Below are 69,677 nucleotides of genomic sequence, written 5' to 3' on the forward strand. Positions count from 1 at the left end.
ACGCTCCGCTCCTGCCCTTCCTGGGGTCACAGCTGTGCCATTCCCCGAGTGCCCCTGGAGCTCCTGGGCCACAAGCCCCGCCCCCAGGACAGCGTGCGGCCGCCGGTCAGCACCCTGGTCAGCGCCGGACCCCTCACCCGCTGGGCTGGGGAGGGAGCGGCCCGAGAAGCGGCGCGAGGGCGCCAAGGGGGCTCCCTTGTCCCTGACATGAAGAGGGGGCTCCCTTTGCGTCTCCGCTTGGCATTGGGGCAGGTCCCGCGGCCTGGCAGCCCTGGCATCCACTAGCAACGGCCTCTGCTTTCCAAGCAGGAGGCGGGGAGGGAAGTGCCGGGGGCCGCCCCCAGGCGGAGCCTCCAGTCTCCCCACTCCCCCCGGCTCTCCCCGGCTCTCCCCGCTCCCTGCTCCCCACTCCCCGGTCTCCCCGCCCCCCCCTCCTCGGCTCTCCCCGCTCCCTGCTCCCCACTCCCCGGTCTCCCCGCCCCCCCCCCCCCCCCCGCTCCCCGGCTCTCCCCGCTCCCTGCTCCCCACTCCCCGGTCTCCCCGCCCCCCCCCCGGGTCTCCCCGCTCCCCGCTCCCCGGTCTCCCCGCCCCCCCCCCACTCCTCGGCTCTCCCTGCTCCCCGCTCCCCGGTCTCCCCGCCCCCCCCCCACTCCCCGGCTCTCCCCGCTCCCTGCTCCCCACTCCCCGGTCTCCCCGCCCCCCCCTCCTCGGCTCTCCCTGCTCCCTGCTCCCCGGTCTCCCCGCCCCCCCCCCACTCCCCGGCTCTCCCCGCTCCCTGCTCCCCACTCCCCGGTCTCCCCGCCCCCCCCTCCTCGGCTCTCCCCGCTCCCTGCTCCCCACTCCCCGGTCTCCCCGCCCCCCCCCCCCTCCCCGGCTCTCCCCGCTCCCTGCTCCCCACTCCCCGGTCTCCCCGCCCCCCCCTCCTCGGCTCTCCCTGCTCCCTGCTCCCCGCTCCCCGGTCTCCCCGCTCCCCCCCACTCCTCGGCTCTCCCTGCTCCCTGCTCCCCACTCCCCGGTCTCCCCGCCCCCCCCCACTCCCCGGCTCTCCCTGCTCCCCGCTCCCCGGTCTCCCCGCCCCCCCCCCCACTCCTCGGCTCTCCCTGCTCCCCGCTCCCCGGTCTCCCCGCCCCCCCCCCACTCCCCGGCTCTCCCCGCTCCCTGCTCCCCGCTCCCCCCACTCCTCGGCTCTCCCCGCCCCCCCCCCCCCTCCCCGGCGCCCGCGAGGCCACAAGAAACACCCACAGCCGGCAATAGCAATATAAACGGGGCTTCTCAGCCTCCCCTTTTATTGTCACGGCGCAGACACGATCCCGCGGGAGGCGCTCTGGCCACGCAGCGGCGGCAGTGGCGGCGGCCCGCCCGGTCCTGCCCGGGCACTCTCAGGCATTGAGCAGCTCGTGCTCCTTGTCCGTCTTCCCCACGGCGTCCGGGTTGGACAGCGGGTCCAGGTCGGCAAAGAGGCTGAACCAGGCGGTCAGGTCTCGGGAGTTCTTCTCGGGCTCTGGGAGGGGAGGATGCCGGATGGCCGCTGCTGCCGGAGAAGGAACCCCGCCCCCAGCGGCCTCCCACCCACCGCCAGTCAGGCCCCCCCCTTCCTCCTGCTGCCCCAAGCCCTGCCCTTGTCCCGGTGCCCTCACTGCCATTAGAGGAAGGAACTGAGCTCAGGCGCCCCCCCCAGTGCCCTTCAGGAGGGGGCACTGGGTCATCCAGTCAGGGCGGGAAGGGACCGGGGTGGGGGCTCAAGCTCAGGCCCCTGCTGGGGTTGGGGGGGAGCTCAGGCCTGGATGGCCAGGGCCACCTTAAGACATCACTGGGGTCACTGAGTGGGCAGGAAGGTCAGAGGGCGCAGTCCCCGCCGCGGACTCACCTTTCACCGGGGCCAAGCTGCTGCTCTGGCTCATGGGTTTAGGGGTCCCGGCTGCCTTCCAGATGGACGGAGGGCCGCCTGGGCTCTCTCTCCAGCCTGAAATCCCACAGAGGCCCTGCGTTGGACAGGGCCGCGGGGGTCTGCCTCGCTCTGGAGCCTCCCTTTCCTCGGCCCCATCTCCCAAGGGGGAGAGGAAGAGCCAGCCGCTTCCTTGGCAGGCCGCTCCTTGATGCCTTCGAGCCACACTGGGCACTTCCTAACCCCCAGCCCCCGGTCTTGTTGGGCTCACCAGCCCCCTTTGCATTGGGAGAAACCCTCTGCCCTTCCCTGGCTTCCTCCAGCCTGACTTCCCCTCTGAGATGATCACGTTCTCCCTCTTCCCAAGGGGTTTGGGTTTCCCCCATTAAAAGAGCTCCTCGAGGGCATGGATGAGGGTCCTGTCTTTGTCTGCACCCCCAGGGCTTAGCCTGGCACAAAGTTGGTGCCAAATAAATGTCCATTGACTTGACCCCCAGCTTTTCTTGCTCTGCTTTCCCATCCCTGGCCAGCCCTCAGCTTTCCCTGCTGCCCTGTCCGGGTCCAGCCGCCTTGTCCAGCTTCTGCTGCCCTGTGTGGGCCTGGCACAGGCTTGACTTAAGAGATGCTTATTGATGAACTGATGTGGGGAGAAAACCTTGAGGAATACATTTTAAATCCACCCTCCAGAAAGCTGATTCCGATTATTGTGGCCGTGGCCATGGGGAGCAGCCTGGGGCTCATCTGTCCCCCAAAAGCAGCGGGGACACTGACCTTGGAGGGATGACTGCAAGTCATGCATATTCTTGTCCAGGAGCTGGGAAGGGAGGAAACTGGACGACGCAGGGGGCCCGGGCTCCGGCTCTCCCGGCGCGGCCGTGGCCGTGGGCTCCAGGGACTGCTGATCCCCAAAGACGGCCGTCCACTCTTTGCTGAAGTCTCCCTCGTCCAGGGACGACGCGTTGAGGATCTCGTTGAGCAGCTGCATGTCGTCCTTCTCGGTCACTTCGGACTCCGAGGCACCTGCAAAGGAGCCGACAGACACTTGTTCCTTCCCCCTCCAGCCTCGCAGCCTCTGTGCAGGCTGTATTCCATGCCTGGAAAGCGCTCCTCCCCACCCTCCTCCTGCCTCTCCTGCAGGCTCAGGCCTTCTATGGGCCAAGGGTGACTTCTTTGGCTACACAGCCCCCAGGCGCAGCCCGGGATTCTCCATCCCCAAGGAGCAGCGCTTCCCGGGAGACCCCCCTGCCCTTCTAAGGATTCTTAACTCTCCTCCCCAGCACCACCTTTTACAAAACTGTGGCTTGCATCTCCCAGGATGCACTGCAGCAGAAACAAAAGCATGGCGGCATTATAGGAAAGGGCTTGGAGAAGGTTCCCTCTCAGGCAATTGCCATGGCCCCCCTCTTTAATTTTCAGCTTCTCCCTCACTCAAATCCACCCCCTGGAAACAAAGGTGACAGAGCCCTTGAGGGGGTGGTGCTGGTCTGGGCAAGGCTATGCAGAAGCAAGCAGGCCTCAGGCCCTATTCCACCCCTAGTCCCCTGGCCTGCCCTGGGGCTGCAACAGGGGGCAGCATGGGAATGGCTGCCTGCCCATCCCCAGAAATGAGCTCGCCCAAGAGCCGCTGCAGGGATCCCGCCAAGGCGGGAGCCCCCTCATGAAGGCGCCTGCCCAGCGCACTGAGACTGTCAAGAGAGCCTCAGAGGGGCCTGCGAAGCCCCTGGAGGCTTCTCTTCCCAGGAGGACCCCCCCACTAGGCTCCGCAGGGACTGTCCTGTGTCACAGTTTTCAAGCTCTTCCTCATGATGCCGAGGCAGCCCACCGCTCACCAGGCCCGCTGCACTGGGTAAGGAGTCTCCACTGCTTCTGCCCATGGCTCCCACTGTCACCGACTGGGACCAGATGGAAAAAGGGAAACCCCCTGCCAATCATGTCCTCCCTAAGGCTCATTGCTCCTTCAGCCTGCCTTCCTGTGACGGTGCCCTTCAGCCACGCTACGTCCTCCAGATACTTGGCATGGAGACGAGTCCCCAGGTGTGTGCTGACGGGCCGAAGTCCAGCAGGACCCCCAGCTCTTCTGGTGGGATGCAGCCAAGATGGCGTCTCACACAGGGACAGCAGGCTGCCCACTGGAGCTGAACAAGACGTGCGTCCGGAGGGCAGGGGCACCTGTGCCAACTGCCTGCCCTCTTGCTGGTCCTACCCTCAGGAAGGTCATGGCGGCCTTTGGGGAGCATGAGCGGCACAAGTGCCCCCATGTAAAAAGCTGCTGAGCTGCCCTTGGGAGGCTGGCTGCGACCCTTGCACCTCTGCCCATGGACCAGGGAGGCCCATCATGTGTCCCCCTGGCACATCCAGGGAGGAGGCCAAGAGACGGCCTTTCTCTCCTGCCTGGGTATGTTGGCCCTCACTTCAGAGCCCACCTCAGGGCCCCTGGCAGAGCTGAGGGATCTGCCAGCATGCCACATAACAAGCCTATGCCAGACCCCTGGGCACTGAAGATGGCTTCGTGCCCGAGCTGAGCAGATGCGGGTCGTCATTTTAGACAGGAAGGTTCTGGTTCCCTCCGTACCCGGGGGATCACGTAGAACCAACATGAGAATCCTCAGGGATGAAACCCAACTCACCAAAGAGAGTGATGGGAAAACAAGGCCTGGGAGCAGAAGGGGCTCTGGCCGGGGCAATGCTGGGGGTGGAGAGAATTCAAGAAGTCTGTCTCTCCCTAATGCTGTCCCACTCTGTCTCTCTCTCTCACTCTCAACTTGTGTCTGTGTCTCTCTTTTTCTCTTGGTGTCTCCGTCTCTCTGTGTCTCTATGTATATCTCTGTCTCTCTCTCTTACTCCCAAATTTGTCCGTCTCTCTCTTTCTCTCTGTGTCTCTGTCTTTCTTTTTCTCTCTGGATCACCGTCACCCGAAGGATTGAGCGGGCCCCCAGAGGAGTTCTTTTTGATGTGAGGTTCTGCAAGGCCCTGAGATTTTAGCCAAGGGGCGGAGAGGGGGAAGGGCAGGCCCCGAGTGGGACATTGTAATATCTGGGAGAACTGAGGTTGCCATGGGATCCCTCTGCCTCCATACTTCTGGAGGTGGTGGCCACACAACATTAGCTGCTTGGACCAACACCAGTGACGTGAGGAGGTGGCAGCCTGGAGAGCCATTCACTCCACAGGCTGGAGCACAGGGGTCCCCAGCCCCCACTACATCCCATCAGCAGCTCAATGTGGTGCCCCAAAGGGGCAGGGTGGGTGGTGCATTGTGGCGCCCCAAAAGGGGCAGGGCGGGTGGTGCATTGTGGCGCCCCAAAAGGGGCAGGGCGGGTAGTGCATCGTGGAGCCCCAAAAGGGGCAGGGTGGGTGGTGCATTGTGGCGCCCCAAAAGGGGCAGGGCAGGTAGTGCATCGTGGCGCCCCAAAAGGGGCAGGGCGGGTAGTGCATTGTGGCGCCCCAAAAGGGGCAGGGCGGGTAGTGCATCGTGGCGCCCCAAAAGGGGCAGGGTGGAGGGTGCATCGTGGTGCCCTGAAGGGGCAGGGTGGGTGGTGCATTGTGGTGCCCCGAAGGGGCAGGGCGGATGGTGCATTGTGGTGCCCCGAAGGGGCAGGGCGGATGGTGCAAGGTGGTGCCCCGAAGGGGCAGGGCGGATGGTGCATTGTGGTGCCCCGAAGGGGCAGGGCGGATGGTGCATTGTGGTGCCCTGAAGGGGCAGGGTGGATGGTGCATTGTGGTGCCCTGAAGGGGCAGGGCGGATGGTGCATTGTGGTGCCCTGAAGGGGGAGGGCGGATGGTGCATTGTGGTGCCCTGAAGGGGCAGGGTGGATGGTGCATTGTGGTGCCCTGAAGGGGCAGGGCAGGTGGTGCATTGTGGTGCCCTGAAGGGGGAGGGCGGATGGTGCATTGTGGTGCCCCGAAGGGGCAGGGCGGATGGTGCATTGTGGTGCCCTGAAGGGGCAGGGTGGATGGTGCATTGTGGTGCCCTGAAGGGGCAGGGCGGATGGTGCATTGTGGTGCCCTGAAGGGGGAGGGCAGATGGTGCATTGTGGTGCCCTGAAGGGGCAGGGTGGATGGTGCATTGTGGTGCCCTGAAGGGGCAGGGCAGGTGGTGCATTGTGGTGCCCTGAAGGGGGAGGGCGGATGGTGCATTGTGGTGCCCTGAAGGGGCAGGGCAGATGGTGCATTGTGGTGCCCTGAAGGGGGAGGGCAGATGGTGCATTGTGGTGCCCTGAAGGGGCAGGGTGGATGGTGCATTGTGGTGCCCTGAAGGGGCAGGGCAGGTGGTGCATTGTGGTGCCCTGAAGGGGGAGGGCGGATGGTGCATTGTGGTGCCCTGAAGGGGGAGGGCGGGTGGCGCAGAGCCTCTGAGGGACCCAACCAGTGATGGCCTTAGCTTGGCAGCTGAGGCCAGAGAACTTCAGCGACTGCCCGCACCTCCATAGGGATGGCCCAGAGGCAGGAAAACCCTCCAGATGGTCCACAGTCAGGCCCCAGCACATGTTTCAGGGGCCTCTGTGGCCTCCTGGCTGATCTTTCTCAGTGTCCCACAGCAGGGCCGGGCTTGTGGACACCGAGGCCCAGAGCTGGGAGGGCAGCAGAGGCCGGGCCCCTGGGCAGGCCCTCTCTGACCTTGCCCAGCTCAGGTCACGGGCATTGACAAAGTCTCTCCCTTAAAAGGCCACTTTTTTTTTTGCCATGGCATTCACCACTGGGGCAGCGCCCGGCTCTCACCTGTGTCTGCGGGCTTCAGGTCCAGCAGCTCCTCAATGGCTCCTTAGGAGGAGGAGAAAGAGAAAACCCGTTAGCTCTGATTTCCAAGGGGCCTCTGCCCAGCCCCACAACCGGAGCCCGGCCCTTACTCACGACTGCCGGAGCACTGGACGTGGTTGCACTGTCCTTCCAGGGTGGAGAAGCTATCCTTCTCATCCTCAGCTGGAATTGGAACAAGAGAGCCGCTAAGTGCCAGGCTAGTGCCACCTGGGCACCACGGGCATGCCTGCAGCACAGCAGCCTCCTGGGGGGTGCCCGGTGCTTCATGGTGGGGGGAGCTGCAGCATGCTCGATGAGGCCAGGAGCCTCTGGGCCACGCTCATGGTCCCTCCCCTCCCAAGTGCCCAGTGCCTGTAGACACTGTGCCCAGACACTACCTTGGCCCAGAGGGTGCTGTCCTAACCAGAAAGGACACCTAAACCTCTAGGAACATGGCTTCTTTTTACAGTCATGGGTCAGCCTTGGGGGGATGCCCCACAGCGGGGTAGCTGGCAGGATCTCTTTTTGGGGCACAGCCTGGCCTCACAGGCCTTAGGAAGGGAACCCACTGGGAAGAAGGCCCCAAACCCAGGCAGGTGCAAAAATGGACCTGGCAGACACTGGACAAAACTGGCGAAAAGGTTTCGTTCTCATCTGTCAATCGAGGCAATGGCAAGGAAGCCAGCCCCGTGTTCTAGGCTCTGCCCTGGGCACCAGGTCTCAACCCAATTACAGTGACCTCTGCCCTCCTGGGGCCTGGACCTGGAGAGACCTCCTGGGTCCCTTGGGGTGGGCCAAGGTCTCGGGTGGGCCAGTACCTTCGGGGGCAGGCCCCACGGCTTGTTCTCTTGGGCTCTGCGGGCGCCTGGCGTGGCTGCTGCCCCTGCAACCCCTTCCTGTCCCTCCTGGCCACTGTCCCAGATAGGATGACCGCCCCAGGAGCACCAAGAAGGTGACAGGCGGCAGAGGAGCGGCTCTCCCAGAAGCATCACTGCGGAGGTTCCCCACGTGCAGATGCTCGGTCTCAGGGAAAGGGTGCCCTGGAGGCATCCCTGTCCTGTGCCTTCCAGGCATGGGGGGGCAGCAGCCCGAAGCAATGGCCACCCTGATCCCAGCATCCACCACCGGAAGGAAGCTCTGGAGGGCTCTGGGAGAACCGAGGCCCAAGGCCACACAGGCAAGAGCAGAAGCAGGCTTTAGACTCCTGCCCCAGCTGCAGTTGCCCCCAGAAAGGGGAGCAAAAAGGAGGGGAGAAAGCAGGGGGAGGAGGGGCCAAGAGAAGAGGGGCCACAAGCTGCTTCAGGAAGGATCGGCAGAGCACACCCCAGGGGGCTCCTGGAAGGCTTCTTGGGCTCCGAGGCCTTCTTTGTGGCTTGGCTGACCTCTGACCTCCAGAGCAGGGTCCCCCTTCCCAGGACCTCCCATTCTCCTTTGACTTTTGAAAAATCCAAGCCCGGGAGCCCTGAAAGAGAGCAGCCGTGTCTCTGAGGGGGCTAAAGGAAGGCAAAACTTACTCAGGAAAGCGGATTTCTGGTCAGGGTTCTCCACGTCCAGCGATATCAGCCTGCAAGTGAACACAAAGCCCGCCTGCTCAGCCCGCCTGCTCACCCGGGAGCATCTCCTATTAAGCACCTGCTGCATGCGCCGTCCAGCCTCGGTCCCAGAAACCATCCCTCCGCCAGGGGCGGTTCCCTCCGCCAGGGTCATAAGAGGCAAGGAAAGGCCCGCCGGGAGGACACCCCCCCCAGTAACATGGAAGAAGGCCCAGTGGAGGACAGATATCCCCCCTCCCCCCCAATACCAGGGAGGCCCCGGAGACCAGGGACTGCTTCCCAGGCTGGGGCTGAGGCTCGGCCCCCACTCACGAGTCTGGCTGCTGGGAGTCCTCGCTCTCCGAGCTTTCCTGCTGGGATTCTTCCTTCTTTTCGGCGTTTTCGATTAGCTTGTTTACAGGGTCCTGTAGGCTCTGAATCCCCATCGCGGCACAGGAAAAGGGGAAACACAGACGTCAAAGCGGCCCCGCCCAGGCGGGCTCCTCAGCACACAAGCGGGAGGCGTGGGCTCAGAGAAAATGGGGGGGCAGCTCTGCCCTGGGAGCCCCACCGCCCGGAGGGCTCAGAAAGGGGGGGAAGCCCCTCAGGGCCAAAGGAGAGTAGTGAGGCACCGGAATATCCTCTCCCCGACATGGTGAGCTGTGCCCCGGGATCGCCGGCCTCCGTTTCAAAGGCAGCAGATGGGGGTGGGGGAGGGGGCACCGGCAGTGGGAAGGGCCGGTTTCCTTCGAACTGATGGAGGGTTTACTGCTGCTTGGTTTTCGGTTTTTCCGCTCCCTCAGAGGGCCAAAAAGTCCATCCCAAAAGGAGTCCGCAATCGCGCCTCCGGCCCAAAGTGCTCAGTGAGCCCCTACTCTGTCCTAGGCACGCGGGGGGGGGGGGGTGTGAGTGAGAGTGAGAGAGAGAGAGAGAATAGACAGAGATGGGGGAGGGAGGGAAGAGACAGAGACAGAAACAGAGAGACAGAGACAGAAAGAGAGAGAGAGAGGAGAGAGAGAGAAGAGGGAGGGAGGAAGAAGGGAGGGAGACAGAGACAGAGACACACAGAGAGGGGAGGGGGAGGGAGGGGGGGGGATATGTAGCCCAGACTCCTTCCTGGCATTGGGACTATATGGGGTCCTGCCTAGTGGACATGGAAGACTCCACCGAGCGGCTCCTAAGGACGGAGCAGAGCGGGGTGACTGGGCAGCAGGAGGTGGGGAGAGCAGCCCCCACCTGAGAGCCGGCACCCAGGGACAGGGGAGAGTAGCCAGGGGTTGTAGCAGGAGCAGCCCCTCAGGGCCCCCCTCCCCAGGGCCCTGCACTATGGAAGCTGTCCAGGCAGAGGAACCCGTAGGCAGAGGAGGGCTAAAGCACCCTGCAGGCCATCCAAATGCTTCCAGATGATGTGGGGCTAAGAAGCCGCATCCTGATTCCGGGAATGGCCTCCATTTTCTGGGGCTTCTTGCGGTACCCCCAGGACCCCCTCTCTAGCCTGAGCACCCTAGCTCGATGAAGTTTGCACAAGTCCCTTTCACCTCTTTGGGCCACCTCCCCCTACTCCGTACAGTGCTACCCTGTTCCACTGACCTTCTGAACCTTGAACTCCAACCCAAGCGGGGGCTTGGTCCCCACTTGCATCTCCCTCCCACGGGCCTGGCCAACACAGAGAATCCCTGATTTAAGTAATGGGAAAAGCCCCAAAGTGAGCATTTCTTCTCAGTGAACGTTCTAGGTCAGGGCTAATAGGTTCTCTTCCATTTGGAAGTTCTCGAGCTGTGGGCAGCGTGGGGCAGGGAATCCAGCGTCAGGCTTGGGAATCCGGACTGCCCTCAGTCGTTATGAACCGCCGGACACGACACTGACTGGGGCCTGGGACTCGGGATGCTCACACCATCTCTCTCCAGGAGGGGACAGTGTTATGGCGGGAGTGGTCGCTGTGGCCCAGATGGATAGTGGGGGGGCATGTGCACTGGCTGCCCCAAGGCCGCTCAGAGTGCTGAGCTGCAGCAGGATGGCTAAGCTGAATGGGAGTGTGGGTCAGGACTCGGGGGGGGGAGGATAAAACTTCCTGGCGACCCCCGTTCTGGAATTAGGGTTCGGGCAGATGTCGGCCCCAAGCGAGAGACTGTGCAGCATTCAGCCAAAATGAGGGCCGGGGCCCCCGCATGCTTACCTTCAGCATAGTGAACTCGTAGGGCTGATAGCCTTTGAAACTCTCGTGGATGGCGGCCATGGTGTGGGAGGTTTTCTCCCAGAAGTGAAGCAAGGTGGTCTGGAAAGAGAGAGCGTGGGAATGGCCAAACCCAGGGGCTCCGGCTCCGCCCTGGCGCCAGTTTTCGAGTTTGCTGGATTTGTGCTGAGGGACCTCCCCAGCCTGGTCTGCCCTGACCCTTGGCTTGAGCCTGGCTGAGTGGATCCAGCCCACTTTGGGACAGTCCTCACGGTCAGTCTGGTGCCGCTGGGTCTCCCCCACTCCGCTTCTCCTGGCTAGCCAAGCCCCTTGTCCCGTCCCCCCGCCCCAGCGTCCCCACCTGGGGAGCTACCTGATATGTTGTGAGAATGTGGGACAGGAGGTTACATCTGCTGGCTCCAAGCAGGTCCACTTTTTGACAGACATCGTTCTTGAGCTGGTCAAAGTTGAGCTTGGCGTGGCGCACTTGGGCTTGGACCTGCAAGGTTCACAGGAGACATTCTTCCGGAACGTGACTGATACAAAAATAGTCTTTGAGGATTGTACTTGTATAACTTCTATAAAACTGCTGACCCTCTCAGGGAAAAGGAGGTGAAGGAGGAAGGAGAAAATATTAACTCAAAATTTCTTTAAAAATGAATGGTGAAGGGGCAACTGGATGGCGCTGGGGGGGGGGGGCATTGAGCACTGGCCCTGGAGGCAGGAGGACCCGAGTTCAAATCTGGTCTCAGACACTTAACACTTCCCAGCTGTGTGACCCTGGGCAAGTCACTTAACCCCAGCCTCAAAAAAAAAAAAAAAAAAAGAAGAAGAAGAAGAAGAAGAAGAAGAAGAAGAAGAAGAAGAAGAAGAAGAAGAAGAAGAAGAAGAAGAAGAAGAAGAAGAAGAAGAAGAAGAAGAAGAAGAAGAAGAAGAAGAAGAAGAAGAAGAAGAAGAAGAAGAAGAAGAAGAAGAAGAAGAAGAAGAAGAAGGAAGAAGAAGAAGAGAAGAAGAAGAAGAAGAAGAAGAAGAAGAAGAAGAAGAAGAAGAAGAAGAAGAAGAAGAAGAAGAATAATGAGGGCATAACCCCCAGTCCCCCCAATGCAAGGAGCGTGCCAGGAAGAGATACCGCCATGTCAGCCACTGTCAACACCCGCTTGCTATTTGTGCTAGAACTCTGTAGAGAAGGGAAGGTTAGCGACTTACTTCTAATTGACGGGTTGACGGGACCTTCATGTGACCTGACCTCGGAGGAAGACACGCAAGCTAACCTTCTGTAGTCTATACAAATCATTCACTCCATCCGAGTCAATTCACAATGATTAAGGACCAACTGTATACAAGGCACTGTGCTGGTTACTGAGGAGAGAGCTATGCAAATGGTTTCGATATGGCCGACAGCAAAGAAAGCTACTCCCAGCCACTCATTAAAACTGACATCCTGGAGAATTGTGAGGGTGTGGTGAGCACACAATCTGCGGGAGGCAAAGATCCAGTCCACGGCTTCTCATGCCATTCATGGATGTACAGAGCACAAGCAATAAACTAAAACTGCCTAGACACCCTAACGGATGCAAACACATTTTGACTACTTAGGGATGAGCCATGGTCATGGGATGAAATTCCTGCCAGGGGAATGACCCGGGATGGGTCACGCTCATTTATTAGACTGTGGGAGGGCTGGAAGCCAGTGTGGGAGGGTGTGCATGGAAGTCTTGTGGGAGGCTTCAGCACTTCGGAGAGCCATGGCTGACTTACATCATCCTTTGTCCATTTGGGTCAAACAACAGCCCTGGGGGGCAGGTACCACGATGGTCCCCCTTTGGCAGATGAGGGCACTGAGCTCAGCATGGCGCTGGGGCTTTGGATTCTCCTGGCTGGTGAGTAGCTGAGGAGGACTTGAACCCAGGAGTCTCTGGGTCCCACCAGCCCTACACTCTCCTGGGCTCAGCTTTCTCGCTTAACCCAAGCTCAGCAGCATCTGAGAACCTTGCCATGGATGTACGCCCTAAATGACATTCAGACCCAAGTCCGGGTGACACTCTGCAGACTTGGGTGGTCCACCACTGTAAAGTTTGCCTTAAGACCCTTCTGTCCAATGGGACAGGTTGCACACCAGCTGCTGTGGAGGCTCCCAGGGAAAGGTATCCTCAGTGCATCACCTATGAATACAGCAGACTCGGCGCTGTCCAGGGTGCTCTGGTATATGTGGTAGCTACAGTCCCTTTCAAGCTGTCAAGAGTTTCCTCTCTCAGGATGCAGAAGGTGCTGGAGAACTAGGCAGCCCGTCCTCAGCCATCTCCTCCCATGGTAGCTCCCAGTCAGCTCCTGGCACCAATGCTTTTCTCCAGGCAGATCATCTCTATGAACTACAAAGGCTGCCTGCCTCTACTCAGCCACGTTCACCTCAAGGATTCTCAGTTCTTTTTTTTCGGTTCTGTGCTCTTCTGGTTTCTGAGGTCTTGGATTTTTTTTTAAAGTAGTATTTGATTTTTCCAAATAACATGCAAAGAGAGTTTTCAACATTCACCTCTGCAAAACCTGGTGTTCCAAATTCTCCCTCCCCAGACAGCAAGGAATCCAATATAAGTTAAACATGTGCAATTCTTTTAAACGTATTTCCATTTTTAGTATGCTGAAATAAGAAAAATCAGATCAAAAGGGAAAAACCACAAGAAAAAACCAGCAAAAACAAAAAGTTGAAAAACTATGCTTTGATCCACAATCTCCATAGTTCTCTCTGCATGTGAATGACACTTTCCATCACAAATCAGTTGGAAATACTGAGAAAAGCCAAGTTCATCACAGTTGATCATCACATATTCTTGTTGTCATGTACAACTCCTGGTTCTGCTCATTTCCCTCAGCATTGGTTCCTGTAAGTCTCTCCAGAGCTCTCTGAAATCCTCCTGCTGATCGTTTCTTACAGAATAATTATTCCTCAACATTCATATACCGTCACTTATTCAGCCACTCTACAAATGATGGGCAGCCACTCAGTTTCCAGGTCCTTGCCACTAGCTGCCACAAACATTTTTGCACAGGTGAGTGTTGAGGTCTTAGATTCTTGATGAAGCTTCTGTCATTAGCTTCCTTGTGTCTTTTCAAGTTGCTGGCCTTTCATGCCTCAAACTAGGGGCTCATCATGTGTAATGACTCATATAACTTAAGTGTTGAGAAACCTTGAATCCAATTTTATCGGTTACAAATACTCAATCTAGCTCTTCTCAGATATACAGTGATCCAAGTCAATTCCAATAGACTTGGGATGGAAAATGTTATCGGCATCCACATAAATAACTATGGAAACTAACTGTAGATGGAAGCATACTATTTTCATCTCTTTTCCTTCTTTCTTGTGGTTTTCCCCTTTTGATTTTTTTTTGGCAACATGACCAATATGGAAATGTTTTAAAATGATTGTACAATTATAATCTCTATCATATTGCTTGCTGTCTTGAAGGGGAAAGGAAAGGAGGGAGGAAAAATACTGGAACTGAAAATCTTACAAAAGTGGATGTTCAAAGCTATTTTGACATGTAATTGAAAAAAAATGAAATACTATTAAGTGGAAGAAATACTTTTTCTTTCATTCCATTTCTCTTAGAGCTATTGCTTCTCAAGCTTCCTGATTTTGTGTGTGTGTGTGTGTGTGTGTGTGTGTGTGTGTGCGCACGCTTATACACATATTTTGTCTCTTGCTAAGTAGACAAAATATTCACATAAAAAGAGTTATTTTACAACCTTATTATCTGGCATTCCTCTCATCAATTTGTTTCTGCAAGGCAACTGGTTAATGGTCATGGTACTGGCTTCTCCAAGTTCTCTGGAGGATGCCATGGTTGTACCTTCATTGCCCTTCATGCTGAGCAGGTCCAGGGACCACGTGCCCCAGGAAGTGACATTTCTCACAGCCTTTGGATGCTACACAAAATGAGCCCCTTAGTCGTCATTCTGAGGAGATCTGCTGAGCCGTCTATCTATGTTTGCAGCAACTTCTCTGTGTCATCTAATTTCATTTATAGCAGGAGTGGCAAGGGCTACTCCCCATCAGCAGGTGTTCCTCCTGATCCTGGTGCTTGAAACTCTACTTCTGAAGGGGCCAAAATCTCTCTACTTTGCTTTCTCTTCAAATACTTAGGTTGCCATGGTATCAAATCAGAACTGGGAGAGAAACAAACACTCCCTTTGAGAAGGAAAACATCCAGTCACTTGACACTCTGGTCATGAAAACAGCCATCTGAAAGAACACGATTACCTTCCAAACCAACACACCAAACTCCACCTCCCCAAGCCCCCACCATTACGTTCCTAGACCACTGTTCATTTGAAAAGCATGGCTGGTTTTTGCAAACAGGCCAATGGGAAGGAGCTCAGGCAAGGAAGCACCAGGGGAGAAGTAGGGGGTGAGGAGAGGGACCAAATGAAGGCAATCATGGGAAGATGTCACCCTTTATCAATAAAGAGAATTGCCTAAAATCTCCCTGGGGTTTAAAGAGAATTTATTTCAAAGAGCTCAGAGAAATTATGAAGACCCCATGAACAGAGTCTAAAGAAGAAATTTGCTTTGCAGGGTTTGGGAGCCCCCTGCCAAGGACAAACTTGCTATTAACAATTGCAAGGAGAAGGAAAGGGAGCAAGGAAATGAAAGAATGGGAAGCTCCTTTGAGTGAGCTGCTGAGGACCTTGAAGACCATCTAATCCTCCTTCTTCCCGGCCCTCTAGCATGCCCCAGGAGGAGCTTCCCCAGAGCCCTCCAAGGGGGATGCCCGCTCTTCCTGAGGCAGCCCACGTGGATGTCCACTTCTGGACAGAAGCTCTTCTTGACCTCCAGCCCAAACTGGCTTCCTTCCGCTGCTCCTGGTTGTCCTGCTCTTCCCTCCTCAGGTAAGTGCTCCATACTTCAGAATGGGTCATAGAGCTTGTGTGTGAAGGGGCCTTGGAAGTCACCCTGTTCAGCCCCCTCTTATAAAGGAAACTGTTGGCTAAGTGGGCTGGCCAGGACCCTCCGCCTGCACTGCCCATGCTGCTTCCCCATACTGGGCTGCCTCAGTGAATCTGGAAGGGAAGGGGGCACAAGACCTGACTTCCCTGCAGACAGTGATTAAGGGATTTTGAGGAAAAAGGATATGGTCAGGAATTTGCCTCTTTGTACAAGGTCAGGCTGTGAGGGGCCAAGAGTAGGCCCTTTCAGCTGTGTTCCAGAAGGCTCAAAGTACTCAGGACCCAATGGTCCGAGACCTCAGCTTTCTTTGAATTTTCCTCAGGGCTTGTGTTTTCTGACAGAGAAGAGCTGGCTCTAGTTTGTTTGTTTGCACTTTTAGGAACACCTCACTTTAGGGGACCTGGGGTAGATAATCTGATTTCCCTCCATTTCCAACTCTAGGATCCTGCTCATTTGTCTTCCTTGTAAGTAGCCTTTTTGTTTTTGCAAATGCTCAGCCAAAGCACCCCAGGCTGGCTGGCTGGTCCTAGAGAGTTCAGAGCCCCCCATGGCATTTCCACTGATATTGTAATTTCCATTTGGGACAAATGAACACCGTCAGCAGAGCACTGTCTCTTCTCGAAGCAGGAGCAGGATCCAGGCTCTTCACAGGGCAGAACTGAACCAACAGCCATGGATTCAGTCGAGAATGGTCACACCCCTCCATCCACAGGTGAAGCACTTCGCTATGGGGGGGGGGTGGCCAATTCTCATGTTTGGGAATCCCTGAACAGCTCCCGTCACATCGGACAGAACTTCAGAACTCTGTGACCTTCCACCGGAGATAATGTCTAATGTGAAATATTAACAGCCTCTGAGAGCCATCCTTCACCTATCCCTTCTAGGGACAATCAAATGACCTTTTAAATGTTGAATGACTTGCCAAGGGTCACAGAAAGATGTTTCTTAATACTCCAGATGCCCAAAGGACAATCAAACTGTGCACACTCTTTGATCTAATAAGACAATAGGTCTGTATCCGAAAGAGATCACAAAAAGGGGAGAAAGGACCTGTGTGCACAATAAATATAGCAGCTCTTTTTGTGATGGCTAAGAATTGGAAACTAAGATGTGTGTGTGTGTGTGTGAGTGTATGTGAGTGTGTATGTGTGTATGTGAGTGTGTATGTGTGTGTATGTGAATGTGTGTGTATGTGAGTGTGTATGTGAGTGTGTGTGTGTATGTGAGTGTGTGATGTGTGTGAGTCAGTGTGTGTGTCTGTGTATGTGTGTGTGTATGAGTGTGTGTTAGTCTGAGTGTGTGATGTGTGTGTGTATGTATGTGTGAGTGTGTATGTGTGTGTTAGTCTGTGTGAGTGTGTGATGTGAGTCTTGTGTATGTGTGTGTGTCTGTGTGTCTGTGAGTGTGTGTGTGTATGTGTGTGTGTATGTGAGTGTGCAATTGTGAGTGTGCAATTCTTTTAAACATATTTCCATATTTGTCATAGAAAACTATCTTTCCGTTCCAAATACATGTAATTGGAAAACATATGAAGTAAAAATACCGCAGGGAGGCAGCTATTTGATGCAGTGGATAGTGCGCTGGACTTGGGGTCTTGGGAGACCTGAGTAAGCTCTACCTCTGACTTGTAATTGGGCGATTCTGAGAGTCAGTTGATAGAGTGCCATCCACTGCTACTGCCCATGCTGGTCCTGTGAGTGTGCCTGCCCATGGCTTGGAGGCAGCCTGACCCTGGGAGCTTCCTGGGGGGGGGGAAGAAGCCATGCTCTGGAGCTTACTCTTCTACTCCAGAGCTCACTTGATCTTTGGGGAGTTCCTCCTGTCCCAGGCACCTGAGACTTTGGGTTGCTGCTGAGGGCCGTAACCATAGGCTGGTGGCCCCAGCACCAGTCCTGGCCTTTCTCTCTAGTCACTCCCTAATGTCTGTGTGGAGCCGCCCCAGGAGCCCCAGGATATCCCTGCTGTTGAAGGTTTCCCCTCATTTTAGGCAGCTTCCTCTTCTCAGGACTCTGGATGGGGGTTTTGGAAAAACACAGGCATGATGTCGATGGGAGGGACACAGCGGACCCTCACTGATGCCGAAAGTAGCACCTTCTGATCGGTCAAGAAGCTTGTCTGAAGGAGGGCTCGGCCACAGGCAGCCCTACAGAGTGAAATGAGCCTCGTGTATGGTGGCGTCTCCATTTCGGGGCTCTCAGAAGCCGGGCGAGTTGGGGAGGCCCAGCCACAGAATGGGAGATTGGAGAGCTCGAATCCAGCTCAAGCCATCAAAGAGACCTCCCCCGCCCCCTCATTCTGCCTCACAGATGGTCCTCTAGCTGGGAGAAGTTCTAGGAGGGGCCCCAGCCCTCCCCCTATGGAACAGGCTTCATTCTTAGAAATTTTCCTGACACTGAGTTCAAAATGGTCTTCAACTCCCCCTCCCTGGTTCTGCTGGGATAAAGCTGTGGGGTTCTGGAGGATAGGGAGCAATGACTGAAGCTCCCCCAGGGACGATGACTTAGAAATAAGCTGGGGAGGGGGGGCTAATCCAAGGAGGAGGGGGCAAATGGACTCCCTAGGAAAGCAATCAATCAACATTTATTAAGTGCCCACTATGTGCCAGGCACTGTGCAAGTGCTGGAGATAAAAAAAGAGGCAGAAGCAAGCCCTGCCCTCAAGGAATAAGTAATTACAACCACAACTGGTCCAAGGATAAATCATCCACCAACTTGGATTTTCTCTCTTCCCCCCTCCCCCAAATCAGCAAGCTGTGTCCTGAAAGTGGCCATAATGTGTTCATGTGATGGAAGCAGTTCTGGAGCCATGTGTCTCTCAACCCAACTTTCCTAAGTCATCGAGTCTCTGAGTTGGAAGGAACCTTCATGGCCATCCCTGCCCACCTCTGACCTGACCCAAGGTTCTCCTGAACAGCACCTCCAGTCAGGGTCGTGCAGCTGCCACAACCCCTCCAGTGAGGGTCATCCAGCAGCCACAACATGCCCTCATCGGGTCATCCAGCAGCCATTGAAGGATCATCCATCCAGCTGCCACAACACCCCCGGTGGGGGTCATCTGGCAGCCATTGAGGGGTCATCCATCCAGCTGCCACAATACACCTAGTAGGGGTCATTCAGATGCTATTGAGGGGTCATCCATCCAGCTGCCGCAACCTCTCCAGTGAGAGTCATCCAGCAGTCACCGAGGGGTCATCCATCTAGCTGCGACAACACATCTAGTGGGGGTCATCCAGCAGCTGGGGGGGTCCTCCATCCAGCTGCCACAACAAACCCAATGGGGGTCATCCAGCAGCCACTGAGGGTCATCCATCCAGCTGACACATCATGCTCAGTGATGGTCATCCGGATGCCACAGGGAGGGGGTCCTCCATCTAGCTGCCACTGAGGGGTCCTCCATCCAGCTGCCACAACATCCCCATTGAGGGGTCATCCAGCTGCCACTGAGGGGTCCTCCATCCAGCTGCCACAACATCCCCATTGAGGGGTCATCCAGCTGCCACTGAGGGGTCCTCCATCCAGCTGCCACAACATCCCCATTGAGGGGTCATCCGGCTGCCACTGAGGGGTCACCCATCCAGCTGCCACAACATCCCCATTGAGGGGTCCTCCAGCAGCCACTGAGGGGTCCTCCATCCAGCTGCCACAACAAACCCAGTGGGGGTCATCCGGCTGCCACAACCTGCCCCTGCGGGTCGTCCGGCTGCCACGTGGAGATCTCCATGCGGAAGGCTCATTCCCCCTTGGGTGTCCAATGCTCTTGACCTCTGAGTTAATTCTCCCTCTCTGAGACTTATCTCCTCTTTTTCTGGTTCTGTCCTCTGAGACCAAGAAGAAAACCCTAATCCTCCTTCCGCGTGTTCTTGTTGTTCCGTTGTGTCCAACTCCTCGGGACCCCACTCGGGGTTTTCTTGGTAAACTGAAGGCGTTTACCATTTTCTTCTCCAGTTCATTTTACAGATGAGGAAGCCGAGGCGGAGGGCCGAGTGGCTTGGCCGGGGTGCCTGCGGCGGCTCCCTCCCCGCGCCCGCCACGTGCGGGTGGCCCGAACTTCTTTCTTCAGTTAACCGTTCCCGCTCCCTTTGGCCGGCTCAGACATCTTGGCTGTCGGACATGCACCGGTTGTGAGTAAAACCGCGTGAATGACATTTACACCCAACGGTCCCCAGGGCTAACGGCCGGAAGTGCGCTGAGCGGGAGGGCCGACCTCCCCCAACGAGTCTCGGTCTGCGCCTGCAGACAGCGGGCCCTCCTCCCCCTCCTCCTGCCCCTTGGGTTTCACAGGAAGCGCTCTATTTTCCCTCCAGCTCGTTGAATTTAGTTCTGCAAACTCCTGACCCAGGAGACGGGGCGTCCCCTCCCCCCTGAGACCCCTGCCCAAAGTCTGAGCAGAGAGGTGGGCTTCTTGTGGCTCCGGGTTCGAGAAGTGGGAGAAGATCCGCGCTTCCGACCTCTTCAGTCCGTAGTGGAGGAGAAAGGCCCGGAGAGGGGCCGCCCGGCCGGCTCGCCCAGGGAGCCTCCCCTGGATGATGGGGGGCGGTCCCCAAGCTCTCTCCGCCCCCCTCCCCCCCCTGAGTTCCAGACCACCGGTCCTCGGAGCCAAGGTTAACGGAAAGGCAGAAAAGAAAAGCGAAGGAAGGAATCCGAGCAGCTCCGGCCGCCCCCGCTCCTCCCGACCCGGCGGCCCGGCCACGGTGCCTCGGCTTCCCCCTTGGGAGGCCCCGGAGGGTTTGACTGAATGAAGCTCCTCCCCGAGTCCGTTAGACTCCTCCTCCAGGAACGAGAAGCCGGGCCGGTCCTCAGGACCGTTAGCTTCCTGGAGGTTCGGGGCTCTGATCCCGCCCCTGAACGCGCGCTCCCCAAACCACTAACTGAGCATGCTCAGAGAGGTCACGGAGGCCGCGAGCCCAAGAACAACCCTCCAGAAAAGTCTTTCAGCAACAAGCTGGTCACGTGCTCGGGTCTCCGCCAATCCCGCGCCACCTACTCAAGATCCCAGGACGAAGACATCACCTTTGGCCGTTGGGGCGGAGGAAGTGCTGCCCCCTTGTGGTGGGCCCATCCGTTGTTGCAGCTCTGCATTCTGGGAAGCGCGGGCTAAGAGCGCACGTGCCCAGCCCCGAGGAAGAAGAGGCCTGACCGTGCCCAGCCCCGAGGAAGAAGAGGCCAGCCCGTGCCCAGCCCCGAGGAAGAAGAGGGCCACGCGCTGGCCACGAGCCTCTCCCCTCCCCCCACCGGCGGAGGCGGCGGACCCCGGGAGCAGGGCGCCCCCAGCGTCATTCATCGGACTGCCCTTTTCCTTCCTTACGGAAGAGCTCCCTACGTGAGGGGGGGAGGCGTCTGTTTGGGGACTAAAAGCCGAAAAACTTAGAAAATAACCCGAGTCGGCCCCAAAACTGGTGACCGCAGGGCTGGTCTCCCTGAACCCAAAACGGATTAAAATCGGAAGGTTCTTAATACATTTAAATCGCAAAACAAATCCCCTCCATGCCCTCCGTGCCCTCCGTGCCCACTCCCCAACACGCCGAGGGGCTGAGCCCGCAGGTTCCGCCCCCCCCAACCGCGGGGAGGCCGTGGCCGGCACCGCTCGGGCTCCTCCGTGACAGCCCACAGCAATGGGGGGGATGGAGCTTGGCGCCCCCCCAAGGCCACATTCCACTTAGCCCCAGGCCAGCTCTTCTCCACTGCGACTAACGCGGTCTTTAAAAGCCCCAGCCCCAGAAAGCGCTTTTCCCGCACCTGACGGGCTCCTAACCCCGGGCAGTCAGCCCGCCTCTTCTCCCGGAGAATGACATCGGGCCCCAGCAGGGGGCGCCACTGCGGCCCGCGATCTAAACTCCCTCAAGCCTGGGGGCGGGGCGTCCGGCTGGCCCCTCCCCCCCACCTTCCCGGGGACTTCCTACCTTCCGAAACTTCTCCATCTGCTTAAAAAGGTCCGGGTCCAGCTCCTGAGACACGTCCTTCATCCACAGCAAGGCGCCGCGGTACTCGGTCCGGTACTGCTCCATGCGGTTCACCGTCAGCCACGTGTCCGAGATGGCCCGGTACCGAAACGTCTCCACCTCCTGGTAGAGGCGGCACAGAGGGCTCCGCAGGGCCAGCCTGGGGGAGGAGGCGGACACTGAGGGGCGCCGGGATGGGGCCTCCCCGAGCTGCGACCCCCCGCCAGCGGCCTCGGAGCACGGGCCGGGTCCTGTCAGAACCTGGGGGGGCCGCGAGCACCACGGACGGAGGGGAAGATAACTTACGGCGCTGTGGCTCGTTACACCCATTTCACAGGAGAGGAGCGGAAAAATAAAGGGCCCAGAGGAGAGCTGGGGCAGATCCGGTTAAAATAAGGATACGGCCCAAGGGCCTTCCGTGCACCCGGCTCCCCCAGAGGTGCCCCTCCCCCCAGCGGCGCAGCCCTCGCCCATGTCCTGCTCTAATGGCGCCGGGGTCACGCCCTCCCCCAGTCCTCGGGCGTCCCGCTCCGCCCTCGCTCCCACAGGGCCACCCCACTTCAGAGCAAGAGCGAGCGGAGGGACCCAGGCTAGATCCGCACCCAGAGCCTTCCGCCGGACTCGGGCTCTCTCCACGGCAACATCGGACAGTCTTGCCCCCGCTTCTACCCATCCCCCCACCAGACACCACGTGCCCCCTTGGACTCATCTGCTGCTCCTGTGATTGACGGGGGAGGGGATAAAAGCAAGATCAAAGTGTGTGTATGTGTGAGTGTGTGTGTATGTGTGTGTGAATGTGAGTGTGTGTATGTGAGTGAGTGTGTGTGATGTGTGTGTGATGTGTGTGTGAATGTGAGTGTATGTATGTGTGTGAGTGAGTGTATGTGTGTGTGTGTTTGTGTGTGTGAGTGAGTGTGTGTGTATGAGTGTGTATGTGTGTGTATGTGTAGTGTGAGTGTATGTGTGTGTGAGTGTGAGTGTAATGTGTGTGTGTGTGTGTATGAGTGTGTGTGCATGTGTGTGTGAATGTGAGTGTGTGTATGTGTGAGTGTGAGTGTGTGTGAATGTGAGTGTATGTATGTGTGTGAGTGAGTGTATGTGTGTGTATGTGTGTGTGTGTGAGTGTGTGTGTATGTGAGTGTGTATTTGAGTGTGTGTGTATGTGAATGTGTGTATGTGAGTGTGTATTTGAGTGTGTGTGTATGTGAATGTGTGTGTGTATGTGAGTGTGTATGTGTGTGTATGTGTGTGTGTTTGTGTGTGTGAGTGAGTGTGAGTGTATGTGAGTGTATGTGTGTGTGTGAATGTGTGTGTATGTGTGTCTGTGTATGTGAGTGTGTGTGTATGTGAATGTGTGTGTGTGTATGTGTGTGTATGTCAGTGTGTATGTGTGTGTTTGTGTGTGTGAGTGATTGTGAGTGTGTGTGTATTTGTGTGCATGTGTGTGTATGTGAGTGTGAGTGTGTGTATGTGTGTGCATGTGTGTGTATGTGAATGTGAGTGTGTGTATGTGTGTATGTGAGTGTGTGTGTATGTCAGTGTGTGTGTGTGAGTGAGTGTGTGAATGTGAGTGTGTGTATGTCAGTGTGTATGTGTGTGTTTGTGTGTGTGAGTGTGAGTGTGTGTGTATGTGTGTGTATGTGAGTGTATGTGTGTGTGTGAATGTGTGTATGTGAATGAGTGTGTATGTGAGTGTGTATGTCTGTGTATGTATGTGAGTGTGAGTGGGTGAATGTGAATGAGTGTGTGTGTGTATGAGTGTGTGTGCATGTGTGTGAATGTGAGTGTGTATGTGTGTCTGTATGTGAGTGTGTGTATGTGTGTGAGTGTGTGTATGTGAGTGTGTGTGTATGTGTGTGAGTGTGTGTATGTGTGCGAGTGTGAGTGTGTGTATTTGTGTGCATGTGTGTGTATGTGAGTGTGAGTGTGTGTATGTGTGTATGTGTGTATGTGAGTGTGTGAAGTGTGTGTGAGTGTGTGTATGTGTGTATGTGAGTGTGTGTGTATGTCAGTGTGTGTGTGTGAATGTGAGTGTGTGTATGTCAGTGTGTATGTGTGTGTTTGTGTGTGTGAGTGAGTGTGTGTGTATGTGTGTGTATGTGAGTGTATGTGTGTGTGTGAATGTGAATGTGTGTATGTGAATGAGTGTGTATGTGAGTGTGTATGTCTGTGTATGTATGTGAGTGTGAGTGTGTGTATGTGAGTGTGAGTGGGTGAATGTGAATGAGTGTGTGTGTGTATGAGTGTGTGTGCATGTGTGTGTGAATGTGAGTGTGTGTATGTGTGAGTGTGAGTGTGTGTGAATGTGAGTGTATGTATGTGTGTGAGTGTATGTGTGTGTGTTTGTGTGTGTGAGTGAGTGTGTGTGTATGTGAGTGTGTATTTGAGTGTGTGTGTATGTGAATGTGTGTATGTGAGTGTGTGTATGTCAGTGTGTATGTGTGTGTGTGTGTGAGTGAGTTTGAGTGTGTGTGTATGTGAGTGTATGTGTGTGTGTGAATGTGAGTGTGTGTATGTGAATGAGTGTGTGTATGTGAGTGTGTATGTCTCTGTATGTGTATGTATGTGAGTGTGAGTGTGTGTATGTGAGTGTGAGTGTGTGAATGTGAATGAGTGTGTGTGTATGAGTGTGTGTGCATGTGTGTGTGAATGTGAGTGTGTATGTGTGTGTATGTGTGTCTGTATGTGAGTGTGTGTGTATGTGTGTGAGTGTGTGTATGTGAGTGTGTGTGTGTGTGAGTGTGTGCATGTGTGTGTATGTGAATGTGAGTGTATGTCAGTGTGTGTGTGAGTGTGTGTATGTGAGTGTGTATTTGAGTGTGTGTGTATGTGAATGTGTGTGTGTATGTGAGTGTGTGTATGTCAGTGTGTATGTGTGTGTGAGTGTGTGTATGTGAGTGTGTATGTGAGTGTGTATGTGATTGTGTGTGTGAGTATGATTGTGTGTGTGTGTGTGAGTGTGTGTATGTGAATGTGTGTGAGTGTGTGTATGTTAGTGTGTATGTGTGTGTGAGTGTGTGTATGTGAGTGTGTATGTGTGTATGTGATTGTGTTGTGAGTGTATGATTTTGTGTGTGTGTGAGTGTGTATGTGATGTGTGTGTGTATGTGAGTGTGTGTGTATGTGAATGTGTGTGTGTGTATATGCGTGTGAGTGTGTGTGTGTGAGTGTATGTGAGTGTGTATGTGATTGTGTGTGTGTGATTTTGTGTGTGTATGTGAGTGTGTGTATGTGAATGTGTGTGAGTGTGTGTATGTGTGTATGTGCGTGTGAGTGTGTGTGCATGTGTGTGTATGTGAGTGTGTGTGTATGTGAGTGTGAGTGTGTGTATGTGTGTGTGAGTATGTGTGTATGTGTGTGTATGTGCGTGTGAGTGTGTATGTGTGTGCATGTGAGTGTGTGTATCTGAATGTGTATGTGATTGTGTGTGTATGTGCGTGTGAGTGTGTATGTGTGTGCATATGTGAGTGTGTATGTGATTGTGTGTGTAAGTGTATGATTGTGTGTGTGTATGTGCATGTGAGTGTGTGTGTGTGTATGTGAGTGTGTATGTGATTGTGTGTGTGTAAGTGTATGATTGTGTGTGTGTATGTGCGTGTGAGTGTATGTGTGTGTATGTGAGTGTGTGTGTATGTGCGTGTGAGTGTGTATGTGTGTGTATGTGAGTGTGTATGTGATTGTGTGTGTAAGTGTATGATTGTGTGTGTGTATGTGCGTGTGAGTGTGTGTGTGTATGTGAGTGTGTGTGTATGTGAGTGTGTATGTGATTGTGTGTGTAAGTGTATGATTGTGTGTGTGTATGTGCGTGTGAATGTGTGTGTGTGTGGGGTAAGGAGACGAGCCCAGGACCAGGGATGTGCTAGTTGCAGCACAGTTGACAATTCTCCTCACTTCTGCTGCTGTGCACTCCCCCACTTCTAGTCCCCCACCAGACAGTGAACTCCCCCAGGGCAGTGTTTTTATTCCCAGATCATATCCTAAGCACTTAACTTCTCTTTATCTCTTTCTTTCTCTGTCTCTGTGTCTGTGTCTGTGTCTGTCTCTGTCTCTGTCTCTGTGTCTGTCTCTGTCTGTCTGTCTCTCTCCAGGAAAAGCTGTGCATTGATGCAGGACAAAAGGATGCTTTCCCCCAGGGACATCACCCTTGGAGGGAGAGACAGACACACTTGTGGAGAGCACATGGAGATTGTGCCTTTCCTCACAGAGTTTTAGGAGGGAAGACCACGGTGCCAGGGGATTCGGGCACAGATGGCTCCGCCCTTGGCACTAGTCCAATGCCTATCCTTGGCTGAAGGTGGGAAGGACATGGCTTCTGTGGGGGGGGCACGGAGGGCGCTGGGCGGCTGAGGAACCATTTCAGCCAAGTGCCCCCTTTCCCCCTGGGTTCTAAGGGTTTCCACCTTATTTTTCACACCTTTTCCTTCCTTTCTATTATCCCACACATAGATTCTAAAGGCTGCACTTGCTTATTCTCTCCTCCCCTCCAAACTAAAAACTCAAGGGCAAGAGCTCTATTTGGCTCTTGTTTTATCTCCGACACTTAGCCTGGCCCCTCTAGAAGAATGGGCATGGCCCGAACCCTGAAGCCATGAAGGATGCAGAGCGTGATTCTGAAAATCCGGGCGGTTGGGCCCTCGGGAAACGTAACCCTTTGAGGGGTCCCCTTTCTCTGTGACCTAAAAACCTGGGAATGCTTTGGGAATTCCTGGATCCTTGCTGCCAACAGGTACTTTCTAAGCCTGTTAAAAAGGGAAAGTTGAGAGAAGTGGGCTTTATAAGGAAGTATGGGAATTTAAATGCTCCCAACTTATAATAAAAGGGGCTGAGCAGAGCTCGGGCCAGTGGCACTTTATTAAAAGGTCTGTGGACCTCAGCTCTTCCTCGTGACCTGAGATGAATGAATCGCCCCTCACAGGAGCCTAGAGAAGGGGGCCCAATGTGACAGGGGCCAATTAGCGTTTTAGCTTTGGACGGCTATCGAGGGTCTACTGCGCAGGCTGGCGCCAGCCTCTGTCTTCACTGATCTACATTAATCTCGGGGCCAGCTCCCGGGCAAGTTCCTCGATGGTTTTTGAGCTCCAATTGTCATCTTTTTAGGAGCAACCACAGGCCCCTGGCACCGGAGTTACAGTCTTCACTCACTTTTAGAGTGAAAAGCCCTTGTAGGACGTGGGACAGAGTCTGGGATGCTGTGGCTCACGTTCAGGCCACTGACCTCTGATGCTGGCCTCCTGATCCAACCAGCTGAGTTAATGGGCAGAGACGGACCACTAGTAGCACTGATGGGCTAAATGTGAGCCAGCTCCGGCTAAGAAAAGGTCCGTCCCCACCATCCCCTTTTGGTTCAGTGGAGGTCATGGAATGAAGGCTCAGACAGCGAGAAAAATCAGCTGGAGCTTTTGCTCAGAAATCTGGAAGCGCAATCTAGTGCGTGGGGCAGGTCCGAGGGACACGGCCAGAGGGGAGATTCCCTAACAAAACTTTTTATTAAGGGAATTCTCGCGTCAATACTAAGTCTCAGGTTGGGGCCGATTCTACGGGGAGAGGCCTTGGATCTGGAGGCTCGGATCTCACCAGTGTGGGGCTTCCTCCCCCATGAACTGCTTGGCTCCCACTGTAGCAGGATGCCCTACTGGGAGAAAGAATCCTTTGTGCCAGCCCATGGAAAACTCAGCCCACTTTTTCCTTACTCCAAGGGGATCTTGGGAAGGAACACTGCAGAGCCGAGATGGGGCCGAATTTGGGAATGGCGTCTAATCTAGAAGCCTCCATTAGGCTTCCTTTCCAGCTGGAGTCCCGGATGGACCGAGGACTCTGAAGAAAGTCAGAGGCCAGGAGAGAGGGCCGACGGCGTCCACTGATTACAGACTGAAATCCCAAAGTTCTCACGACTTCCCACCTTCTGACAGAGCTGGGAGGACTCTCGGGGCTAGGGGGAGGCAGGGGTTTTGACATGGCCAATGGGGGAATCTGCTGTGCCTGCAAAGACATGGTTGTAATGGTGATTCTGGTTTTCTGGCTTTCTCATTTGGGGGGGTGGGTGGGAAATAAGGTCTTAGAGGGAAAGAGATGACTTTGTGTCTGAAAAACTTAGTAAAACAAGAAAAGGAGAAAAATTATTTGTGGCCGTGAAACGGGTTTCTGAATCCTTTAAGATTTAAGATCTGCATTGTTATTAGCTCCCACGAGTCCCCAAAATTCTGAGGGTTGAAGGTCCCGGGAGCATCTAGAAGGTCATCCACCCCACCCCGGTGAGAACCTGGTCAGGGCTGGGAGGTTTTCCACAGTAAACTCTCGGGAGGGACAGAACGATGGCGGCCCCTCCTTGGGACAGAGTAATGGCGGCCCCTCCCCAGAGCGGCCTGTCTGGCAGAAACCTGGAGCATCTGAGGCGGTGAGCCGCAGGACCTCGCTCCAGAGAGTGAGCGGCGAAGGAAGGCTACCCACCTCTGCTGGGAGGAAAAGCACAGCGCCTTCCCCGTGGCCTGCATCATCTTCCCGGCGCGGGTTTTGTCCTGGGAGCCCTGGGAGCGAAGAAACCTCCCCAGCTCGCTTTCTTCTTGGGACAGGACTGGGGAGAAAAGAGAGGCCTGAGCAGGGGGAGTGGGCGGGGGCGAGCCGAGGACCAGAGTGAGCCCGGCCCAGCCCCCCCAGCCTGAGAATTCTCAGAGGAGAGCCCCATATCAGGGAGAGCAAGCCCTGGAGCCCGGCCCATTTGCTGCTGGAGAGCCCATTGATGCTCCCTCAAATGGGTGCCCTTCCTGGGTCAGCCTTGCTCCCGGGCCCAGCCAGGACACTCCTGAGCCCAGCCAGACACTCCGGGGCCTCCCTGCCAGGCTCTGGGGCTTCCCCGCCGGGCTCTGGGACCTCCCTGCTGGGCTCTGGGGCCTCCCCGCCGGGCTCTGGGACCTCCCTGCTGGGCTCTGGGACCTCCCCGCCGGGCTCTGGGACCTCCCCGCCGGGCTCTGGGACCTCCCCGCCGGGCTCTGGGGCCTCCCCGCCGGGCTCTGGGGCCTCCCTGCCGGGCTCTGGGGCCTCTCTGCCGGGCTCTGGGACCTCCCCGCCGGGCTCCGGGACCTCCCCGCCGGGCTCCGGGACCTCCCCGCCGGGCTCTGGGGCCTCCCCGCCGGGCTCTGGGGCCTCCCTGCCGGGCTCTGGGGCCTCTCTGCCGGGCTCTGGGACCTCCCCGCCGGGCTCTGGGACCTCCCCGCCGGGCTCCGGGACCTCCCTGCCGGGCTCTGGGGCCTCTCTGCCGGGCTCTGGGACCTCCCCGCCGGGCTCTGGGACCTCCCCGCCGGGCTCTGGGGCCTCCCCGCCGGGCTCTGGGGCCTCCCCGCCGGGCTCTGGGGCCTCCCCGCCGGGCTCTGGGGCCTCCCCGCCGGGCTCTGGGATCTCCCCGCCGGGCTCTGGGACCTCCCCGCCGGGTTCTGGGACCTCCCCGCCGGGCACTGCTCTCCTGGTCTGGCCCCCAGCGGACAGTCAGCTTTTCTGTGGTGTCCTGATAGCGCCCCATGGGGGGCAAGTCTCCTCGAACTCTCTCCCACCCCGAGGCCTTGGACAGACGGCTCAGCCGCAGGGAGAGCCTGGCCTTGTGTGAGGGACCGAGCTGAGTCTGGGCTGGAGAAATAAAACTGGCTCGTGTGCGGGGGCTGCCCCTGGGGCTGCCTGTCTCTGTCCCTCTGTCTGTCTCTCTACATACAGAGCTGTCTCTTTCTGAATCTCTATGTATGTACAAAGCCACGTATATACACACACAAACATACTTATATATAGGAACACACACCTACATTTCTATATGTTTATAGTCATCCGCACACATTCACATATCTGTCTGTGTATACACACAGATACCTGCCTATACATGCATATAAACGCACCTTTACACACATAACAACCCACGCACCTCTACTGCACGTGTGGACACGTACGCCATACACAAGACGTGGATATACAAATATACGCAAACACAACACAAAATACACAAAGCATCTGTACACACACAACCACGTGCACACATATTGAATCTATATGCACACACATATATGTAACATGACCGATGCTGAGCATTTTTGTTCCAAGAGTGTTGTCTTTTCCGCAGGTGGCTCAGGGACACCGAAGTTCTAGACTTCTGGACAGGTGTGCACATGCACGTGGACACGTGTGCACAGGGTGGACGGTCATGTGTGTGCACGCGTGTCCGGTGGACATTCCTGTGTACCATGTGGCCCAGCCGTGTGTGCGGACACATGTGCAGTGGCCATGTGTGGGGTGGATGTGTGTGTGTGCACCGTGTGCACGTGGGGTCTCCACTGCCTGGCCCCCACAGCGCCTTCCTGTCGGCCGGGCCCTGACTCTCCCTTCCCCGAGGCTCCCCGCCACCGAGTGGCCACAGGGAGGGGCGGGAGCCACAGAGGGAGCAACATGACGGGGCGGGGTGGACCCGTGGGGGGCAGCCCCTCGGCCCTCTGGGAGCATCTCTCTGGATGTCAGTTGTGTTTCTCAGCCTGGGGGACTCAGAGAGTCCTAGGGCAGCCCGATGCCCGGTAATCCCAATGGATGTGCCCGCCGGGACTTCCAGTCTGGGAGGAGCGGGGTCCCAGAGTCTGCATGGCACAGAGGGGCTTGGGGCCTGGTTCTCCACTAAAGGGCGAATCTCCCGAGGGCCCCTTCTCTCATTTTCCCTGAGGCAGTTGGGCTAAGGCTTGGTCCTGCAAGAGTAAGGGCTGAATTTGACCTCAGGGCCCCTGGATCCAGGGCTGAGGCTCCATTCCCCCCCCCCCTTCCCAGGAAGCCCCTGTAATTCAGAGGGCAGAGGGCGTCTCCATCCCTGATGGGTCTCCCGTGGGTGCCCAGGGTCGTACTCACAGCAAATCCTCTTCTGGTAGAGTTCTATGGCTTTGAGGAGCTCCATGCACGTCCTCTGGATGGAGTGGAACAGCTGGAGCAAACACAGGGAGAGGGGGTCACGTGCCAGGCCCAGGCACCAGGAGGGGCTCCCTACCCACAGCCCACAGAGCTCTCCGGGCAGCCCTGTGGTCCCTGGCCTTCAACTCTCCCGTGGCTAACCCGGGCTCTCCGGGCAGCCCTTCAGGTCACTCCCTCCTCTTTCCGGACCCCTGGAGGACGGGCATTTCTGACAGAAGTTCTCACGCCCAGCAGGCAGTTGTGAGACTGTTTTTGGCAAGGGCATCCATAGGTATTGGCTGGGTGACCCTGGGCAGACACTTCACCTTGTTTGCTTCAGCTCCATCTATGAAATGGGCTGGGGAAAGACCCGGCAAACCACTCCAGTACGTCTGCCAAGAAAACCCCAGATGGGGCTGTGAAGAGTAGACGCCATGGAAATAATTCAACAAATCAATAGCCAGGGTCAACCCAGAGACGCTGGTGATGGCTTCAGCCTAGTCCTCCCCCCTCCTCCCACCATTATTCCTCTTCCCTCCCTCAGAACTCTCTGCCTATCAATAACATCCTCGAATCCATTCCTCTAACGTGTAAATGGCTGATTAGAGCCTGAGTTTTACCTCCTCCTCATGCACCAGTAATCAAGGAGGGAAGACCCTGAAGGGTGGGGGTCGGGCCTCACCCCCTTAAGAAACTCAACAGAGTCACTGACTTTTTAGCCAACACTTGTGGGCAGTTGGACAACAGCTTCTCCTCAGTCGGTAATATTATAAATATATGAGGGCAAATGTTTTTAAAAGATGGTTTTAAGAAATGATTACAAGGCAAATGACTACGATATTTCACTCCCCCAGGATCTGTGGGCCTTTGCTTTCTTTCTTTCTTTCTTTTTGTTGTTGAGACAATTGGGGTTAAGTGACTCCCTCCCTGAGGGAAGGGAAGCCCTTTCTCAACCAAGGGGTCCTGGGAGTTGCCTCCAGATGTATAATGGGAGAATGGTCAAGAAGTAGATAAAATGCAGTGGGACGCAGATAATCTCTACATCCGGGATCCTTGTGTTTGAGTTTGACCCGGGAGCTTGTGACTGGCCTGGACTCCCAGGCCAGGGACTACAGAGCGGAGGCATGAATCCCAGTCTGGCTAGGTCTCTAACCACTAGGGCACAGTGCCCATCTCAACTATCTGCAGACACCCCTTAACTGTCCCCCACAGATGGCCCGAGTTGCAGTCTCCTCTCCACTCTCTGCTGCACTTCAGCATTTTCAGTGTTCCTCCCACAATATGTCCCCCAAATTTAGCTCTGCCCTCTAGAAGTAGTCTGAACAGCAGAGCCAGAGCATCCCCTGCAGCTCTCTGGACACGGCCGGCCACGAGATGTGGCCCCAGCCATTCAGTGTCCTGGCCACCACCTCCTGTCCTTGGCTTGTGGTAAGGAGGTAGCCTCCTGGAAGGCTCAGGTCTTTTCATCCTCTGTCTCCTCACCCGGTACAACTGAATTTTTGGACACAAGGGGAAGACTTTACACTCATCCCTATTGGAGACCATCCCTGGATCCATCTTGACTGTGTCCTCCAAGTCACTGGCCACCCCCGTGTGTCAGCCACAAACCTAGAAGCCCCTTTACCCAAAGAATGGATAAAACTGTTTCCCGGGGCAGGACCAAGGACAGAGCCCCAGCCGCCTCTCCCAGGCGGGTTCCCACTTACTCATCATGGGAGCTCTTCCGCTCCAAGGGCTGCTCCCTGTGGATTTCCCCAGCCCAGACAGCATCCTGACCACTGTTTTTCTTCCCCCAGCCCCAGGGATGTCAGGAAAGGCGTGAATAAGTGCCACAGGTCTGGGACAGGCCCAGCTCTCCCCAGTTTACCACTTTCTGTGTTCTAACTCTAATCCATTACACTTTCCTGGTCTGGCTCACCCTACATCCACTTTGGCCCCAGGGGATGACTCTACCATAAGACAGCTTCATGGTTTGTGAGTCCCTGCCTGGAACCTTCCCGGCATCAGAAACCACCCTGGGCCTGCTCCGTCTCCACACTGGCCCCCCCAGGACTGGTCAAGCCCTGCCCCGCTGTCCAGCTCCCAGTAAAATGTCGGCTCTTAGAGACAGGGACCAACTTTTTTGTCATGTTTTCAGCACTTAATAGTACTTGGTATCTGCTCCCTCCATGATGCCATCTTTCCTTGTCCAATGGTCTGTGTCCTTTTGTAAGTTCTTCCTCTTGCCCACCCCCATCCTGTCAATGGGTATATCTCACCTACCTCATGGCCATCAAAGTCCCCTTCCCCCATGCTCACCAGAGTTACTGCAGGGCTGTGCCCACCCCATCACCAGCAGAATTACTTTAGGGCCCCCTGCTCCACAACCACCAGCGTTACTGCCAGGTTGTGCTCACCTCATGACCACCAGTTATTGCAGGGATGTGACTGCCCCGTGGCCACCAGAGTTACTGTAGTCCCCCTGCCCCTTGACCATCAAAATTACTGTAGGCCCCTGCCCCATGACCACCAGTTACTGTAGTCCCTCTGCCCCTGACCACCAGAGTTACTGTAGTCCCCCTGCCCCACAACCACCAGCGTTACTGCCAGGTTGTGCTCACCTCATGACCACCAGTTATTGCAGGGATGTGACTGCCCCGTGGCCACCAGAGTTACTGTAGTCCCCCTGCCCCTTGACCATCAAAATTACTGTAGGCCCCTGCCCTACAACCACCAGTTACTGTAGTCCCTCTGCCCCTGACCACCAGAGTTACTGTAGTCCCCCTGCCCCACAACCACCAGCGTTACTGCCAGGTTGTGCTCACCTCATGACCACCAGTTATTGCAGGGATGTGCCTGCCCCGTGGCCACCAGAGTTACTGTAGTCCCCCTGCCCCACAACCACCAGTGTTACTGCCAGGTTGTGCTCACCTCATGACCACCAGTTATTGCAGGGATGTGACTGCCCCATGGCCACCAGAGTTACTGTAGTCCCCCTGCCCCTTGACCATCAAAATTACTGTAGGCCCCTGCCCTACAACCACCAGTTACTGTAGTCCCTTGCCCCATGACCACCAGTTACTATAGTCCTCCTGCCCCACAACCACGAGTTACTGCAGTCCCTTGTCCCACAGCCACCAGAGTTACTGTAGTCCCTCTGCCCCTGACCGCCAGAGTTATTGTAGTCCCCCTGCCCCACAGCCACCAGAGTTACTGTAGTCCCTTGCCCCATGACCACCAGAGTTACTGTAGTCTCCCTGCCCCTTGACCATCAGAATTACTGTAGTCCCCTGCCCTACAACCACCAGTTACTGTAGTCCCTCTGCCCCTGACCACCAGAGTTACTGTAGTCCCCTGCCCCACAACCACGAGTTACCGCAGTCCCCTGCCCCACAACCACCAGAGTTACTGTAGTCCCCCAGCAGCCGCCAGAGCTACCGCAGGGGCTCACCCACCTCCAGCTTGGCGTCCAGGTCTGCGTCGGAGGCGACCACATGCTCGTCTTCCTTCTTGCCTGTCGCCTTGATGAGGGCCTGCTTCGTTTTCCAATATTTCTGTTGCATCTTATTCACAACTGACTTGTCTTGACTTTGGGCATATTGGTCATAAAACTCCCTGGAGTAGCTGCCGAGGACAGGCCAACAATTACAAGAGGGAGGAAGCCGCGAGGGGACTTCTGGGTCGTGGCACAAGGGTCTGGGCCCGGCAGGAAGGTCTCTCTCAGCCTGGTCATGTGACTAACAGGAAGGGACATGTTTCAATATCTGCCAAAATCTTTTAAAGGTGACATTTCCGTATGAGACCTCGGCTTGAGGGCTGTCCGGGACCTCAGGGGCCGAGCTTAAGACCCTCGGGAGAGGGGCCCCTCCCAGGCTGACCACTTCCAGGCAGAGCCAGGATCAGAACTCGGGTTTCTGAGCCTCAAGCTCAGGGCTCTCTCCTTTCTGCCATGTTGCCCCTGACACTCAAGGGACAATGGCCGTACCCCAAAAGGTTCATATGTGGGGAGGTAAGATGCTTAAGGAGATCACTTTTTAATCACCAAATCTGTAATATTTTAAATAGAGAAAAAGTAACAGGCAAAATGTCACCCCTAAGGGGGAGCATCCTGAAAAGCATTCTTTCAAGACTATGTCAATAGATAGGAAAGGAAGTTCTGTGATCGGACCGTCCCGGCTGACCAAGGGCCGCCTCCAGCCAGGGTCCCCTCGCCTTCCTGCTCTCGCCTTTCCTTGGAGGCTTGGCTCTGGCCGGGGCTCGGGGCCCCTTGCTGCCACAGGCTGTGGGGGCCTCACCTGTGTCCCCTGGACTAGTGAGCCCCACCTTCCTGAGGCTGATTCCAGGCAAGCCACGTACTGGCCGTCTAGGTTACCGGGCCCGGGATCTCATTGGCTTAGGAAAGCATTCTGGAACAACTGGGGAGTGTTGGGTAGGCAAGGAGACGGGGAACAGGAAACCCCTGGGAGACCCCACTCCCCTTCGGCACGTGAAGTGCCCACAAAACTCCTTGGCCATTCCACGTCTCGGCAGCCAGGGCCCTGGGGGGCCCTCACTGTGCTCGCTGCTCACTATGGAGGAAAGGCTGAGGGCTTCCCGGGACACGCGTGTCATCCCCGCTTCCTTCACTGCAGGCCCCTGAGCTGGGGGAAGTGTTGCCGAAGGACCAACTGTTACAGAGGCGGAATCACTGGTGACTGACGCCATCATTGGCCTGGACTTCCGTGGAAGAGAGGAATACTGGGAACCCCAAGTCCTCCCAGGAGCACTGCAGCCCAAGGGCAGGACTGGCCTGGGCCTTTCTCTGGGGTCCCAGGGCTCATCCCTTTGCCAGGCGCACAGTAGGTGCTTGTCTGACTGCACAGGGCTGGTCACAAAGGCTGCCTGCCCACAGCCCGGGCAGAAGGAGGAACGACACTCACCATTTGTGTCCTTCCATGTTGCCTTTCACCTTCACTCACCGATGATTCAGGGATAGGGGCAGGAGGACGTCAGCTGGAACCCACCTGCAAAGAGGGAAGACCTTGAAGGCAGCCGTGGGCCCCCTTAACTCATGTTTCTGTGAAACCCTGAACAAAAGCGCTTCTAACTGAAGGATGCTGGAGTCAATGGAGTCTGGAGAGCAGATGCGTGGTGATCCCCAGAACAGGTGCTGCAGGCACACAGTAGGTGCTTTACAAGGCTTCTAGACGTGGATGCGACAAAGAATGCCCCAGAGCAGCCCTGTTGCAGCATGGAGAGAAAGGTGAGAAGCAGCTTGGCAGACATGGGAGGGGGCGTTCAGAGGTGGAGGGATAATTTGGGGAGGGACTGAGCTGGAGAGCGGGTTTTCTCTGGCTTAGTGGGACCCAAGGGAGGACCGGGATGATAATGCTGCCGAACCAGGACATCCTGCCTGGTGGCCCAGGATCTCGGCTCAGCCTGACTTGAGTTGGGAGCCCTGCTCAAACACCAGACATGCCAGGATGCCCAGGGCTCCACGCTCCTCCCCAGCCTTTAGCTGCCTGGTGCTCTAGGATCATGGCCCAGCCTGACTTGAGTTGGGAGCCCTGGTCAAACAGTAGACATGCCAGGATGCCCAGGGCTCCATGCTCCTCCCCAGCCCCCCCGGTCAGTCTCTGCCTGTGGGACAGGCTCACGGGGTCATGTCTCTCACTTGGCTTGCAAACAAGCCCTTTCAGCCCCACACTGTAGGGGTGGATCACTGTCCCCCAAGAAGGGGCTGGGGTCCTCAGAGCCTCTCCCCAGGTTAACAGAGAAGAAGGGGGTGGCTCCTCTCCTGCCTGAATGAGGGATGTCCAGCCGGAGATGGAAAGGCTGTGGGCCACCAGGAGTCCCCAGCTTCTTAGCCTGGCGCCTCCACACTGTTTCCCTGTCCTCCAGCGACCCCCCCCCAATTTCATTTCCACTAAGCCAAACACAAGTGGCGATGTCCGCTCTTGGAGGCCTTCCTTGCTTCCTCTACCAGTCCGTTTTGGATACTGATGCTGCAAAGGGGAGCCAGTCCCTGCCTGTAGAGAAGCTTCCCGGAGGGAGCCGCCATCCTCAGGGGGCTCCATGGGAGGGGGAGCTCACACGGGGTCCAGTATGACATGGGGTAAAAGGCAGACCCAACATTAGTCCAGGAAGAAGAGGAAGAAGGTTCTAATGGGGTTGAATTCAGAAAGAATCCCCAGAGCCGGCCACAGGAAGAGCTGTTTGCAGGGGTGTGGGGACCAGAGAAGGGAGTGGGATGGCTTGGGAGCCCTCTAGAGGGGGGACCACCCAGCTTGGGGGCAGCCAGCCCACTTAGGAACCAGACTAGGAGAGGGCAGACTCTAAAGTGGGAACTCAGAGAGCCTGAGCTGCGCCATTCCCCACCGTCCCTACCTGCCATTGGGTTTCTGGCTGAACTACAGAATCTGGAGCGGAACCAGTGTGGGGAGCAGCCGGCAGAGATTCCCCAAATAAGGAACAAAGTCCTGAGAACTCAGTGGCTGCCAGGTAGGGGAAAGTAGAAGCCAGACCCCAGGGGGGCCACCCCTCCCCAGACAGGCTCAGCAATGATGTCCCCCATTTCCCCGGCCTATCAGTTTGCCCAGAGCACCCCTGGCTCCTTCTCATCGGGCCCCAGCTGCCTCCCCAGCTGCTCTCCCTCTACTCCAGCTGGGTCCTAGATCCACAGTCATGGATGGCATGTCCAATCTGAGGGCACAGACTTGTAGGAAATGGGTTTGTATTTCCTGTAGACCCCCCAGAGGGTATAAGGGACTGTCTCACTTTGCCTCTGCCCTTCTTGGGCCAACAGAGCAACAGAGACATCCCAAATATATGCTGAATTGCCATGCTGACGTATCAGGCTTTGTTTCAGCAGCTAAATTAAATGAAAGATTAAGCCATAAGAAATAAACCCAAACTACACCTAGTATTAATTTGCTTTTCCAAAACGCATCTTTGTGATGCAGTTTGAGAGGCTGGGAGGTGTGCTTAGAGACCCGATTCCTGCGGATCACACTGACTTGGAAAGCCGGATTCACATTGCCTCTGTGGTGCAGCTGCTGGGTTCCTTTTCATTTCCTAATGCATTTTAATCTGGCCCCAAGTGTTGGACCCTAGACCTATACCTCTGGGGCAGTGGCTAGGGAGCTGGCCCAGAAGCCATCTTAGGGACAGACTGCTGTGTGACCCTGGGCAAGTCAAGAAACCCTCAGCTCCGGCTGCTTATGTGTAAGAAGAGAAGTCGCAGCCATGGGTGGGGGAAGTCCTCCCTGGGAGTCCCAATGCCCTGCCCATGCCCCCTAATTACCTTATTAAATCTTCCTGAATTTCATTTTTAGTCACTCCCCCTTACATCAAGTGATTTCTTCAAAGCTGTCTCTCCCCCACCCAGGCCCTGTGGACAACAGAGACCAATGGCTTCCTTCCAAGGGGCGGCGCCCCTCTTGGGGATGGAGCACCTCGAAGGGCCCACCTCATCCAAAAACAGACACAGACTGAAGCCTGGGCCCTTCCCCCTCGAGTTCCCAGTCATTTTCTCTGGGATGTCATGGAGGGAGCCTTCAGACCCCTGGAGCTTGACAGAAAAACAGCTTCCCTCCCTCCCCCCAGTTCTCCATGTCTCAGCCTGGAAGGACAGGCTAGCTCTTCCAGGGCCATTCTCAGGCCCTTCCCGCCCTGCCGCTGGCAGACAGCACAGAGGCAGGCTCTAGCCTCGGGGCTCCCCAGCAGGGCATCCTCTCTGGACTGAGCTCAGGCCGTGGGTGGGGGGAGGGGAGGTGCTCCCGCCCTGGTGGGGCTCTGCAGTCCCCATTGTCCTCTGTGCCCGCCGAGGACTGTTTCTGGGAACAAAGACGCTGTGTGGAGCTGACACCGGATCAGCAGCAGCAGGCGCTGGGCGAGACTCAGAAGGGCAAGACCCCGAGACCCCTGGGGTGCCAGGCCAAGGTTCTGGCATCTGGTGGGGAAAGCCCTGGTCCAGGCCCCCAGCCTTCCCAGGAGGTGTCCATCCCTTTGGCCCCTTTACTCAGTGAACCAGTCTGATCCCAAATCTGGAGCCAGCTGACATCTTCAGAGACCAATGGTCAGACCAGGGCTCCAGCTCAGCCTCTTCCCAGCTGTGTGACTCTGGGCAAGTCATTGCCCCCACGGGCCCATTTCCTGGTGGGGCTGGACCGTCTCCAAGCGTCCCTCTAGCACCAATAAGGGGATGGGTGACTGGCCATACTCCCCAAGCCAAGTGGAAATGCTGGGAAGCCTGACCTTCCCCTGGATCTTGAGACTTCCAGAGAGCCCCTCCATTGCCACCAGCCCAAAGGAGGTGGGGCCAGATGAAAACGCCCCTCCCACAGAAGGGCTCCAGAGACCAGTGGCAGCCCCTCACCCAGCCACCCGACCCACGTGGCCATTTCCTGGGCCTCCATGTGCCCGATACTTGGACACAAAAGGAACTATTCCCTGCCTTGAAGGAGCTTGTGTTTGTGTGTGTGCAAAAGCAGAACAGTGTTCACAAGTGCCCACTTATTAATGCGCAATAATGCGTGCCATGCCAGGCCCAAGCCTGGGAAGGCTTCCTGGAGGAGGAGCCACAAGTTGGAGTGGAGGAGGGAGAGCATTCTGGCCCAAGGCATGGAGGGGGATGTGGCAGGAGCACAGACCGAGCTCCATCTCAGAAGGGCAGCGGGTACGGAAGGATGAGCAGGGCCAGGGTGGCCGCAGGTGCCCGTTTGCTCCCTGCTCTCCCTGTCAGTCTGTCTGTCCTTCAGCCCCTTGGGTATTATCCCAGCAGCTCAGCCCAGCAAAAGCCAGGGTGGCCGCAGGTGCCCGTTTGCTCCCTGCTCTCCCTGTCAGTCTGTCTGTCCCTCAGCCCCTTGGGTATCATCCCAGCAGCTCAGCCCAGGGCACGCTGCGGTCTCAGCTCTCTCCAAGGCCCGATAAGTTCCTTCTGGCAGAATCGGCCTCGGAAGCTTAGCGTTATCGTGGCCTGAGTGTGCACAGGTGTGTATTCCCACACCACTCACAAGAAGGCAAGCTGTGTGTCTTGTCCCAGAGCCCTCCCCAAGGATCAGGGCCCTTGGCGCCCAGCACGGGAACGGGCACAAGCCCCAGGGTTGGCCACTGCTCTGCCTGGGCTGGACAGGGGTGAGAAGAGGGCCGGTGGCCCCAAGAGCTGCCCTCCGGAAGGAGCTGCGAGACCCCGGCGAGCCGCTGGGCCTGTTTACCTCCGGTTCCTCACCTGTGAAAGCTCCAGAGGTACTTGGGAAGTGCTTACAAGAGCCGTCCAAGGAAACGAAATATAATCCCCATATAAATGGGACTTCCCTTCCCTAAAATGTCCCCCAAGTACTTTATGACCAGTGCAAGTGTCCGCTCTGACAGGCTCCCAAAGGGCTCTCCAGGCTCCCTCTCCCATTGGGTCCTCCTCCTCCCCCCAAGCCTTGGGCTCTAACCCTAAACGGCAGTTACCCAATCAGCCCCAGAGGGTCCCCCCAACCACAGGCTCCCAGGGTCAAATGACTCAGGCTTTGCAGCTCTTCCAGACCCCACCAAGGCATCTTTCCAGTCATACAGACACAGAGGATGGGGGCCACGGGCACTCATACAGACACAGAGGGATGGGGGCCACGGGCACTCATACAGACACAGAGGATGGGGGCCACGGGCACTCATACAGACACAGAGGATGGGGGCCACGGGCACTCATACAGACACAGAGGATGGGGGCCACGAGGCACTCATACAGACACAGAGGATGGGGGCCACATGCACTCATACAGACACAGAGGATGGGGGCCACGGGCACTCATACAGACACAGAGGATGGGGGCCACGGGCACTCATACAGACACAGAGGATGGGGGCCACGGGCACTCATACAGACACAGAGGATGGGGGCCACGGGCACTCTTTGAAACGTGTCGGACGTAACACGTGTGTCTGTGGACAGGCCGGCCTTCTCACTGCTGCCGCCACAGCCCCTTCCTCCGCTCTCCTACCATGGCGCAGGTGCCCCTGACCCACCTCCCCGTTCGGCTCTGCGATCTGACTCCCCCAGGCCTCCAGTGGCCCCCTCCAATTAATCCCCCTTCATTTAGGGCTTTGTTTTGCACAGTTCCCTACATACCCAGTCACGTGTGTATGCACTGTGCCCATTCCCTCCCCCTCCAGAGAATGGAAGCTTCTCCAGGGCAGGGAGGGCTGTGTTCCTGGGTCTCCAGGGCTCAGCAGAATACGGGGCCCACATAGTGGGTGACTAACAAACGCTGGTGGGCTGAGAGGTCTGTGCTTCCCTTGGGTCTGGCCTGTGTGCCCGGCTCTCTGAAGACGCCCCCTCTCCGGCAGAATGTAAGCTCTCTGAGGGCAGGGACTGTCTACCTTTGGTCTTTGTATGCCCAGCTCTGAACCCTGCTGGGCACATAGTAGGTGCTTAACTACGGATTCCTCCCACTTGGCCAGGGCTCCACCTATCCCCCCTTGCCTCCGAGGGGTACAGAGAAGAGATACAGAGGAGATGCAAGGGCCTTTTATTTGGGTGGGGGATCTCAAGGGATAGTCAGGAAAGGCTTGCTGGGACATAAAGGGAGCCACGAGGCCGAAATGAGCAGAAACGGGCCAGGCTGGCAAAGGTGTGGGCAACTCTGAGGGGCCAGTACTGGCGGGAATGAAGGGGACCCTGGGACAGGCTGGACCAGGCTGGAGAGGCCCCTGAGTCACGCAGGAGAGGGCTTCACTCCCTAACGGTTCTGTGCTCCGTCCTGAAGGCCCCGGGGTTCTGGGAGCAACTTGAGGGGGTGACAGGAGCTCAGATTCATCCTTCGGAGTCACGTTGGTGACTCGGGGCCCCCGAAGAGGGTGCTGAGGGCCTGCCCGAGCCTGGGCGGCCGCGGGCAGGTCAGCAAGTGGGCTCCCTGGCCCTGGGCCCCGGCATCGGCCCCTTTCCTTGGGAAACCCATTTGTGGGGGTGGGGGTGGGATGTGCCCCCTTGGAATTCTTGCTTTTTCCTTGGAGACTCCTTTGACTGGGAGCTCCCTGGGGGGGCAGGCGCATCTTTGGCCCTTCCTGCGTGCCCGGTGCTTGGCACAGTGCCTGGCACTTCCTCGATGCCAACTGACTGACTTCTCCCAGAAGCCCTTTTCGCCCCATCCCCCGCTGCATCTGTTCCCGGGGGAACCCTCTGCTGACTGAGAGGCGCCTGCCTCAGTTTATACCACAGGTGGAACGGAGCCCCTTGTTCTTCCGTTGGGAAGTGGAGAAGCGGCTCTTTCCGCACTGTCTTTTCTGGCCTTGAGGGCTGTGAGATTGGGGCAGAATCTGCCCCGCGGCCGCGGGCCCTTCCTGCCCCCTCACCCGCCGTCTCTGGGCCCGGGCACCCGGAGCCGGGGGCCGGGGGCTGGCGGGGCACCAATCAGCAGCCGCCTCCCTCCTCCCTCCTCCCTCCTCCCTTCCTTCCTTTCCTGGGCTCTCCCTCCGGCCGCACACACCCGGCCAGGGAGCTTTCCTTTTCCGGCCAGTGCCTGAGTCACCGCCCCCCCCTCCCCGTGACAGCGAGCGGCCGGCGGAGGGGCCCCCAGCATCCTCCGCTGCCTCCCCTCCCCTCCCCCGGCCTCGGGGCCCGGCCCGGGACGCAGCTGGGTGGGGGCGGGGGCCGGGAACAGGATGTGCCCGGTTTCCGAGGGAGCCGCGGCCGGGGAAGCAGCTCTGCCCGGCCCCCGGGATGGCCGCCCCCCTCCCCCTCCCCCTCCTCTCTCCGCCTCCAGCGGAGATGCCCCGGGCCTGGCCCGGCCGCTGGGGACCCGCCAGGTGGCGGCAGGTGCGGTGTCTCCACCGGCCCCTCCCCCCTCCCCCCTTCTCGTTCATCCCCCAGCCGGGCGCCGCGATGAGGCCCCCCCCCCCCCCCCCCCCCCCCCGCGCTCCGGGCTCCGACAGGAGGGAGGGGGAGAGTCACCCCCACAAACCCGCGGCGGCCCCGCGCCCCCCCTGCCGGCCGCCGGCTCCGCTCTCCGCCCCCGCCCCCGCCCCCCCCACCGAGCCCCAGCGGGTACCTGAGCCCCGCGGCCCGCTCTCGGGCGCCTGCGGGCCTGCGGCCCTGGTCCGTCCCGCTGGCGTCAGCGCGGTCCGCCGGCAGGAGCAGCGGCCCGGCAGCAGCGGGAGGAGGGGAGGAGGGGGAGGAGGAGAGGAGGGATGTGACAGGCGCCGCGAGGGGTGAGGCCGGAGGCCAGCCCGAGGCCGGGCCAGCTCGGCCCCCAAACCCGCAGGGGCCAACCGGGTTAGAGAATCACGCGGGGGTGGAGGGAGAAAGGGGGGCCCTCACCTGCGCCCGGCGGGCGGGGCCACCAACGCTCGCTCACTGGAGACGCCCCGGCAACTGCTCCCCGGAGTCCCCAGGCTCCTCCCTCGGGGCGGCCCCCTCCTCCCTCCCGCTCCTCTCCCCTGCACCGCCAGGTCCCCGGCGAGGGGCTGCGTGCGTGGCCGCGTGGGCGCGGGTGTCTACAGCAGCGCATTGCCTGGCGCACAGTGAGCCATTAGTGACAGCGCCCGCGGGGTGGCCGGCCTGCGCGCCTGGGCTCCGGGGAGGGAGTGGACGGCTCCTGCTGGGCTCCCCGCGTGCGTGTGTGAGTGTGTGCGCGTGTGTGTGAGTGTGAGTGTGTGTGTGAGAGTGTGTGTGTGAGAGTGAGAATGTGCGTGAGTGCGCGTGTGTGAGAGTGTGAGAGTGTGTGTGTGCGTGTGTGTGTGAGAGTGTGAGTGTGTGCGTGTGTGAGAGTGTGTGTGTGCGCGTGTGTGTGAGTGTGAGTGTGTGTGTGAGAGAGTGAGAATGTGCGTGAGTGCGCGTGTGTGAGTGTGTGAGTGTGCGTGTGTGAGTGTGTGAGAGTGTGTGTGTGCGCGTGTGTGTGAGTATGAGTGTGTGCGTGTGTGAGAGTGTGAGTGTGTGTGTGAGAGTGAGAATGTGCGTGAGTGCGCGTGTGTGTGAGTGTGCGTGTGTGAGTGGGTGAGAGTGTGTGTGTGCGCGTGTGTGTGAGTGTGAGTGTGTGCGTGTGTGTGAGTGTGTGAGTGGGTGGGGAGGAGATACTCATCGCCCCATCCCCCTGTTCTTAGTAGCTCCTCTCACTTTTGATCCTTGCCCCCTCTGGGCTCCCCCAAGCCGAGCACCAAACCCCAAACCGGGACAGAAACGTTTTCAGGCTCCCATCACATTCTCTTTCATCCTCCCCCTTCTCCCCCTCCTCCACCCTCTCTTCCTCTTCTGCGTCCTCCTCTTCCTCCTCCTCCTCTCCCTCCTCCTCTTCCTCCCCCTTCTCCCCCTTCTCTCCCTCCTCCACCCTCTCTTCCTCTTCTCCATCCTCCTCTTCCTCCTCCTCCTCCCCCTTCTCCTCTTCCTCCCCCCTCTCCCCCTCCTCCTCTCCCTCCTCCTCTTCCTCCCCCTTCTTCCCCTCCCCCCCTTGATCCATTCACTGGGCCCAAAGGCTCTTCCTTTTTTTTTTTTTTTTTTTTTTTAATTTTTTATTTTATTTTATAATTATAACATTTTTTGACAGTACATATGCATGGGTAATTTTTTACAACATTATCCCTTGCACTTACTTCTATTCAGATTTTTTCCCTTCCTCCCCCAACGCCCTCCCCCAGATGGCAAGCAGTCTTATATATGTTAAATATATTACAGTATAATTTAGATACAATATATGTGTGTAGAACCGAATTTTTTGTTGCACAGGAAGAATTGGATTCAGAAGGTAAAAATAACAGTTTACACTCATTTCCCAGTGTTCCTTTTCTGGATGTAGCTGATTCTGTCCATCATTGATCAATTGGAATTGGATTAGCTCTTCTCTATGTTGAAGAAATCCACTTCCATCAGCATACATCCTCGTACAGTATCATTGTTGAAGTGTATAATGATCTCCTGGTTCTGCTCGTTTCACTCAGCATCAGTTGATGTAAGTCTCTCCAAGCCTCTCTGTATTTCTCCTGCTGGTCATTTCTTATAGAACAATAATATTCCATAACATTCATATACCATAGTTTACCCAACCATTCTCCAATTGATGGACATCCATTCATCTTCCAGCTTCTAGCTACTATGAAAAGGGCTGCCACAAACATTTTGGCACACACAGGACCCCAAAGGCTCTTCCTGAGAAGGAACACTGGGGCTTCTGAGGTGAGGGCAGCTGGGATCCCCTCACTGGGTGGTAAAAAAGGCCGGCACCTATGTGGGAACAGGGTGCCTGCCAGTCATTGAATCCAACGGCAAATTTGGAAGTGCCACTGAGGGTTTGCCCTACGGGCCGACCTGCGCCCTGCGGTGGAGTTTGGGGTCTGCAGGGGGCTGGTTGGTACTTGAGCTTGGCCCCCGGGGCCATTTTCTTGCTTGGTCACGGCCTCTAACTTCACAGAGGCTCCGCTTTATCCTCTAAAGCCCAAGTGCGGGCTCCGTCCTCCCGGACATCAGTCGCCTCCTGAGCTGTCCGGACTGTCCCTCTGCCCCCTACCCATGATGCTCCACCTCCACTTTGGCCTCTCTGTATTTATGGCTCTCTCTGCGCTAGCGCACACACACACACACACACAGACACACACAGGCAGGGCCTGGCGCAGAGCGGCCTCCTCGTGAGTGTTTCTTAATTGGTTGAGACAGAAATCTTGTCAAGGACGATAAAGTCTCCATGAACTCAGGGCTCTGCCCTGCGCGCTGCCCGTTGAAGGGAAGGGACTGGGGAGGAGAAAGGTGGGCGCGGGCAGGGCGCAGTTGCCCAGGAAGGCGCTTTCTCCCAGGGGCTTTGGGTTTCCTCCAGCGCAGGGTGGACAGAGGCCTTGCCAGGAGTGGAGCGCAGCTGGGAGGGTGGTGGATAGCGTGTCGGGCGGGGAGGAGGGGAGACCTGAGTTAGAATCCTGCTCAGACAGGCTGTGTGACCCAGAGCGGGTCATGTCGGCCACCACAGAGTTGTGAGGATCCCACACGGTGCAGGAGACAAACAGTAAAGCGCTCCGGGAACGGTTGGATGTGACCCTTCGGCCATAAGGAGGAGGGTGCATAAAGGTTCCAGGTTCTCCAAGTAGAAAGTGGCCGGAATGGAGCGAGCTGGAGCGAGCGGCTCTTACAAATGGGTCAGGAATTGCTGACTGCTCCCGGGGTCGGGTGCTGGGCTGAGCAACGCAGACGCTGAGAGGCAAAAGCCGTCCCGGCTCCCAGGGAGCTCCGGGTCTGGAGAGGGAGGCAGCGTCCAAACAACCGAGGCCCCGAGGCGCATTCAGGGAAAACGGTCGGTAACAGATGAAGCCCCCAGCATTGAGCTGGAAAGGCAGCTTGCCGAAGCTGGGACTTTCCTGGGCTTTGAAGAAAACCAGAGACCCTTTGGCTAAAGCCCCAAGTAAAAAGGCTTGAGAACCAAACCCGCCTGGGGGGAGAAAGCCGCCCAAGCAGAGCTGCCCATCTAAGTAGAGAATAATGACTGAGGGAAGAAGAGCACTCAAGGTGGGGAGAAGTTTGCAAGACAAAATCGTACCGGGGAGTCGGGGCTCCCTTCATCCTCAACAAGCATCTGTGCGGCCAGCTTACGGTTCTTAATTCACAGAAATCTATTTCCTCTTTTTACTTCTCCTCTTATTGGGGGAAAAGAAAAAAAGTAACAGAGACATAGGCAAGGAAAACAGCCTTCCTGAGCAAGGCCAGGAAGGAGGCTTCTCCTGTCCACCCAGGAAACCGAAGCAGAGAGAAGTGACTCCCCGAGGGTCCCAGAGCCAGGAAGAGGAAGTCAGACTTCAGCCGTGCTTTCCTCCAGTCTCTGCAGCGGACTGTCCCGAGAGAGCCGACGGCAGACCCCCTGGTCAGGCGGGACCCACACGGGGAGGCAGGAGCACTTGGTCCCACTCTACCTGGCCCTGACCTTGTGGAGGTCAGGAGGAGGACCATGGAAGGAAGAAGGACATGGCAGTCCTCTAGAAGAGCCTTTGGGTATCTTGGTTTTCCCACGGATTTTCTGGTCTTTACAGCCAGGGTCCACCACCTTTTCGGTGTTGTGGATCCTGCTGGCGTGGAGGGAAGCCGCTGCGTTCCTTTCACAACATTCTGCTTGTTGCCCACATCCTAACTGAGGGAAAAGAGAAGTTTCAGTCAGGGAGAGAAGGAAGGAGCTTTTTCTCCCTCTCGAGGTGCACGGCTTCCCTGAAATCTGCTCTGGGGATCTCAGCTTTACAACTTCCTGCTCTGGACTCGATGAGTTTTCACACAAGAGCAAAGGTGGTGAGCTCCAGGGGAGGAGGACAACCAGTTGTCTTCCGCTGGAGGTCCCTTTGGCCTTGCTCCCCTGTCCCCATCCCCAAGCCTGAGTGGGACAGGTCACTGAGCTCAGGTGGAGGCCTGTATGTGTGCATGACCTAGAACCGGCCCACAGAGGGTTAACCGTGGCAGGGGCCGGCTGACTGGGAGGCGGAAACAAGAGGCCAGGGTAGTGCTTGGAGCCTCCAGGGAGGCCGACTTGGGTTTCAGAAACGTGCTGAATCACCCCAAGGCCCAGGAATCAAGGAAGTGTGACTGAACTGGGGGAGCAAGTTTGGTTTGGAGCTGCAAAGAGAGCCAAGAAGTCATTTCTCCCAACTTTCCTTTTGCAGCTGCTACAAGTGCAGCCCAAAGCAGATTGAGCCTAGACTCCAGATTATCTGACTCGGGCTCAGGGCTCTCCCAGGAGACCCCGACACTTCGAGCCCAGATTATCTGACTCGGGCTCAGGGCTCTCCCAGGAGACCCCGATACTTCTGTTTCAAGCCTCAATACCCTGGCCTCAGTTTGCTCATCCCTAGGAATGGGATGGTTGAGCCAGGTGGGTAACAGGATTCTGAGATTGTGTGACAGCAGAGAGTCCTGGCTTGGGAGCCCACGGGCCTGGCATTCAGTCCTGCCCAGGCCAGTCCCTGGTGTGTGACTTTGGGCCCTCTCCCTTCGCAGAATGGACTAGTATTCTTGGAGGCCCCTTCTGCTTCCAAGCCAGCTTTCTATGATTGGATCCTCAGCACCTGGCACATAGTAGGTGCTCAATTAGCACCTGATTGATCCACATAATGCCTGTCACCAATACTTTTGGGTGTGAGAGATACCCACACAGACAGAGACAGAGAGAGACAAAGACAGAGAAGAGAGAGACACACAGAGAAGGGATCTCAGAATAGTCTAACAAACATTATACATGTGAGGAAAGTGAGGGAAAGGGAGACTGTGGAGAAAGTTTCCAGCCTCATCATTTCCCTTTCTCCACAGTCTGCTCAGGAGACTTTCTCGGCTAATGGTCGGCCCCCCGGGAGCTCTCTCGGTTAATCATTACGGAGGGGCCGGGCCGAGTTATTAGCGAGGCACCTGCCGACTCCTGCTGTTTGCCGGACCTCACACAACCTGTTCCATTGTTTGCCCAGACTGCCTGCACTTCCTGCACCCAGCAGAGCCTGGGGAGGAGTCGAGCCTCCAGCTGGTCACAGAGGGATCGTTGAACTTTCCCGCAGACAAGATGCCGCCCCGATCAATTATTCAGAAGGCAGCCTCCGGCCCAGGTGGGCTGAGAGGGGAGCCGGTCCCAGCAGCAGCCCCGCGGGCACGGCCTCCGTGACGCACGCAGGCCAGGGATGACTAGGGAGCCGTGTGGGTGAGCCAAGAAAACCAGGATCTAGTTCACAAATATTTGCCCTTCGAGGAGAAGCGCCTTCCTGCCTTTCTCCAGTCAGTCGTGTCCCACTCTCAATGGGTGTTAATGGCACATGGCCTGAGGGACGCTGTCCAGAGGCGGGACCTGCGTGGGATCCCGCAGCTCCAGGAAACAGGCACTCTGCCGTGCGCCGAGCGCCTGGGAAGCCACCAAGGATACTGATGGCTTAAAATGCCATGGATTATTAAGGCCGACTCAGGAGACAAAACTGCTGGCCGGCAGGCCCTCAGTCGCCACTTCCATTTGGGGGGAAAGTACTTAAGTGAAGAAAGGCTGAAACAAGCCTCATTGGGTTGGGGTTAGGATGCAGTGGGCGACAAGCCTCTGGGATGAGGAGCATCAAACTCCTGAAAGGAAAGCCTAAAGAGCCCCAGATCCTCTGGACGGCTTGGAAGAGCTGAAGGAAACCATCAGCAACTTGAGCCATGCTGGGGGTGTGACCTTCCATTTCCATCCCCTGATTCAAGTCATGACAGAGTTCCTAAACTGCTACTCTGGGGAAAGCAGACACAAAGAATCCAACAAACTTCCCTCAACAGAACAGAAACAAAGCCCTGCCCAGAAGGACTTACATTCTTGTCGGGTATGGAGTGTATAGGAATAAGAAAAACAAAACCAAAGTGATTTAAGGAGGGAACATTACTAACTGGGAACATCTGAGAAGGCTTCATGGAGGAGATGGTCTCCAAGCTGAAGTAAGTTAGGTAGACATTCTAGGAAACCGAGTCAGGGAGACTGCATTTTATCCTGGCTGCAATAAGGAGCCACTTAGATTTTTGAGGAGATGAATGTTATAGTTAAATCTGGGTGTTCAAAAGACAATTTTGGCAAAAATGTGGAAAATAGGTACTAAAAGGAGAGACTTGAAATAGGACACGAGGTGGGAGGATATTCCAAAAATCTGCCAAGAATTTAAAAGAACGAGTGGTACGATTGAGGTAGTGGAGGAGAGGGATATGGGCAATCTTGAGGAGTCAAGGTAATAGGACTTGGTAACTAACCAGATAGCAGGAATTGGGAAGAGAGGAGGATTAAGAATAATTCCAGGATTGCAAAAATTCCAGGATTGGGATGGGGGCTCTCTCAACCGAAGTAAGGAGGTTTGGAAAAAGGGAATATACAGGGGGAAAGACATTTGCTTCTGTTTTGAATTTGTGTAGCTTGAGAAAATAATGAGCTGGCTATTTGGGGATCTGCACTGGAGAATAGGCAATGTGGGACTAGAGTGCAGAAGTGAGACTAGGGCTAGACATTTAAATCTGAGAGTCTGTGTAGTGATAACTAATAAAAGGACCCATGATTAGTTGATTACAGGAATTAATGATCTCATCGGCAGAAAGAGTGGGGAGAATAAGGCTGCCATACTGTGGGAGGGCCTCCTTGAAATTATAGAATAAATTTTGTAGAGGGACCAGTGGTCTTTGTTTAGTGACTTCTGGCAAATGTTCAAGACTGGGATCTAAGAAAATGGATATTGAGGGTTAACTAGAATGGAGGATGGACAATCCCTTGATCATCAGGGGATTATCCTTTTCTCTGAAGCTTCTGTTTTCACTCTCTTTCTTTCCTGGAAAAGCAGTGTCAGCCTTTTCTGTATAATTACTTTGAGGTGAGATCTTTACTCAGGGCCTTCAGGGTGGTGGTAAGGGCAAGGGATTCCAGAGTATAAGGAAGTTCATAGTATGATCAGAACAGGGGTGATAGACTCAAAGAGCAAGAAAGGGTGGAGGGACTAGAATTCGTGATGGAGATTAGGTTTAGAAAGGGAAAAAGCCAGGTATTGCCAAGAGGAAAATCAGAGTTTATATAGAAGGGGAATAGTTTGAGAGTGAAGGTGGAATAAAAATCATGTTTGTGGTCCATATGATACAGAAGCAGAAATTGGGTTTGAGGCTTGGGGAACTTGAAGGTTATGATAATCAAAGGAATATCATCATGACTGTTAGTCATCCTTCCTGAGATCACCATCAGGTTGCTTTAAGATAAAATATTAGCTTTGCAAAAGAAATGTGTGGAGAAAAGCACACTTTCCAAATTATGGGGCCCCTGATAATCAGGAACTTGCCTCCTTGCAGTGCTGGCATAGCAACTGTAATGAATGAAGGCCTTTTCTCTGGAAAAAGAGTTCTCTGTGAAGGATGTCTGGGAAATAGGAGGTTCCTCTGAGGAAATGGGAGATTTGATACTTGCTGTGAGCCCTGCCTAGATATGAGACTCTGCTCAGTTCATTGAGGAATGGGACACACAGCAGCAGGTGTATTCATGTACTGTGACCTCTGTTCTAAGTTTTATTCTTTTTTTTGATCCTATGTTGAGCATTGGGAGCCATGTGTTTATAATGAGAATTGGGAGAAGACACTGGTGCTGTCATTAGTGAAGCTCCCAGATCTTCTGGCGGGCTCCAAGAACCAGAGCAGAGAGAATTTCCTCCACGAGCCCCTTTGAGTCCCATGAGAACCAAGTCACCAACACAAGGGTTACATCTGCTTTTACTGAAACAGCCATTTTTCAAATGCCAAACATTGAACTCTGAACGTCTAAAGAGGAAATAAATACTTGGAGTTTTCATAAATATGGGTTTGAGGCTTTTTCTTCCTCCATGAAAATTACCCTGCTCCCCTCTCCCAGGGCTTAGTGAGCTCTACCTCCTCCTCCCTCCCTCCCATTTATCTGAGTCCATGTGGTGCCTCCCCAGGGTAATGTAAGGACTTTGAATATAGGGACTATTCTTTTGTGATTGTTTCCTCAGCACTAAGGACAGCACCCTCGACCAGAATTGGCTTAATGTTAAATTGGTTAGCTGAGGTGTCTCAAACTCCTTGCTTGCTTGTCTCCACTCCATCATTGCTCAGGGTGGAATTTTCTACTGTGCACAGAAGTGAGAAGCAGTTCCAGCTCCCCAACTCTCTTGTAATCTAGAAAGAGGCACTGGCTTTAAAGAGATCCTCTCTATTCTGCTCATCCTTTAGGATGCCTGACCTTTGGCTTTGAAAAGTCTTGGGACAGTCCCAAGTGGATCCCTTGATTGGATCATCAGGGGCTTATCCTTTTCTCTGAAGCTTCTGTTTTCACTCCCTTTCTTTCCTGGACAAGCAGTGTCAGCTTTTTCTGCATATTTACTTTGAGGTGAGATCTTTACTCAGGGTCTGAAGGGTAATTACTGCCTGACAGTCTGCCAGGAGCCCAACAAGGCAGACATAGTAGCAACATATTAAAGTTCTCAGTGGAAGATGCGTTGGTATCTCATGCATCTTCCCTGGCCAATGGCTGGGATTTGGAAGCGGGCCATTTCTTTCAGGAGCCCAGATGTCCTTCTCCAGGTTCCTTCTGATCCGAGCTTGACATCTTGGTTGTTGCAGGCACATTTTCCTTTACTGTTTGAATAGAAAGGTATCAATGCTTCCACTCCATCCTCTTCCCATTTCTCAGTGACCCATGCCATTTTCATCAATAGAGAACCTATTGGCGTTTTCCTAATTCATTCATTGAGAGGGCACTAGGAGAGAGCATTCAAGAGATGCACTGGGAACAGCCCTGCCCCCAGAATCGGGGGAGCTGGAGGAGTCTGCTGACCCTACTTGGGTGACCGACTGACTTAATGTCCCTAGTCTTTGTCTTTGTCTTATAGAAATGAAAAAATTGGACTCGATGGCCTCCCAGGACCCTTCCAGCACCAGATCCAAGTATCCTATGAAGCAAATCAATGCAGCTAGAGAAGGAAGAGAAGTGGAGAGGGAATCACCCTGAAAAGGTGGGAGCACAGCCCTAAATAATTACATTTCATGTTTCATACTTTATCAAAGTTTGACTTCCTGGAGTTGAGTTGTGACAGTGAGGAGTTATGGCTGTGTCTAAGGGAGCAGCTCAGATCTCTGCTGGTTCTATCCCTCCGGAGTGGCCATGGCGGGTATTACAGCCAGTTGCTGCCCATCCCAGGCCCTGTAGGAGGGACCGGTGAAAGAACAGTTTGGGAAGCGCACCATCTGGTGGCTTAACTCAGACATCACACTGAAAGAATGAATTGGGATTTCCACCAGGTTTGTGTTACACCTGCATACTGTCACAAGTCGAGACGGATAAGTGCTGCTGAGTGCAGAATTCCTAATATGGCCAATGACCCTGCTGGGGAAGAGATAAGAGGCCCGTGCTAGGGGATCTTGGGAGTTCTCTCTGACTGCTCCCTCTCCTCACCTTCTGTAGCCATTCAGTTGTCCAATCTTTCACAGCATCCTTACCTCTGACCTCTTCTCTCAATTCACATCAATTGTTGCCTTAGTTCAGACTTCCATATCTCTCACCTGAACTATTTCAATGGCCTCTTAACTGGTCTCCTTGCCTCAAGTCTTGAGCCATGCTATAGAAAGAGGAACTGCTCCTAACGCCAAAATGAGGCTCCGTAAGTGTCAGTCTCCTACTCAGTTAACTTCAGTAGATCAAAAGGTCCCCAGTATCACTGTCACTGCACTGTCAAGGGCACCACTGCCTCCTATAGCCAGGCTCCTGCCCAGGTGCCATTTCCCACTTCTCATTTGCTCCCAATTTCCCAATCACATATTCAATCATCAGTCAAATCCTGTTGCTTCAACCTTCATGTTGTCTCTTGAATAGAACATCTGACCTCTGACACGACCAAGCCCTTATCCACTGCCATGTGGCACTTACTGGATCCTTTGGTGGGCAGCTTGCCTTAAGTCTCTCCCCCCTATAGCCAGCTCTCAGTGATCTTCCCAAGGTGCGTTCTGACCACGCCACTTTCCTTTCCAATAAAGTAGCCCAGTTACCTCTGGGATCAAATCCTTTTTTGACTCTTAAAACCCTCCATAAGCTGCCTTTCTCCTCTGCTGCTCCTCCATGTACTCTGTACTACACTCCAACTCCCACCTCAGTGCCTTTGTCCTGGGTAGCCCCCTGCCTGACATTCTCTTCCTCCTCATCTCCGGGCTTCCTTCCTCCGCTTTCTCCATGATGATGGCTTCCCTCCATCGATGGGCTCTGCTCTTTCCTGCAATCTCCTATTTGTACGAGGTGCTTTGTATGCTGCTCTCCCATTAGACTAGGAGTTCCTGGCCAGCAGGGCTTATCTCCAGCACTTGGCACATCGCCCGGCATACAGAAAGCCCTGAATAGATGCTTGTTGCCTTGACTATTGCCTTTAAGCTCAGAGAAAAGCCTCCCTGTTTGGCTTGGAAAATGCTTCGTGGTCTGGACCCAACTTCTTTCTCCAGCCCTTTATAAATGAATCCACTTCCCTCAATCTGTCATCTGGCCAAACTGGCCTTGTCCCTGTTCCTCCCAGCCTGCATGCCATCTTCCACCCCTGGGAGTCCTTCCTTGCCTCTGCCTCAGAAAATCTGACTTTCTTCCAGATGTGGCCCCAGCAGCATGGCAATGCTTACTCTGGGACTGCTCTCAGCAGCTATGGTTGGCTCTGGCAGGCTGAGAGCTCAGAGCCTGGCTCCTTCCCCTCCTCTCAGGGCTCCAGAAGTTAGTCTGAGGGCTCCTGGGAGGAGGTGTTCCAATGCTTCATTTCTAAAAGATAATTAAGTCTAATGAGGTAACTAGTGTCAACTGTCTGTCATGGAGGGAAGAATGTCATTGAGGTCTCATTGACCTAGTGTTGGAAACCTTGGAATGCTGAATAATTGCAGATTGTTCTATCAGGCTGTCAGCTGGTACAGAGCACAGAACACTGGGCCTGGAGTCAGGAAGACCCAAAGGGCAAATATCACCTCAGACACTTATTAGAGGTGTGACCCTAGGCAAGGAACTTCACCTCTGTCTCCCTCAGTTTCCCTGCCTATTAATATGAGGATAGAAGAGTCCCTACCTCCTTGGTTATAAGTGCCTGCTAAGCTAAGCAGCCATTCCATAAGACTCCTCTTGCTCCAGCTACTCTCCCTCTTCATTCCCCTGTAGCTCCTCAGGGATTGACTTGCACCTGTCCCACCCTTCCCAGCCACACATAGCTTCCTGACCTCTGAAGTCTCCTTCCTCAATGATTTACACACTTCCATTACATTATAAATCATCTCTTCCAATGGAAGGAATACTAGTGAGCCTCATCCATGTCCTTTGTGCAACTTTTCACTGAGACCATAGGAACATGCTTGCAGTTATCTGATAGGATGCCGGGAAGTGCAGGGAGGGAAGGCCATCCTCCTTGTGCGTTGTTTAATAAGCTTTCTTCATTGATGACCTGTATTTGCTCTGGAAACCTGGCCAGTTCCCTGAGTAAATTCTATGAGTAAAACAATGAACCAATATTCTCCTTGTTGGGTCCCTTGAGACAAAGTCCCCTGCCTTGGAGGGCTGCTTTGTCTCAAGAGTCACATATCAAAAGAGACTACCTAGTGTACTGCATTCTTTGTTCTCAGCCCATAAAAACCCCTTGGTGGAAAAGGGACTTTGGGATCTTACCCAGGAAGTCCTTGCCTGAGACCCTCCCACCTGGAACCCTGAAGGCTGTGAGTAGGATTCCCTAGCCAAGAGACTCAGATGTTGGTGCTTCCCCAAGTGGTGATGCTGTATGGTGTTTGTTTGTTTCTTATATTATCTTTGTTATTATAACGATCCCTGCATTTGTTGATTGTGTGTTACTTTTATATTTTATATTAGGGTTCCTCTTCCTCTCTGTCTTGTTTGAATCAAAGTTCTGAGCAGTGAACCTGGACTCATCCCCTTTTAAGTCTGTGCCTGTTGAATGAGAATTCTGCACCTAGATTAACCTTACACCCAGTGAGTGTGAACCCCTTAGTGAGCAACTTCCTGGCTCTGCTCCATGCTTCTCCTCACCTACCTTTCTGTGGCTATTGTCTCTGAGGCTGAGGGACTTTCCTGGCAAGAGCTTCATGAATAAAAAGATTTAGCTCAAGGATATAACTTACCCTCTGGGCTCTGGTTTCTCGGGTCTGCTTGTATCTCACAGTACAGACTCTCTGGATCTTCATTCAGTCCTCCTGAAGATGTCACTGGTCCCTTTCATAGACTAGAACTCCTAGGTGTGCTGCAGATATACACTAGAATGAGCCAATGAAATAACCCACAACTCAGTTCCATCAAGGAGAACATAGGGGTCACCGACACTTCCCAGGACATTTCTCGTGGCCATTGAAATGAGTGGAAACATTATGTCAAGGAGATGTCATCCATGTCTCATTCCCAGACTCCCATGGGATTTTCCAGGTTACTCCTGCTCAGACTCCCTGCAAATATAGTCAGCCTGCTGAAGCCATTTCCATCAGTCAGTCCATCAATAAACATTTATTGAGCACCTATCATGTACCACTATGCTTAATGCTGGGGATTCAAAGAAAGGAAAAGGTTTCTGGCTTCAAAGAAGGCCAGTAAACTAGCGCAATGGATAGGACGCTTGCCTGTAGTCAGGATGACTCTTCTTCACGAGTTCAAAATCATAGCTCTGTGATCCTGGAAAAGTCATTTAACCCTGTTTTCTCAGCTGTAAAATGAGCTGGAGAAGGAAATGGCAAGGTCCTCCAGGATCTTTTCTGAGAATGATCTTTGAGGAACTCCTAGTGTAATGAGGAGATAGCATACAAGCAGCGATGATCTTATGGAAGAAATGGGGGCCAGAAGAAAGGCACATATTAGGAGGAAAGGCAAGTCTTCTTGCAGGACTAAGCAAGACCTCGGGCAACCAAAGAGTTGCCACATCCCTACCTACAGAGACAGACCTAGTGAAGAAACTGCCTGGCTGGCCTTCCCTAGAACAGATGGGGGAAGGTCTAGGCGTCCCTCCTCTCCTGTCCAAAAGCTGCTGCCATTCCAGCAACCCCTCAGAAACAGGTACAGTTGGGTGTGGCCCCTGCTCAGGAGCCTCCACCTCCTTAGCATTCCCCCAGGAGACAGGTGGAGCTGGGCAGAGCCCCACCTATGACCCCCCACCTCCCCAGCATCCCCCCCTCCCTTGGGAGCAAGTGCAATTGGGAGTGGCTCTCTGGAGATTTTCCATCAAGTTCCAAATCAGTTCTGTTGCTGATCAGCTCCAATGATTGACTTGGTTCATCTTAGCTCTGCTTCTGACAGCCAGCTTTCTTAAGCAGATCCTTTTTTCACTGTGTTCTGTAACATTCCCATCCTTATCACTCTTTTGTAATGTAAGCCTTCATCCTCAGATTTATTTTGGGGGCTTAGTCGCTGCTTTTATGGTCCAAAGCCTGTAAAGATTTATAGGTTAGCTCTTTTTCAGTTAACCATTTTTTTCCCTTTCCATAACATAGCTGTTATAAAGTCTCACATTCTTGAGACTAAATAAGTTTTGCTTTTAATCCCATTCCTTAAAAGTGCTGAAGCTGCTGAGTCTATTGTTCTGACTTCTTAGTTCTTCCCATGTGACTGCTGTTTATTTCAAATAAAGTATTTCATGATTATACCTGGAATAGGGTAATTATCGAAATCATCCCTTCCTTTCCTCAGTCTGCAACAAACAGCTTCCACCCTGGATTTGTGTTTCTCAAAGAATGGACCTCTCAGTGTTCCAATTACCCCTAGAAAGACCCAAATCTTTCCCAAAGAGGTTAGGATGGACACCAGACTAAAGCGAGCTTGGAGCGTTGGGTCGGGGTGGAGAAGGAAAAACGGATCTCCCATATCCATGTTTGTCCAAGACTTGGAATGAATTACCTCTCAAATTCCTTTTAGCTCTGAGGTTCTGTAATGATGTATGTGATAATGGACTCATTTAAAAACCAGAGTGATATTTATAAGCCCATTGGAATGGATTGTACAAATGAGATCTGGATTTTAAATTGGCCTCTTCTATTTGAATATTTTCTCTTTCTTCCTTTCTCTCTTAGGAGATAATGACTTTCCCCTCAATCTTAGTCTTCCATCAAAACCTGAATGACCACTTGGCAGGAGGCCACAGAAGGATGGCTTTCCAGGTCCAGACTGGAGGATACGTCTCGGAGTTTCTTCCAACTCTGGCATCCTGGGATTTGAAACTGCACCACTGAGCTGTTTGAGGGTCATGAAAGGTACAAAAGACAAATGCGAATTAGCAACGTTTATTAAGTGCTGACTGTATTCAAAGAGCTGTCCTAAGCACAGAAAAAGATGTGTGAAGATAAATGAAATATGGACAGGAGATGATGAGTCAAATTCAAGATGCCTGCTTGATAGTTAAGGGTGATTCCCTCACTCTGTTTGTTCCTTAGAAGTTTGTAAGGCACCCAGCCTGGCTAGCTGCTCGGGCTGAGCCGGAATGGGTGAGGGAGGCTGGGCCTAGGGCTGGACACAAAATCCCTTTGGTCTAGCAGCAGCTTCCATCGAGGGGGTTCTTCTCATTTGCTCAGGAACACTGGGATCCCCTTGTGGCCAGAAACTCTTGCGTGCTTTCAGGCTTTCACAGTGCCCATCATCAGATAGCAGGTTGGTTTTTGTTTTTTTTTTTTACAAGTATTGATTAAGTTGAATATTCAATAGAATGAAATGAAGCAGTTGAGTTGGCGATTCTCTCCATCTGCCTGTTTCTGTCTCTCCATCTGTTTCTCTCTGTATGAACAGAAGATATTTACACACTAGAAGTGCAGGGGATGCTCCTCACGGGGGTTCAGGGTTGTCCTTGAAATCTCACTTCACGTCTGAACTGCCATAATCCTCTGGCTGATCATCCTGCCTCAAGGTTCCCCCTTCTTTAGGCTATCCTCCATTAACCCATCAAACTAAATCACAAATCGGAGTACCCCCACTGTTCAGTCAGTTCCGATGGTTCCCTATCACCTCCAGCATCAGATATACAATCTTTTCTTTTGGTATTTAACTCCCTTTATGAGCGAGCTCTTTCCTAGTTGTGGTGAAAGTGAGGCAGTTAATGATTACTAACCATCTTGATTTGACCCCACTCCTTTATTGTCCAGAGGAGGCTGGATTAACCTGGGAAACAGAATCAGCCAATCAGCAGGCAGACTGAGCTCCTCTCAAGCTGGCCTGGGGATCTGCGGTCGGGACTGAGCTCACAGTGGGGTATGGGGGCAGGGAGTTAGAGAGACAAAAACCCCAAGAGGGGATGTTCAGGCATTAACATCATGTTTTTAATATTTGATTTGGATTTCTGAGAGGGAGAGATTTTCTGGGACCAAAGGATCCATTTTGGTTCCAGGGCTGATGCCCTAAAGCATTCAGCTTCAGAATCAGAATTGAATGTGAGATTTCAGTGAATTATATAGGAGCCCAAGATCGGGGAGACAAAGTCAAGGGGCTGGAGTGCAGGCAGGGACCATCAATTCAGTTCTGCCAGGCTGGGGATAGGACCATAAATTCTGATAACCGGGGAGTGAAGAGAGTAGTTAGAGACAGAAAGTCTGGAACCTAGAGATAGGGGATGCCAGTTAGCTATCTGCGCTAGGACATCTGGAGTCTTACCTTTTGGAATGCCAGAGTGGCCAGATCTCCACAGCCCTAATTATCTCAGTCCTAATGAACAGGAAGGGGGTTGCAACCAGGAGGATTGAGGCAGAACAATGAACTGAGGCAGGACAATTTAGGGAAACTGAGGGAGGACAATAAAAGGAAACTGTGGCACAACAGTATCTTTGCCCCCCAAACCCAAATGGTGTCAGGAAGAGTTGGCCGAAACTCAAATGATTCTACATCAGCAAGGTGTTTACTGACTGACTGACACATTGTCCATAATGAGGATTGAGTCAATGGCACTAGAAAAGAGACCCCCCCCACCATGGTTATCAGAGGGGTTAGATCCCTGACTGAGCAATGTAGTTAGTCTCGCTCTGAGAGAGTGAGTCTGAGTATTGCTACACTGATATATAGTCCTTTGTAAAAGGTAATTGATATTAATTGGTTAATGAATGTTATTTTAATAATAATAATAAATCTCCAATAATAATTGGAGATATTTTAACGGGTTGATTGATTTTGGGGAGTTCACATGAGCTGTGGGTTCATAAGTGATTCTAGGGAAAACTACCCCCAATCTCTAGAGTTATCCCCGAAAATCTGAGGGGGAGAGGAGTCATGCTTCCTCCCTCTGGGGACCCAGCCTTCAAGTCTGCATGGAGTGCTCCAGAGATCTCTAGCCTCATCCTACAAGGTAGCATTTATTTTTCAAGAAACAGTCTCCCCACTCCTCTCCACCGAGAACAATGAAATTAGATCAATAGACTTCTGGGCAATGGGCTGTGATGTGCAGCTCATTTGGAAGAGAATGGGAAATACACATTTCCAAAGTTCTCCATTTCTCAACTCATTGACCATCAGTGTGATTGCTGATGAGACAGCCCTTTATTTGTGCATCCGAGAGGTCGCTGATGGCCCCTTAGAGAGAAAGTCAGTCCGAAGGCCCATTAAACTGGGATGAATGACTGCACTGCAGGTGGGAACTGCAGAGGTTTAAATGGTCTTTAATGCTCTGTTTTTCAGCAGCAAATTTTAGTCAAACTCTTTTCCTATTGTTTCTCCAACTTAACTAAATGGGTTTTTGTTCCCGCAGTTCTGCATAATTCCTTGGTGTTTTGCTTTGAACAATGAATGTAATTCAATGCAAGGCAAAAACGAAAACAAACTCAAGGGCTAATAACACATCAACAAGAATTGAGCTGGTGATTTAGAGGAAACAATCTTTCCCAGGCAATTCCCACTTGCATCATGTTCCTCCATCTTGAGGAATAATAAGGGGGAGGGGTCCTGCCACTGTCTGCTTTCTCCTTTTATAGATCAGGACCCCTCCCCAGGCCCCAGAAGGTTAAATGGCTTACCCAGAGTCACAAGGAGATTCCAATCCAGGTGGTCTGACCCAAGTCTGGCTGTCTGACCACGCACCACACTGTCCCCTCGTTCTCCACTCTTCCCTCTCTCCTTATTCACTGAGGTAAAGCAATTAGCCAAACCAGCACTTGTTAATAGCCTATTATGTGCTAGACATTGTCCTTACGTTGGAGAGGGGAAGATGACAGGTACATATGTAAATGCAGACAGCAGATACCACGGGGCAGAAGGGGTGTAGCAGATAGACTATGGGGCTTGTGTGGTACCTGAAAGGCACAGAGGTGTGTCATGGAAGAAGAGAAGCCAGTTTGGCCCCTCAGAGTGAAGAAGGAGCCAGGAAAGAGAGACTGGGAACCCTGACAGGACAGTTTATATTTCATCCTGGAGGAGGGGCAATAGAGAGCCATTGGGTTTTGCTGCAGTCATCTAGGTAAGGGGTGATGAGGGCCTGAATAAGGTTGAAAGAAGGGCTCAGAGATGAGAGATATGAAGGTAAAAATGGACAGGTTTGCCAGCTAGAGATGGGAGTTGTTGGAGAGTGAGGAGCCCAGGAAAATGCCTGGGAAACAAGAAGGCTGGCAGAGCGTCTATAGCAATAAAGATTGATGCGGTGCAGCCATTGTCCATTTATGATTTAGTATTTTTAACATTCTTTTCTTTTTATATTTTTAGTTCTGAATCCCTCCCCCATCCTTCCTTTCTACAGAGAAGATAAGCAATATAACAAATATACTTGTAAAAGCATACAAAATGTATTTCCATATTAACCATATTTTTAAAAAGCGGGAAAAGTAAAGAAAGTAAAAAAATTATGTTTCAATCTGTATTCAGAGTTTATCAGTTCTCTCTCTGGAGATAGGCAGAATTTTTTGTTTTTATCATAAAGCCATTGGAATTGTCTTGAATCGTTGTATTGATCATAGTAGACAAGGCTTTCTCAGGTAATCGTCACTACAGCTTTGCTGTTATGGAGCACAATGCTCTCCCAGTTCTTCTCACTGTACTTTGCACGAGTTCAGATACGTCTTACCATGTTATCTTGAGATGTGTCATTTCCCATAGCACAAGAATGCTCATTACTTGGTCAGCCATTCCCTGATGAGCATCTCCTCATTTTCCAGTTCTTTGCCATCACAAAAAAAATCTGCTATAAATATTGAATGGGATAAATTGAGTGAAGACTTCTCATAAGCATATTTCTCATAAGAGAAATAACAAAAGGTTTTTCTGCTGAGGAGAGGGTCTCTTCATAGCAGGCAGGAGTCCTGACAGGCAGCCATGCCAGGGGAAAGAAGACTTGACTTGTACCCTAAGTATAACTTGAAACTTTGCAATAACAACTTGTGCTCTAGCCAAAAGTCACAGGTGTTCACTTAGCTTAGCATTTTCCTCCTCTTCTCCCTGCCCTTTTTGCCACAATTAGTATTAAATTCTTAATATGATGTGTTATTGATGATAAGAATATGTTATTGGATAGTATTCTTTGTGTCTGGGTAGCTTTTCAGTTGGTCTCTGTGATGCTGTTCTAGTGGCAGTGCTGAGAGTTGAGGTATGAGAATCCCCTTCTGGTCGGCACAGGTTCAATGTGAAAGCATTCACGAACCTAAAATATATATATATTTTCCCCTGAGGCTGGGGTTAAGTGACTTGCCCAGGGTCACACAGCTAGGATGTGTCAAGTGTCTGAGACCAGATTTGAACTCAGGTCCTCCTGAATTCAAGGCTGGTGCTCTATCCACTGCGCCACCTAGCTGCCCCCGAACCTAAAATATTAATGGCAAAAAGGAAGTTTTATTATCAATGCAAAAGTCAGCTTTGCTCAGAGACTGACTTCCTCAGTGGCAAAGTTCTGATAGAGAACTAACAAAAGGGTTTTCTGCTGAGGAGAGGGTCTCTTCATAGCAGGCAGGAGTCCTGACAGGCAGCCATGCCAGGGGAAAGAAGTTCCTTGACAAGACATAATCCTGCTTTGGACATTCTGCATAGAAATGAGTTTAAAATTGCCCTTTAATAGGAAATCTGAGACTAAAGTTTTAATTGAATGAAATTCCTTCAATGTTGTCACTGCTCCCGGGCCTAGAATAATTGGAGTTTCAAGCCACTCAGTATCAGACCCACATCTCCCAATTGAATGAAAATCATTTTGAAGGCTTTTCAGCCTGAATTGGGGGATCCAGTTTCCCAAAAAGATCAAAGGGAGGTGATTTGCCTTAGAAAAAGCCCAGCCTGGAAAGTATGTTTTCTCCTAGACTCTTTGGAGCCTGGGAGATTCCAATCTCTCTTCTTTTGCAGATCAAAGGGGACACAATTTTTACAGGGTTTACCTGCATCATCTGGGTAGATTTTTTTAGTCTCTGAATAGATTTCTGCATCTTAGAATAATATAATAAGCCTGGACTTCTAGTCAATGGGCGAAAAACTAAGAAGGGGATGGGCGCTTCCGTGTGAAGGTCTATATAATCCTGTGTTTTGTAGCTTGTGTTTTGCATTCCTATACTGACATTGCTATGATTGGGAGCTGCCCTTTCTCACAATAAATCCTCTTTGCTTTTTACCTTGAGAGTTTCTGATTTAAATTTGATAATGGGTCACTGTGTCACACAAATATTTTCCCTTTTTATAATAATTTTGGGATACAGACTTGGAAGTGGTATTGCTGGGTCTTTGGGTCTAGTTCCAAATTGTTCTCTAGAATTATTGGACCAGTTCACTGCTCCACCATCAATTCATTAGTGTACCTTATCTCTCCAGCATTTTTGATATCAGTTCTGATAGGTGTGAATTGTTACCTCAGAATTGTTTGGATTTGCTTCTCTAATCAATAATGATTTGGGTCACTTTTTATGTGACTATAAATAGATTTGATTTATTTTTCTGAAAATTGCTTATATCTCTTGACTATGAAGAGGCAAATGGCTCAGCAAAATTAGGTATACTTCTTTAAGGGGAAAATAGATATTCAGTGAAATAAAGAATTGTCAAGCATTCTTGATAAAAAGACAACTCTGGCTCTAAGATATCCAAGAAGTTTTCCTTGAGAATTTCCTTGAGAATATGCTTTTATCATAACTTTTAGGTAGTCCAATAATTTTAAAACTATCTCTCCTCAATATTTTCCAGAAAAATTGTTTTTCTAATGAGATTTTTCATACTTTTTCTACTTTTTCATCTTTTGACTTTTTGCTGTTTCTAAATATCTTGCTATTAGCTTACATTTGTTTAATTCTAATTTTTAAGGAATTATATTCTTCAGTGAGATTTTTGCTCTATTCTGCTTTTTAAGGAGTTCTTTTCTTTAGTGAAGTTTTGTACCTCTTTTATCCTAGTCCAATTCTGTTTTTTAAGGTGTTATTTTCTTCTGTGTTTTTAATGCTTCTTTTACTAAGCTGTTAATTTTATTCTTAAATTTTTCTTGCAACTCTCTTATTTGTTTTTCAATGTTTTTCTACCACTCTTATCATTCTTTCTGGTCTTTAGGTTATGATTCTTTTTTTGTTACTTGCTCTTTTCTCTAGCCTATTATTTGTTTTTTTGTGTTCCTCTTCCACTCTTATCTTTATTTAATTTTTCTAGGAATTCTTGCTGGGTTCAGGTTCAATTGGCATTTTTGGGAAATTTTTTGGGTAGCTGTTTTCACATTGATATTTTGATTGATAGTTCATGATTTGGTCCTTCCTGACATCTTAGCAGCTTTGTATGGTGGGGATTAAGGTTATGGCTCTTTTTTGTTATTTGCTCTTTTCCCCAGCCTATTTTGTGACTTTTGACTTTAAGTTAATTTTGGACTGTGTTCACCTTTGGGTGGGTGGGGCACTGTCCCAAGCTTCAGACTTTTTTGTGCTATTTTCAGGTCTAATTCTGGAGGGCTCTGCAAATTTTGTTGTTTCTGCCAACCCTGAGCTAATGACTAAAGAGCCACAGTAGCTTGGCAACTGCTGTTTACTCTAAAAATGTAACCCCAGAAAACAGAAAAAAAGAGTTATGAAAATCAGTTGTTAACACTAACAATAAAAACCCAATAAAACCAAAGAGATAACAGTGATCACAAGCACAAGCTTCCTTTATTTTGTTGGAGTAGGGAAACTAGGCACACGCACAGCCCCACCCCGGGACCCCCTTTGTGGGGACAAATCTCAGTACTTAGGCCAATGGTTGTTCTGTGAGCTGTAGCCCTGCCGATGAGGGGTACCGGCAACAATCTGACAAATTTAATTCCTGGCAGGGCTTCATGACTGGAACATGGTGACTACAGGTGCTTATCCAAGTTCAGAGACCACCGGGTGCTGGTGTGGAAGAATTCTGGGACTTTTCTGTGGCTCAGATCATCCTTCCAGAGGGTGAGTGCAAAGCATCATTGTTACGTAAAGCTCAAGGCACAGCTCTCATGTTGGGTCTTAGCTTTGAGAATTTAGGTGTCTCCTAATAGTACAAAAGAGAGAATTGGTCATGGAGTGGGGATGCAGAGATAATAGTCCGCTTAGTTCCATCCTTCAGGTGAGCCCAAGCTTTTCCATTGCCAGACACCAGCAAACTACGACATACTTGGTTCCAGCTTCCATTCTTAGAAGCCGGTAATGATTTTCCCATTGATCATCAGCTTTCCATTGTCAGCCTTGACAGTGTCCTTGAATCTGCCACAGTGGAATCATATTGAAACATATAAACCAACCATGTAGTTGAAGCCAGTGAAGAGATCAGTCATGTCTACATCGTGTATTCTTCCTGAGCTGAGTGCATCCTTGGTCAGCAAGTCCCCAACATGGCCAAATCCATCGACTTTGACCCTTGCTATCTTGTTTCAGGGATGTGACTGAAGCAGCAGATCCTGGTCTTGGGAGAGCTTGGGAGAAGAGCTGAGAGCCAGCTGAGTCAGTATTTGAGCTGGTCTAAAAACTGGGTGATCAGGAGCCCTGCCCTTCATCCTTTTTTGCCTTCCCTCGTCTTTTTCCTTCTGTTCTTGTAGAAGTAGAGGGGGCCCCTCAAGCCTGTTGGATTTTATTTCCTTTCAAGTCATCCCAGATCTGGCAGCTTGCTGGTGGAGAGCTTCTGTGCCCTTAGCTTAAGGGGTGCTCAGCAAGTAAGGATCACTTCTTGCATCCCCAGCTTGGTGGTCCCTGGCAGAGCTTGAGTCTCCCCCAAACCTACAGAGCCCGGGGTCCCTTTGACACCCTGATGCAGCATCACAGGAGCTCAGTCTCACTTGGTACTTATCCAAAATGAAAACTAGACTCAATATTCAGCCAGCACGATGCTCAGCATGCCCGGATAATGGAAAGGTCAATTTTCTCTTTCAGAAATGTGAACTGCTTCCCAGGGATTCCTTGGCTGTGCTGTGGCCTGAAAGCAGACTTTCTAATTGAACCTTTGAAGGGGAATTTCTTTAGCCTTTGGCTCTGCTTGTAGTGAATAAGGATCTCATGGATCTCCATTCCCATGGCAACAGCTTCTTCATAAGTGGATTGAGACTGTGGTGACTGCCCCCTCCCTGAGAGGAACCCAGCATCCCTTCCCTGCTTCGGTTTTAAACTTGAGGCAGGGCAGCAGGAGGACGGCCTGGAGCCTGGGATCCCGTGCTTCTGCCCCCTCCGAGCTCACTCTGGCTGCGGAATGAGCTTCTCTCCAGGCTCTTTGCCCTCCTCCGCAGGTTGTCTCTGCAACTTCTCCCAGAAGTTGTCCGACTTCCCTTCAGCTGGGATCCCAAGCTGGATAAAGCCTATTTGTTTAAATGGAGAGTGACATCTGGTGGATAACTGCTCCGGTGGTTTGTCCTTCTTCTCAAAGAGGACCATGATCAGGGAGGTGACCCAGGTCATGCGAGTGAATTGGACTGGAGGGAGGGAGGGCTGGCCAGGTCACCCATCTCACCCTCTCTTCAGAAGTCACCTGGGCCTAGTGGCCAGATAGAGATTGGGACGCCTGGAGATGCCCCTGATAACTGTATGATGACCTTCCCAGAGCTGTGGCGTGCTTTGGTGCAAACAGAGAGCAGGGCTCCTGGAGATGCCCCTGATAACTGCATTATGATCTTCCCAGAACCGGTCTGGTGCTTCCAAACATAGAGATCAGGGCTCCTGGAGATGCCCCTGATAACTGCATTATGATCTTCCCAGATCATAATCTTCCCAGAACCGGTCTGGTGCTTCCAAACAGAGATCGGGGCTCCTGGAGATGCCCCTGATAACTGCATTATGATCTTCCCAGAACCGGTCTGGTGCTTCCAAACATAGAGATCAGGGCTCCTGGAGATGCCCCTGATAACTGCATTATGATCTTCCCAGATCATAATCTTCCCAGAACCGGTCTGGTGCTTCCAAACAGAGATCGGGGCTCCTGGAGATGCCCCTGATAACTGCATTATGATCTTCCCAGATCATAATCTTCCCAGAACCGGTCTGGTGCTTCCAACCAGAGATCGGGGCTCCTGGAGATGCCCCGATAACTGCATTATGATCATTCCAGAGCCCTTTACCTCAGGTTGAAGTAATCCCTCTCTAGCTGATTTTCCAACTGAAGAAGAGACTTTGAATACATTTGGCTCCTCTCTAATGCAAAGCACCTGCTGCTGATTCTAGTCCAGCTGAGATTTTTAAGGCAGGGGGCCCAATGCTCATCCAAAAGCTGATGGAAAATTTTCCAGTTATGGAGCAGGCAGAAGTTAACCTCTAGGTGTTCAAGGATAACTCCATTGTCCAGCTGTGTAAAGATGAAGGGAGCTGATTGTCCTGCGACAATCACAGTGGATCTGTGCGTCTCTTAGTAATTATAGGCAAGATTCTTGCCAGAGCCCTCCTTAACAGATGGATCCTTCACCTGGAAGATGGCCACCTCCTCGAGAGTCAGTGTGGCTTCAGCAAGGACTGGTTTTTGGTATGTGTTTGCTGATCCATAGCTCCGGGAAAAATACGGGGGCAGAACAGACCTGTATACAACAGTCACTCTGACCAAGCAGAACAGGCCTGTATACAACAGTCACTCCGACCAAGCAGAACAGGCCTGTATACAACAGTCACTCCGACCAAGCAGAACAGGCCTGTATACAACAGTCACTCCGACCAAGCAGAACAGGCCTGTATACAACAGTCACTCCGACCAAGCAGAACTGGTCTGTATACAACAGTCACTCCGACCAAGCAGAACAGACCTGTATACAACAGTCACTCCGACCAAGCAGAACAGGCCTGTATACAACAGTCACTCCGACCAAGCAGAACAGGCCTGTATACAACAGTCACTCCGACCAAGCAGAACAGGCCTGTATACAACAGTCACTCCGACCAAGCAGAACAGGCCTGTATACAACAGTCACTCCGACCAAGCAGAACTGGTCTGTATACAACAGTCACTCTGACCAAGCAGAACAGACCTGTATACAACAGTCACTCCGACCAAGCAGAACAGGCCTGTATACAACAGTCACTCTGACCAAGCAGAACAGGCCTGTATACAACAGTCACTCTGACCAAGCAGAACAGGCCTGTATACCACCATCCCACCAAGGCCTTTGACACTGTTAGTCATGAGGGCTCATGGAAGCTTATGGCACAATTTGGTTGCCTTTGGAAGTTCGGGAATATCGTATGTCTGTTTCCTGACAGCGCGCTTGCCTGGGCTCTGGATGAGGATGGTGCTCTCCTGCTTTCTAATGATGCCGTTATTCCTCCCTCTCCTGAGACTAAATCCTTTCTTTAACTGCGTTGGGATCAGCCTGCAGCTCCTGGGCACTGCTCCTCTCAGGAAGGACCCCTGTGGATTAGACCTTTGGCTCTGGGCCCAGCAGGCTGCCTCCTCCTAAGGCGCTGGGGGCTAAGGTTCTCCTCCTCCTCTGGGGCCTTAAGACAGGAGTTTGGGTGTCTTTCCCGGGATGACCATGAAAGAGCCAGCTAGCCTTCTCTTTTCATTTTTTTGTCCGAGACCAGCTTTCCCCGTCTAGCCCTCAGGTTGTGTCACTTCTATATAACTGAGGAGAGCTGCGACATCTGTCCTGACATGCTTCTTCTGGGGTGCAGACCCAGCCCCCTGCAGGATGTGTCACAAGGCTGCCGGCCCTGGGCTGGGGGCGCCTCAGAGGCGGGCTCCCTGGTTCTCTTTTCCAACAGCAGAGGGCTCTGAAGCCGCTGGTTGACTTGGAGTAGAAATGAGGTCCGCCTCTTCTGGGGGATGGTTTACTTACAAATTAGGTAATCGTTTGCAGTTGAGGGCTGGGAAATGTTTAACAACCGGCCCTCTAGGGGAAAAAAAGTTCCCCAGACACAATTTTATGTTTAATCTGCCCTATTTACATTTTCTTCATCACTTTCTTAAGTCTAGACACTCAAAAAACAACAGCAAGGCCAGATTCGTGCGCTGGCTATCCTCCAGGATGCCAGGGCTCAGTCTGCACATTTAACAACTGGCTTTGGGAGCCCGTGGGTTCCAGAACGTCGCTGGGCGTTCCCTCTGCACACCCGGACTGACTGACCCTCGCACTCTCCGCAGCAATTCCCCTCTGAGCCTGGGATCTTCGCTTGGCCACTTCACCATCACTGCCTTTCCTTGCATTTCTTCTAGGTCTTCGTGTAAATCAGGCCCCACTCGCCGCCAATACCGGTTTTTCCTTCTTTTACACTCATTCTGCCTCTTCCCCATTTCTAATTTCTAGTCTGAGCTTCCATTCTGCCTTTTGGGGGACTACATTGTTTGATTATCATTGGGGCAGGTTTAAACACAGTCGTTTCACGTCCGTTTCTGCATCCGCTTCTCGGCTCCTTCCCAGTCTCCGCCACCTCCTCTCCTGCCTCCTTTGTGTCCGGCTTCGTTCCTTACCAGGGATCTCTGCTTCCCAACACACCCCATGGGGAGATTCTTCTCCCCCTGCCTCAGTTAGATATCCAGGAATCTCCCCTTGCCTCCGGGGGCCGCCCTGGCTGGGCCCTGTGCACCGGGGAGCGGCTCCCTGCCAACCCTGCACTGGCCCGTACTGGAGGGGCCTACTCGTCCCTTCTGAGCCTGCACAGGGATGCACGTAATCGCCACAATATGTTAGTCCAGGAGGTTTTCCGCTTTCAGTGTTCACCGGTTCACGGGCTGAGTGAGAGGCGGACGTGCTGAGATGGGATTCGGAATAACATCTATGATCATTTCCATCGAAAAATGTCTCCTTGTTGGGATGCTGGGAAAGCTGCCTTCAGCTCCCTTGTTATTGAGCGCCTCTAGCAGAGACTTCTCCATGTACATTGGGGTGGGATCCTCTGCCTTCCCTGACTAATTTCTGTGAGTGCTGCTGACACTTTGTCATAGAGCTCACAGAGCATAAAAGTGTTGGGGTTCTAAGGGATCATGATGGAGGCCCAGAAGCTCAGGGTTAGGAGAAAGCTCAATGCAACCTATAAGACACTTTCAAGCGCAGGGACAGGCGGGATGACCATTTCTCTGCTGAGCTAGAAGGGAATTTCTTTTATGGATGCATTGGACTAATCTGTAATTCTCAAATTCTCTGATTTGGGGCCAATCTATCACGTTCACATGGAGGACGCTGGGCTTGCAGACTGCCAAAATCCCTTCTCACCTTAAATTACAATTGCTCCGTTGTTCTGAATCCCAACAATAGGCCATTACTTCAGGATTTAGCACATAGGAGCCAACAAATCCTTGACCTTATCATAGGAGAGAACCTATTAATGAGAGCTTCATGTGGGGGGTTGGAGAGGGACTGCTTCTGATGCTTGAATTAGTCATCTCAAAGGAAAAAAATGGCGCAGGAGAGTCAGAGATGAATCAAAAATGTAGATTCCCTTGGGTGTTGAGTAGATACACGTGAACTACCCAAATGTGAATCAATCCCTCAGGTGGTGAGGTTTTAGGCAGGTTGTTTTGGGGTTAGAAGACATGAATTCGGGTCCTGCCTCTGATGGAAGCTGTGGGACCCTGAGCAAGACACTTAATTTCTCCTTACTTAGTTTTCTTATCTATAAAGTGGATATGATATTGTGTCTACCTCACAAGCATCGTGCAGACTAAACAAAATTAAGTTTTCAGAGTATTTTGCAAACTTTAAAATGCTATAAAGATGGTTATTATTGTTATTACTATTTTTAAAAATTTTTCACCTGGAAAACTGCTGAATGTATTGGAGTACTAGAAAAAAACATTGAGGACAAAGTAATGCTGGGATCTTGTTGTGAGGGATGCAGAAGACCCAAAATGAGT

The 69,677-nt window shown here is 53.4% G+C and overlaps 1 protein-coding gene and 1 long non-coding RNA gene across 7 annotated transcripts; one reads left to right on the plus strand and one right to left on the minus strand.

The window, feature by feature from the left end:
* Window positions 1–1,251: 1,251 nt before the first annotated feature.
* Window positions 1,252–42,722, minus strand: ICA1 (islet cell autoantigen 1). Of its 6 annotated transcripts, none has more exons than XM_074268532.1 (16): window positions 42,374–42,711; window positions 35,010–35,093; window positions 33,546–33,714; window positions 30,073–30,145; window positions 27,655–27,778; window positions 21,169–21,367; window positions 10,698–10,823; window positions 10,328–10,426; window positions 8,485–8,585; window positions 8,134–8,183; window positions 6,734–6,802; window positions 6,602–6,643; window positions 3,715–3,777; window positions 2,657–2,905; window positions 1,868–1,963; window positions 1,252–1,501 (listed from the first exon to the last, which is right to left on the minus strand). In XM_074268532.1, exons 2-16 carry the CDS (start codon window positions 35,024–35,026, stop codon window positions 1,380–1,382), a joined length of 1,599 nt encoding a protein of 532 aa, XP_074124633.1. In that variant the 5' UTR covers window positions 35,027–35,093; window positions 42,374–42,711; the 3' UTR covers window positions 1,252–1,379. The 6 variants fall into 6 exon arrangements, with proteins under 6 accessions (XP_074124633.1, XP_074124632.1, XP_074124635.1 ...); XM_074268531.1 differs by lacking the exon at window positions 42,374–42,711 and adding an exon at window positions 42,105–42,295; XM_074268534.1 differs by lacking the exon at window positions 3,715–3,777 and having other exon boundaries at window positions 42,374–42,722.
* A 4,313-nt stretch (window positions 42,723–47,035) lies between these two features.
* Window positions 47,036–56,741, plus strand: LOC141542813 (uncharacterized). The gene is made up of 3 exons (XR_012482253.1): window positions 47,036–48,448; window positions 51,382–51,504; window positions 56,567–56,741. It is a non-coding gene; the product is annotated as an uncharacterized LOC141542813 (long non-coding RNA).
* Window positions 56,742–69,677: the final 12,936 nt, after the last annotated feature.

Source organism: Sminthopsis crassicaudata, chromosome 5 (assembly GCF_048593235.1).
Source record: "Sminthopsis crassicaudata isolate SCR6 chromosome 5, ASM4859323v1, whole genome shotgun sequence".
Lineage (NCBI taxonomy): Eukaryota > Metazoa > Chordata > Mammalia > Dasyuromorphia > Dasyuridae > Sminthopsis > Sminthopsis crassicaudata.

Bases quoted from the DNA above. Each gene is read 5' to 3' on its own strand.
- ICA1 (XM_074268529.1), bottom strand. The intron at 10,427-10,697 runs GTAGCTCCCCAG...CTCTCTTTCCAG, and splicing joins ACATTCTCACAACATATCAG to ACCACCTTGCTTCACTTCTG. The intron at 1,964-2,656 runs GTCAGTGTCCCC...GTGGGATTTCAG, and splicing joins CTTGCAGTCATCCCTCCAAG to GCTGGAGAGAGAGCCCAGGC.